The sequence below is a fragment of the Nannochloropsis gaditana genome (genome assembly GCF_000240725.1).
Source record: "Nannochloropsis gaditana CCMP526 unplaced genomic scaffold scaffold118, whole genome shotgun sequence".
NCBI lineage: Eukaryota > Eustigmatophyceae > Eustigmatales > Monodopsidaceae > Microchloropsis > Microchloropsis gaditana.
This window is the reverse complement of record NW_005803835.1, coordinates 1-57,499: the sequence shown is the minus strand read 5'-3', so window position 1 is coordinate 57,499 and position 57,499 is coordinate 1. Positions and strand designations below refer to the sequence as shown.

Here is a 57,499-nt window from a genome sequence, read left to right as displayed (position 1 = left end):
GCTTGGTTTTTTCCAGAGAGATACGTGGGGGGGGGAGGGGGAGGGGGAGGAAGGGGAGGAGGGGGAGGAGGGGGGGGAAAGAGGGGAAGGAAGCAGACCCTACCTTCCCGCAGGCTTGTCACTGCTTCCCGCGGAGGAGGTAGAAACGGTGGGAGGGATGGAGGGGGAGCAGGGGGGAGGGAAGGAGAGGCAGGAGCCCGAGGGGGAGAGCCTGAATACGGCCATGGGCCGGGTGCGGCGCCGGCGGGGAGGCGTGGATGTCCAAGCGGCCGTGAGCATACTGAAGGAAGCAGGGTATTTGGAGCACGCGCTGGAGATAGCTAGGAAGTACCGGTGAGATCCTATGGCTCGAGGGAGTCAGGAATGCGAGGCATCGTGTCTTCTTTCAAAAAAGGGAGGTCGGCGAGACATGGGCCGGCGTTCCGCGGTGGCACGCCTCGAAGAGCGCGTCGAGGGATAGGGAGGACGTGTCCATTCCTGAACCGTGACAAGACCACTTTGCAAATTCTAAGCCCATCTTACTGACCTTCTTGGTCTCCCTCCTTCCCTCCCTTCCTCCCGTTCCTTCTCATCCAGCGCGCACGAGTGGTATTTGCGGGTACAGCTTGAAAAGCCCTCGCCCTCCTACCGCGACGCGCTTGCCTACATCACCTCCCTGTCCTTCCCGGACGCTGCCCGCTTCCTTTCCATCTATGGCCAGCGCCTCCTCGCGGTCCTACCGGAGGAGACCACCGGCACCCTCCTTGCCCTCTGCACCGGCCGTTTCCCTCCCCCGGCCGCCCTCCCCCCGGACCTCCCCCTCTCCCTCGCTCCCGCCCTCGACGCCCCCCGTGCCTCTGCCGAAGACTTTTTCCACGTCTTTATCGATCAACCCCACTGGCTTAGGACCTTTTTGGAGGGGGTCATACGGGAACCGCCCCCGCCCCCCCTGCCTCCGGCCTCCACAGCCCCCCCTACCTTAGTTAGCAGAGGCGGTTATGCCCGCCCTTCCCCCCTCCCCACCCCGTCCCCCCCCTTATTGGTGGGTAACACCCTTCTGGAGCTCCTGCTCCTTGACTGGAAACAGGCGGTAGAGGATGCCACGGCCCGGGGGAGGGAGGGAGGGAAGGAGGGGGGGGCAAGTAAGCCGCGCGGGCCCAGTGGTGGAGCTATTGAGGGCGCAATGAATAGGAAGGGAGGCGGACATGGAGGGGAAGGAGAGAAGGAACGTCGGAAAGAGGCACGGCTTCGCGCCAAAAAAGCGGAGAGCAGCCTTTTATCCTTTTTGGAGGAGCAGCAAGGTCGCTACAATGAAGACCAGGCTTTGATACTGGTGCAGATGCATAATTTCCGACCAGGGCAGCTCTGTCTTCTGGAGCGGCAGCGGCAAGTTGAGCTCGTGCTGGAGGCCTACATGGAGGAAGGAGAGGTGGGCTTGGTCTTGCAGCGAATGTGTCGGAAAGAGAACCGAAAGAACGCAGAGCTCTGGAGGAAGGTGCTGGCTTGGATTGTGGGGAGGGCGGGAGGGAGGGCGGGAGGCAGGGCGGGAAGGAAGGGGGCGGCGGCGGAGGAGGAAGCAGGCGAGGACGAGGAGGAGGGGGAAGAGGAAAGCGAGGACGAAGACGCGGCATGGGACGACGTGGTGCGTGTCTTGCAGATGATCGAGCGAGAACACGTCCTTCCCCCACCCGTGGTCCTCGAGGCGCTCTCCCAGCACGAACAGCTCCCCCTCTCCGTGGCGCGTACCTACATCGTCCGTCTCCTCAAAGAGGCGGACGGAGACCTGCAGAGCCACCAGGCCAACATCGAGTCCCTCCGAAAGAGCACCCACGAGAAACGCGCCGAGGTTCAGGACCTCCGGACCTCGGCCCGCCTCTTCCAGAGCACCACGTGCGCGGCCTGCCAGCGACCGTTGGAGCTCCCTGCGGTCCACTTCCTGTGCATGCATTCGTACCACCTGGATCCCGGGTGTCTGGCACAGGAGGGAGAGTGCAACGAGTGCGCGGCCGACCAGCACCACTACGAGCGGATCCAGCTCAAGGATCAAAGAGGCAAAGCTACGGAGCACGAATCGTTCTTCACAGAACTAGAGGAGCATGGATTTGCGGCCGTCGCGTCCTACTTCGGGAAAGGGGTTTTGAACGTGTAGAATGAAAGGGCCGCACCGTGTCATAGGCACGGACTCTTCCACCAAGGCAAAGATGCATTTTCCTCCAAAGTCCATTTATCGATATTGTAGATGTTTCTGTGGCTCTCTGACAGGGACTCTCTTTTTTTACTTTGTGGCCGTTGGCTTTACCATTCATGTCCTAAATTGTAAGAAATCTATTTCGCTCTACTGTCAGCTATCACCTTTTTCATGTCTAACCCATTCGGCCCATTTAGTGATCTTTGGCGTCTCCCACAGTGAAAATGCTTTCATATAAAGTCTTCATGGATGTATAGGAGGTGTTAAAGTAAGCCTTCCCCGTCGTGTCGCAAAGCAAAAGCACCAGTGTTTTTACCGCGCTAGTTGCCGTTGGTTGCAGATCGAAGGGAAAATCTCTGTGTCGCGGGTGTGATCCTCTGCTTTGTGAAATATCCATCCCTGTGAACGAAATCGACTAGTTTCAATGAAGTCGATCAGTTTACTCTTGTCGGTGTTCTTGCCCAAGTTTTTTGTGTCTACTCAGGCCCCGGGATGGTCATAGACGGGGAGGTTATCCGGGATCCAAGCCTGCTACCTAATAAAGGGGAATATGATGGTGATGGATGCAGTCCCGAACTTTCATCTCTTACAATATTATGGGTTGTGTTGTCCCGAGCCAACCCTGTACCTGGCACCTATGATAAAACCTCAGGGTCGTAGACCCTTGATTTCTTTTATATGGGCCGTAATCATTTTGGTGCTGTCCAAGGGAAGGAGAAAAATTATACCCCCCACCCCTACCCGTCCACCAATGCCTTCAAACCTGCATCGATCGCGATATAATTTTTGCTTTCCTTTAATGTATCTCCAACCACATCATGCGGCAGGTGACTCTGGGGCTTATTGCCGGTACTGTGGCAGCATTTCACCAATGCGGCTGGCCACCTGTTCCCGCTTTTTCGAATTTTGACCTACTTACTGAATATGGTCCAAGGGATGCGCAGCTTACCTAATTACCAAAACGTAACCTTTTATTTTTTTATCTTCTTCTTGACAAGACCCATCCGGGCTATTCAAGAAGAAGTCGTCCATATCCGTCTGGCCGATGGTGTCGATCGACGGTCTCTACAAAGTACAGCAGAAGAGCCTCCGACGATCCCTCCAGTGGACACCCCTTCTTCCACCTCCACGCCTCTTCCAGCACCCGCTAGGCCGTCTGGCCCCCGATTGCTGCGTGAAATGGACGGTGAATCTTTCGCATTGACGAAAGATGGACACAATTACAACGTCAAGATGTTTCAGACCGTGACGCGAAGACGGCCCTCGGAAAACACCCCAGTAGTCCTGGGCGTATGGGACAAGTGGGAAATGGTGAACGGGAAGGAAGAGGCTGAAGATGTGAATATAGCTTGCAAAGAGGCTCAAGTTGGTGAAGGGCATGGGGTCTCGATGTCGTTTCGCATGCTATACCGGCATGGTGACCCATGCCCGCACAATACAAGTGTCCTCCAAAGCGTCACCGTCGACTTCCTCTGTCTCGCGCCGTCATTCACCACCGTGCCAGGGCTGGACTCCGGAGCCAGTGCCGGAAAGCCCGCGTCGGTCTCGGACATGGATGGCAGCAGCCATGTCACCACGTGGGAAGAGGAAGCGGACGGCCAAACTTCGCTGGGGACCCGTCCAGGTGTGGCGAAGGACATGGGCCAAGGTTTGAATTTCCGTTTGATGGACGCCGTTGAGACCCCTCCATGCCACCACCGTCTCACATTGGACTCTCCTGTGCCGTGTGCCGTCTTGGCACGGGACATGGTGGATGTGGCTCCTCCGTCGCACGCCGGCGTGCAGGCAGGCGGGGCAGGGAAAGGGAGGAAGGGAAAGCGGAAACTTCCCAAGGGCCAGAAAAAGCGGAACGGGCGACGGCTCTATAAGAGGCTGCTAGTAGTCGCAGGAGAGCTATGTCTGGCGCTTCGGGGGCCAATGAGGAGGGCGGGATCGTCAGTGAAAGAACAGTGTACGTTCGTGGCGAGGGCAGTCAGGAAACGATTCTGGAAAGCGATCTCCGTCCCCCTCGCGTCCCTCCTCGCCCTCCCTTCCACCTGCTGGCGGCTTGTCTCGGAACGAGGGTCTAAGCGAAGGGAAGGGGGTCTGGAGGCGCTGGTGGAGGAGATGAGGGCCCTACGATTGTTACTGACGACCTTTCTGGGGGAGAGCCGGGCGGAGGGAGGGACATGCTGCCCGTACCCGGGGCGAGGGGAATGCAGAAATGGGAAACGGGAGAGAGATCACGAAGGTGGGGAGTATGCCTGATGCTGAGCGGTGTGGTCGTCGTCCTAAAGTAAGAGTCGTGGCAGGTAAGGCGCAAGGCGTGCGAGGGGAGACAGAGAGAGAGCCGCACCGCCTCTCGTTCCGAGATGTTGTTTCGTGGTTGTTTTTTTCTTTTGTTCAACACCGGGCTACCGTTATACACCGGTGCAAGCCCTCACAGACGTACATTTGCGTGCGCCCAGGCGTTTGAGTACAGGAGCGCGGTCGAAGAGGGGGATGGAGGCAATCGGACGAAGAAGGTGCACCTACCATCTCGTTACTCTCGTCCCGGTTGTCCGACGCCTCATCCACAATTATCTGACCAAGAACGCCTCTGTACACGCGTGAGCTACACGGCAGCAAAATCTTGTTAATTTTGAAAGTGCGACTGAAAAAATTGGTGGTTTTCGTATGACCTAGAGAATCAAGCAGCGGAAGCAGCTCCACCTCTCCGTCTTCACCTTTCCGGCAGCCGACAGGAATGTACAGCTTCCACGCTTCCACGGGGCGATCCTCCTCCAAGCAGATCATGCAAAAAGCCCGAAATAAATTGCAGGAAACACAGCACGAGGGAACGCAAGGTCCCGTCGCGGGCCTTCCTGCTCGTTCCACCCCACACATACCCAAAACGGTCACCCTACATCGCTACATAGTGAACAATATCCTTCCTCGCTTTTCCATCGTATATCGACGCCGTCTCTTCCTTACTCCTTGAGGAGGATCTTCGCCATCTTCTTGTTCGTGAGCACCTTGTCAAGGGTCGGCACCACCACCTTGTCCTGCATGGGCGCAGACGAGATCAGGACCCACGCCACGATCAGGAAAGCGGGGGCCAAAGCGATGAGCGCGAAGGAAGTGGCGATCCCCAGGAAGATGGTGACGGGGAAGAAGAGGATGGCGGGAATGAGAAGGGAGATGGAGACCACGCAGGAGAGGAAGAGGCCGGCAGCGATCAGGAGGTAGGGGTTCACCTTGGGAGCCTTATCCACCTGAGTCTTAACGCTCTGTGCCAGGGAAAGGAGTAACGGGTGGTCGAGCCGATGTGGGAGATTTTATTATTCTTACTGATGAGTAACGCGCCATGTGTCTTAATCTCAACCCTGCTTATGTGCCAGTGCGGTTCATGTCTCTCGCTAGGTCCAGCGAGTCAATTCACGAGGGAACTCGATTCAAAAAGGCAGATGTACGTACAGTGTAGCCCGAGTAGACGAAATCCAGAGTCTTGGAGATGGCAGGGTCGATGGGCTTGGTGATCTGGCCCGTCTTCTGCGACAGTGTAGCCACAGCCTTGAAAGGCTGCTTGAAAGGTTTGACGGTGCCAACGGGCGTGGTTGCGGAAGAAGAGGTCATTACAGGGCCGGCCATCTTATCTTGAGATAGAGTTTCTGCTAGTTTGTATACGATGTATTAAAGTGCGAGCGCCGTGAGAGGGTGCGTGGCATCAGATTCTATTCCTAATTCGGACTGACGCCGTACACAGGAAAACAGCAAGCAACCCAAACAACCACATCCTGTCAAGTGCAACACACGAAATGGTCCAGCATTCAAACAGGTAAAAATCAATGTGTGGACTGCTCGTACAGGCCATAGCCGTCAAAAAGACGCAAATCACGGTCAAATCTTATGAGTTCTCTCAGAACAAACGGCCATGTTGGCTGTCGAGTCGAAGCACAGAGAGAGGCTTGTCACAAGCCGCCTCCCCATGTCTGACGCTACAAAAAACTTGATATTCCGTGGTCAAGTCCCTGACCGGCCCCGGCAGAAGTGCAGGGCAAAATTTATACCAGACAAGGCCACCCTGCCGCGTGCGGTGGTCGTTACGCACATTGCTTCGTCACAGTCGCCCGGTGCTTTGTCGCCTATGGCAGCGAACATGACGCAAGCGGGTCTCAACGGCCGACGAGCGTCTGCGCGTGAAATGAGCAAATAGACCGCGCCCACCCATCACAACAACAACGCGCCCGGGCGAATAAATGCATGGCCCGGACGTTCTGGGTGGGGTGCGGTTGGCAGGTGGGAGGGACTGTATTGTCTTGAGGATGGATGTTGACTTGATTAGATACACATTTTTTTCGACGTTTCTAATCACCACAGCCACTCAGTCACCATGGCTGTCATTTCCAATAAGGTGGGCGGCAGCAAGCGGAAAGTGACCTCCCCACCCTCCGCCATTACAGCTCGCACAAACCCGAAAAAAAGCAACACGTTGAGCAAAACAGATGAAGCTCAAACGACGGCCGACAAGCTTACTTTGCCTCCAAGCCGCGTCGATGCCACTCAGGCTACTCGTGCCGTGGAGGCATTACTGCAACATAATGCTCGGCACCAGGCTCTTGTAGCAAGCAAAAAATCCAAACAGGACCTCTTAGCGTCCGAGGCAGGCGATTACATATTGATACAGATAGCGCTTGCCAAAATTCCTGAACGTGTGAGTCCCAAGCCGGTGCCTTTATCATTGCCCCACCCCCTCCACGGTAGCGGCGGCGACGACGATGAAGACCATGCCGTGTGCTTGATAGTAAAAGAATCGGACAAGGGTAAAGTTCAACGCGCGTTGAATGCGATGAAAATGGACGGCGTGCGTGAAGTCGTGGGATTGCAGGAGCTGAGAACGGACTATAAGGAGTTCCAAGAGCGGCGACAGCTCCGGGACGGTAAGAGGCGCCCACCGTGTGAAAATTGGAAGGCAATACGTGCGATGGCGAAGCACGGGGGTTGAGTTCGGAAGGCAGACTTTTGTGCGCCATACATGTCTGAGTATTCCAACGCAGTATTCGACCCCCGCCCCCCCCCCCGATGATGACTAGTACATGCACCACACCGAAATGGTCCTCGGACCCGACTGTGGATATTTGTTACTCATACACACCAATTTGACTTCTGAGGGAGCCAGGCCAGGGTTTGGCCCCCACGTTCATTCTCTGTTCTTTCCCACTCACGTAGTCCCCTCCCCCCCCCCTAAAAGCCTTCGACTTGTTCCTGGTGGATGACCGCATCTTGCCCCTCCTGGGAAAGGCGCTCGGCAAGACTTTCTTTTCGAAGAAGAAACATCCCGTGGCCCTCAAACTTGGTGGCCTGTTGAGCAGCAACCCGCAGGCCATGGCCACTGTGGGAAAACGGATTATCGCGGCACAGCAACGTGCGCACTTGTACAGAAATCACGGGAATTGCCTGAGCGTGAAGGTGGCCAAGACAAGCTTCAGACCCGCGGAGGCGGTTGCCAACGTCTTGGCCGGTATTGAGGCGGCCGTAGAGGCGACGCCGGGGAAATGGAAGAATGTGATGGCCATCTCGGTCAAGACAAGCTCCTCGGTGGCACTCCCTCTATACCAGCGCCTGCCCCCAGTACCTGATCAAGAAGCCGGGCGCGCTGGGGATCGGACAGGCGGTACACGCGCAGCTCGAGGGGGATGAGCCGGGGGAGGAGGGGGAGGAAGGGGAGGGGAAAGGTGCCTTGTTGACGGTAAAAGCCTTGGAAAATCGTGGCAAAAAGCGAGGGCCCCCGGTGTCTGAGGCGAAAGAGTCATCCGCCAAAAAGACGGGCCACAAGGGGAGCAGTTTGGCTCCAAGGACAGACGCCGCCAAGAGCAGCCAACGAGGTTTACCTCTGGACCCTAAAAGCAAGCTCTCAGGGGGAGAAATGAAAACCTCGGTCGTAACCAAGGGGGCTATCGCCGAGTCGGGCGCCGCCAAGGTAGTGGGAGATGCGTCGGGGAGGCCGAATCGGACAGGGGAGACGGTGGCCGCCGCGAAGAAACGGGCTCGTCAGGAGGATGGGGCAGCGGCAGTAGCTTTGTTAGCAGCGCGTGCCCAGACAGGGGGTAAGATTAGGGGGGGAAAAGCGGAGGTAGAGAGTCTGGAGACGGGTCCTGTCCCGCGGAAGGGGAAGAAAGTGGTGGTGGCCGAATCTGAAGGCAAAGGTAAGGCCAAGAAACAGAAAAAGAATCGTATTTAAGTCACACGGGATGGGGTTCAGGGATGTCACGTGGGAGAGTCCCTTGGACAGAAAGAGGAGAGGAAGGCCATGCAATCTGCGTCACTTTACGGGGAAAGAAAAAAGTCAAATGCAAGAGTGAGCCTTTCATTGGGCGACGAATTTGTTGCCGCCGTTATTCTTTTTTAAAAGTGGCACCTGTCCACCAACGCCACCTCAATCTTCCCCTTCCTATCCTGCTGTGTTGCCCGTCACCTCCACGCGCACGCGACCCTTCCTATGTACTTTCCCACCCTCGGCCGACGCCACCTCCTACAACGTGCGCACGCCGTCCTTGTCCACCACCTTCATGATCCACTTGGGTTGGGAGATTAGGAAACGCACCGCCAACTCCTTTTTCGCCTTCTCCAAGACGACCTCCGCCTCGGGCAGCGTCATGCCCTCCCTGTACTCCCTGTCAAAGATCGACAAGGTGAAATTCGAAGCATAACCTTGAGCACCAAAATTCACTTTTTGCATACTCCCTAGATAGTCGAGAAAGTAGAGAGCAGCCCCGTCTTTCTCGTCGAAGCCGCCTAGGAGCAAATTTGTTTGGTAAGGCCCCTTCCGCAAAGCTGTCGCCAACGTGCGCCTGATAAAGTTAGCAGCTGCATGCGTACCAAGCTTTAAGTCGTTGTTGAACTCGTACAAAGCCATATTTTTTTGTACGTATTCAGTCAGGTTGCTGCAATCAGCATTGGGGCCTGCGGCAGCCAGGAGCTTGTGACTGTCTAGAGCGGCTATCTTATCTTGGTCTGTTTTGAAGACGAGAATAGAGCGAGCAGCTGATGCATCGGCAGCTATGAGTACGAAGCCATCTCCTTTTATGCCCAAGAGTGTGTCCATTGCTGCCGCAATTGAGGTTCTGTGCTGAAGGTCAGAGCGAGTTGATGATAGTGGTGAGCGTGGAAAAGGGGTCACGAAAACAATGCAGCACCACCAAAATAATTTCCACCCATGCATACCCTCCCGACACATCCACCGTCTTCCTAACGTTCAAATCACGGCCGGTCGCCCGCGTTCCGTGTCGCACGCACGCCTGAACCAGGGGCCGAAGGGCAGGAAGACGAAGAAGCATCGCTTGAAGGAGACAGAGCGAGGGGGAGGGGTTTGATTGCCCTTCTTCACGCCCTTGTTTCCCCCCCCTGCGGCAGAAGGAAAGCACGCAGTGGAGGAAAGCATGCAACCAAAGCAACGCATGTGGCTGTACAGGGCGCATCGTGGAGTGATGCTTCCTTTTGGGTGATTAATTTTATCTTTTACCCTTCTTATCTCCGTTATCTCAGTCTGCTGTCTACTTCCACCTTCCATGCAGTGCAATCGTTGATCCTCTTCTTTGGTGATTTATGCACAATTTGAGCCCCAAATTTCTGCAGCTCAATCCAGATCCATTGATCCAACGTTGATCCCTCTCCTTTCTAGATGTCCCTCCATCCGTCTTCCCAAAGCTTGTGGACGAGCTCCAAACTCCGGGATCACAGGCTAACATCAGCTCTGTGAGGGGGACAAAGGCGAGCGCAGCGCACGACAAATGAGATACATGGACCAAATAGCCATGGCAGAACAAAAGCAAGATCCATCATATTTTCTCCACCCCTACCTCTTTATTCGTCAGCACGAAGAGACCCATAATGCCGACCAGGACGTATCTAGAGACGCGAGAAGGCCAGAGTGAAAATAAAGATGGGAACACGCACGAGAAAGACGTGCCAGAAATATATAACATGACAGGCTGTGTGCCTCTCTTCACGGTGCGACATGCTTCATTCACAGGGAAGACATGCCCCAGCCCTGGACCCCAGAGCATGCCTCCGGACTCACTTGAGCATGGGGTAGTCGTTGAGGATGATGGTCACCATACCCAAATACCGTAGCGTCCTGTGTGGTAATGAGATCAAAAGGCAATAATGAGTGGCCAGGTGTCGGAGTCACGCGACTATCCAGGACATGGTGACGGCCCCTGCGTTTCGCGACAACTTTTCTTCATGTCTTCAAGTCGGGAGGAACGATGTGAGGGGTCTCCCCGCCCTCCCCCAGCGTGGGTAACCCCTCTTCCATTCGTTACCGTCTTTTCTTACATACAAAGAGAAAAGAAATGAGAGGTCATAACACCCCCTCCACCCTAGAGGTCTCCTCTTCTATTCGGCACCCCCCTCTTGATCCCGTCCACGCACCCTGCGGCTCGCCCAAGGATGTCTTCGCGATTCAGCCACAGCTGGCCAGGGGCGTACAAGCCCCGGTCCCCTACTCGATTGTTGTCCCCTTTGGTCAGCAGCTCCACCTTCCCATCCTCCCTGTAGGCGTGGGTGTAAGACATGAAAGGCGAAATTCAATGCACACACTGCGGGAAGAATCCGGTGTGTGGCCTTCCTCTCCCTTTCTAGCCTTGTGCTCATCCCATAATCGACCACGTGCCACCCGTAAGGCCATCTTTCCAACAGGACGAGGGAATGATGAATATCACGAGTAACAACAACTGCGAGCCCTCCTCTCGGGACCACGTCTTTCCCCTCCCTCACCCTGGCCGCCACTCACTTTTGATGTACCTCCAATACGCGGTGGACAATGGGAATGTCTCGATCCTTGATCTTAAAAACGACGATTTCACCGACACGGATCGGATCGTCTTGGTTGTTGAGGAAAAGGATATCCCCTCTTTGAAACGCGGGTTCCATAGAGCCACTGAGGGGGCAGGAGAAAGAGGTGAAACGAGGATGCAGTCCTGGCGTGAGTTCGCGGCACAGCCACGCCTGGTTGGTCGAGACCCTCCCCTTTAACTTCAAGCCTTTTCCCTCCCGCACAGCGCACAGAGCGCGCGGACATAAGGACTCAAAATTAGAGAATATGCGTTAACAAGTGCCTTTCGAAACCAAATTTGAAGGAACTGTTCGAGCCATGCCGCCCCGTCTTCTACTGCACGCGACCGGTATTTACCTAAGAACAACCACAACCGGGCTCTCGCTCTTGGTCAGAAACATGAGTCCTTTCCATATCATCAAGGCTGAAAAGACGATCATGGCCAGGTTCAAGGACTGCGAAAGAAGCATCCGCGGGGACCGCCACAGCTTTTTCAACTCGGAAAGTTGGCCTTGCACAATTTCTTCCATGCTTATTCACGTGCTTTTCCCGTACGGCTTCGGCTGGAAGGAAGAAAGGGCCGCGTTTAGGAGAGGGAGTGAATGGAGGTTGGACAGAGGAGAGGCATCAGTTCGTAGACCACCAGACGGGCAGGAGCTTGAGGAAAAAGCGAGACAAGGCACGTATTGCAACCTGCCAAGGCATCAGCAGGCATTGAGGGTTCCACGCAGGACGCTGCAAGTCCCGAAGCCAGAGACTGCGCGAGGTCCTGGTAGGGAGAGTGGAGGCCACAGAGCAAGGGAGCAATCGAGGGGTCGTAAAGCATCACAAGGCAAATGGGCCGGGGGAGGTCGGACCCCGGGCGATGTTTGGCGTTCCGCTGGTCACGGTGGCTACATTGCCGACCAGGGCAGTGTGTGATTCATTTGTCTGCGCAGTTTTATGTTACGTGTGGTCATGCTTTAAATCGATACTTGTGTATGTACTCCTACAGCTACATGCCTCCGTCTGGTACACTGTGCACCCAGGCCTCTGTCCTCAACTTTTCCAGATCCAAAGCAATAACCTGGACCCGGAGGAACAAGCTATCCTGCCTTTTCGAGCCCTCTTGGCATTCAGACATCAGACTAGAGACTGGAAGAAAGGTACGGGCACACTGGCCGTCACTGGGCAAAGCGGCAGCCAAGGCCTCTCTGAGCATCGCTTCGTTGTCCAAACATGTAGCAATGTAAAAGACACGCAGATGAGAAAGTTGCTGCCAAGTCAGGTGTGCAACTCTCAGAATCTTCCTTAATTGATCGACCAAAGCGTAGGCAACATGAGTGTAATTCAGGAGGAGGGTCTCATTCTGCCCACCTTCATTCCTGCCATCCAGGTCGTCGTCAAGATAGAGAGACAAGCTTACGAAGTTAAAGACATATGGTACAAAGATAGCCTCCCAGGTATAGGAGAGGAGAGGTCGTGACATAAGGGGCATGTTTTTCGACGCCAGCGCAGCGAAAGTAGCGGGCGGCTGAAAAGGTAAGGGCAATGGGCATTCGCCCATGTCCTTCTCCTCTAGAATATCCTCCAACCGGCCCTGCTCCGCCCTTCGCGTCGGTGACTTCACCTGAGCGAAAGCTGTCGACAGGGCTACCACTTCGAACTCAATCGCGGCGCCCCGAGGCAGGTTGGGTACTCCCACAGGGAGAAAAATAGGGCACGGGCTGCTTTGACATTGGCCTTCGTTCGCCTCGTCCTCCTCTCCATCCTGTTCCTCATCGCTGTCATCCCCATCTGAACGATTGGCGCCTTGGTAGCTCGCATCATTGACCCCCTTATCGCCTGTGGCCGCGCGTCCTGTCCCGGTTCGGCCCCACCCAGCGTCCAAGCGGCAGACATCCTCCCATTCCGAGGGGTCCGGGGAAAACGACTCATACCCGTTCTGGTCCACATGCACGTACACCACCACCATCAAAACCGTCCGAAGGGAGGCTCGGAGCGCATGCAAGACCTGCGCACAATTATACAGAGCCTGGAAAGCCTCCAAGTCACGGGGTTTGACAAGCACCATGGTGGCCGGGTCCAGACCGATCTGCCCCGCGAGGAAAGCGAGGTGGCCGTGGCTCAAAAGATTGGCTTGACTGTAAGGACCGATACACACCGGTGCCCACCCCGACAGGCTCTTCACATGCAGCACCTGTCGAGGTTGGAAAGACCCTGCATCCATGGCGGCGCCCGACCCGGCCAGGGCCATCACGTCGAGCAGGACCTCGACCTCCTCCCAACCCCTACATGCTTCCTCGTCATCGTATGGCCTTGCCAAGGGAAGTTCGACACAGGAGCGGGAAGGAGGGTGGTGCGGATGAAAGGGTGCTCGGCAATATTCGGCGTTGACGGCGGCGAAGGAAGCCATGGAGCGGAGGTACAGGTGGACAACGACAACATCGTGGAGGCTGAGGCCGTGCTCAAGCAAGACCCGTTGCACTCCCTCAAGACAGAGCCGCATTTGACCAGCGGCCTCTCCATGCGTGGAGCTGTCCGCGCCCTGGAAATGGACCCGTGGTGTGGGTACGCAGTACCCCGATATGTTCAAAACTCTCCCTTGCCGCCATACGTGCGGCTGAGGGCGAATGCGCCATTTCCTGGCTCTCTTCCCGGGGGCTACGGCACACGCTTGACTGCCGAGACTTTCGGCGCTTGTGCTAGGCCCGCCGTCCGCAAGGGAGCGTACGATCGCTACTTCTAATGGGAGGACGAGGCATCTGTTTGGTTCATTACCCTTTGATGTTTCTGTTGGCGAAGATTCCTCCTTGAACTCGGCATGGCACCGGTGGATGTGCAAAAGCCCAACGGGCGTATACACGTCGTCCGAATGAATGACAACCTCCGTATCATCTAGCACCAAGCGCCGTTTGAAAAATGGTGCATCTATAGCCAGCGTTTCATATTCTCCCCCTTCTCCCGCCACATGAAACCCATGCTGACGGTTCAATCTTTTGAACAACGGCTCTAGCTCAGCTATTGATTTACCCAGGTGTTTGTGGGGAGCAAGTCCCTGAGAACTAACCTTGACCAGAACGGCCTCCAGACCGTATTCTGTCATCTCTTTTAAGAGCTGTGATTGGTCGTACTGCCACAGAAAGGCCAGGGACTGCAAGCCCAGTCGGTCGCAGACGCTCTCGACTCGTGTCCGTTGATAAGTGGAAAGGACGGCACCGCTTGATACCGCCTCGACCTCCGGATAAAGTTGTTTGACCCGAAAAAGCAAAGCATGTAGATCTTCGACTTCATCACCTTCTGTCGGCGTGTACTGCAAGCCTTGGTGGGTACTGGCACCGGACATGGTAGCTCTTACCATGGGCACGCCTATACATTCAGCAAGGCACTCGACGGCAGACGACCCCGCGCTTTGAAACATGAAAGAGTCCAATTCCTCTGGTCCATCGACTGGAGGAAACAAATTTGCTAAAACAACGAGCTCATGTCCGTAAGCCAGGCATTTTGCAATGCTGAAAACGCTGTCCTTACCGCCGCTAACTAATGCAACAAACCGCATTCTAGGGTGGGGAGGTTAAACAACAATAGCGGACGGCTCTCCCCGATTGGAATTTTGGGAATTTATGAGGAGAGGTATCTCCAGCACTTGTCTGTGTGTGAGTTTTATTTAGTTGATCGATATATTAATAGTTGGTGAGCAAATAGGGACAATGTACTCGGAAAGAGCGTAGGCAACCTTCTCGCCTGCAGAGCAACTCAAGATACTGCACCTGGCGCCCTGCAGTACTGCCCGCCATCCTCTTTTTTCGTACGCGAGCACTTATTTCCTCTTTCACCACTCACGCAATAGATGTCAAGAGGAGGAGACCCTTTGCCACACCCACAGCAGCCGTCACCTTCCTCATTGTTTCCCTTATCTGCGTTCTCAGCATCGTCTCCCCCAAAGCGAGCTACCAACTACACTTGGAAATCCAGGTCCCGATACTCCGCCTCCACGCTGCTCCGTTTGCGATTGTTGCTGCCATTATTTATCCTACTAGAGATCCGACCGGTCAACGCATTCACATCGCCATTTCCTCGGTATCGCTTCCACAGTGCCTTTTCACTTGGCTCGGCGCGGATAAGATTGAACCCTTGGTCTTTACCAGCAAGCACCCTCATCATGAACGAGGAAGTAGAAACCAATACTAAATCAGGCCTTCCCGCACCTATCAAGGACAAATCTGTTCCTCTGACAGACACGTCGCTCAAACCCTTCCTGGAGCATATTATTGCGGGGGCGAGCCTGTCCTCGAGTGACGTCGAGGCTGCTTTCGACCGCATTCTAGCCGGATCAGACCCTGTGCAAGTAGGGGCATTGCTGGCCATGCTTCGTCAAAGGGGAGAGACCCCCGTAGAGATCGCAGGGATGGTCCGCGCCATGTTGAAGCAGCGGTACCCGGTGAATGTGACAGGGAAGCTCCTTGATATTGTAGGGACGGGGGGGGACGGGGCCCATACCATCAACATCTCCACTGCTGCAATCATCCTGGCCGCAGCCTGCGGTTGCAAGGCCGCAAAACTGGGCAACCGGTCCGTCTCCTCCAAATGCGGTTCCGCGGATGTGTTGGAAACGTTGGGAATTGACATGGAGCTGACAGCGGAGCAGGTGGCCGAATGCATCGAGACGACAGGTGTCGGCTTCATGTTTGCCCCGGTGGTCCACCCTACCATGAAGAAAGTCGCACCCATCCGCAAGGCTTTGGGTGTCCGCACTGCCTTCAACATTGTGGGCCCGCTCTTGAATGCGGCCGGAGCCCAGCACGCCGTGGTGGGGGTCTTCCAAGAGCGTCTCCTGGATGTGTTGGCGGGCACGCTGGGCGAGATCGGGACGGTGGACCGGGCGCTGATCATCCACGGGGTGGGCCTCGACGAGATCTCTCCGCTAGGACCGTCCACGATTGTCGAATTGAAAAACGTGGCGCCGGCGGGGCAAGCGCGCGTGTATGAGAGGACGAGCTACACCTTCGACCCGCTCACCTGTGGCATCCCGCGATGTGCCATCGAGGACCTGAGGGGCGGGGACGCCACGGAAAACGCGGCCTTGCTCCGTCAAGTTCTCTCGGGGGGACCAGAAAGAGGGGCGAAACGGGACGCGGTCGTTTTAAATGCGGCAGCTGGCCTGTACGTGTACGGCTCAGTCCCGAGTCTAGCGGAGGGGGTGACGTTGGCGTACGATATCTTGGCGAGTGGGAAGGCCCTTGTGAAGCTAGACGAATGGATCGCATGCTCGCAGGCATTGAGAAAAGGGGGCGGTAGGGAGATGGTGGGCGTCCAAGGTAGGAAAGGGGAGGAGGGAAAGGGGGGGGGTGGCAGGTGGTGAAGAGGGGAAAGGGAGGACAGCGCCGAGGCGTGGAAAATGGGTGAAAGACCCGCCTATGATGCATCGAGGGTAGATTGTCTGCAAGAGGCTATAGCACCACCATAAGATTGCCATAAATGACATAACTATCCTCCAGCTTGCGGCTCCCGCTCGGGCGGAGAGACGTCTGGACGAGCCAGCTCACAGTTTTCTTTCTTTCGTCTTGCACTCTGACCTCGTCCCCTCCTTCACCTCTCATTCACTGCCATCCCTTACCTAAAAAGGCAGTTCAAGATCAAGTTGACATTGAGTTTCTTGAGATGCGTGTATTTTTGCCCCGTACCGACGAAAAGAATGGGCTGTCCCGTCTTGTAGCACATGGATAGGGCCGCACCCACTTTCTCGTCCACAGTGTCGAACTTCGTCAGGATGATGCCATCGATCTGGTGCGTTTTCCCTGGCGGCGAATAATTGGCCAGCGCCTGGTTGAAGACGGTAAGCTGGTCGATGCCGTCGTTGCCGACTAAAGCCTCCCCCACAAAGACGACCAAATCAGGCTGGTTGTCAGAGACTAACTTGGCGAGCGCGCGCATCAGAGGCTCCTTGTTTTGCATCCTTCCCGCCGTGTCCACCAAGACGACGTCGTGGCCCTTGTCGGTAGCCTCTTTGATCGCCGCTTTCGCCACGGCTGCCGGGTCTTTGTGGTAGCCTTTGTCGTAGAGGTCGACTTCCAAGCACCGGGCGTGCACCTTCAGTTGCTCCACCGCGCCGGACCGAAAGGTGTCGCAGGCGGCAATTAAGACCCGGAGACCGTGCTGCTTCAGGTAGTAGCACACCTTGGAGAGGGAGGTGGACTTCCCCACGCCGTTGATACCCACGAAAACGACCGAATAAGGCCGTCCCTCAGCCTTGGCCGCCATGACTTGGCGCAAGAGGTCAGTGGACTTTCGCGGGGTCAAGACACGGACGATGGCCCTTTCCAAGGCCTCCCGCACAACGGTCTTCACGCTTGTGAGGCTTGGCAGCTTCTGCCCCACCAGGGAGGTGCGCACCGATTCGCAAATGTCCTGGGCGATTTCGCTCGCGACGTTTTTCCCAATCAGCAACATCCTCATCTCCTCCATGATAGGATCCACCTCCGCCGCTGACAGGACGGCGTTACCCGTCATCCGCGCAAATAGTTTGGAGAAAAAAGAGGAGGAAGTTGTGGCTGAAGAGGAGGTGGAGGTCTCCTTGCCGTCCAGGAAATCAAGGGCAACTTCCTCTTTTTCCCATTCCGGGGTCTCACCGGCTGCAGGCATGTACGTGGCCCTGGTCTCTTGGAGAGCCGCCTCGTTCTGATGATCCTCGGCCAAACCGTCCACACTCTCCACCCGTTTCGATCGGTCCAGGGCCTCCATCGCCGATTTGCTCATGCGGCCACTTCCGTCGTGCCACGTGGTGGGTTTCTTTCCCCCCTCCTTCCGGACGTGCCCCGCCCCCTCCTCCGCTCCCCCCCCTTCCTGTGCCCCTCCCGACCCTCCCACGCCCGCCCCTGGCGCCCTTCCCACAGCCCGCTTGTTCTTCCCCCGCCCCGCTCCAGCCCTCCGTGCCGCCAGACGTCTCCTCGCGGCCGCTACACGCTCCTCTTCCTCCTCGGTGCCTGTCCTTTCCGTCTCCGGCGTGTCATCGTCCCTCCGCCCTTCATCTCCTCCTATTTCCTCATACTCTTCTGTACTGCTCCCACCATCCGTGTCCTCGCCCCTTCCCTCCGCTTCTCCTCTTCGTATCGCATGGCCGACCCCTACAGACGGCATGGCAGGTGGTTTCCTGCTTCCATTCCCTCCCCGCCGTAATGCCCGTGCCCGTGCTTCCACCGCACCCAGCAAGTTTGTGAATCGCTCATCGTAATTCACGCGGCTTAAAGCAGCGACCAGCTTGGCTGGGGAGAAGGTTGCCAGAAAGTCTTCCTTCAAGCGTCGCAAAAACTCGTCCACGTACGTCAAATTTTGAAAGACATTTTTGTTGTACACCAGCACGAACACCACCCCCGGCTGATCATTGCTCAGCGACCACTTGCACACGTGCTTATCCAACGTAGCCTGTGCCGCGCCAGCCCTTTCTTCGAGGAGTACGGTGCGGATGAGATGATGGACGATGGAGGAGCCCAGGAAACCCTCTTGAGGCCCCTTGATGGGAACCACGCAACGAGACCAGAGGACAACGCCATTCTTTTTGAAAACCCACGCCTGATCTAACATGGCGGAGACGCGGATAATGTGGTGCCAATCCTGTGACGTATGAGGAAGGTGGTGCTTTGAGTGGGAGTGACAGATCGAGTGTCGCGTAATAGCGGGACGTCATTCGAGGAGTCAAGCGGCTCGCTTAGGAACAAGTTGGGGTGGGAAACTGAGGTCAATTTAAGTGATGTGATATTTGAAGAAATAGATCGCCCACCTCTACCGCTCATAAATAGTGCGCACGCTTGCATAGGACATTTCGACATTGATGTGCCTTGCTGGTGGCATTTGAGTAATCGGGCGGTGGTGGTCTTCCTCACGGTTTGCCAGGACTGTAGCAGGAACGTATGGGCCATTTCTACACTGGCAGCGACATAAAAGCGCAGTTTACTTGCTTGATCGGTAAATGAGCTGGTAACTTAATTTTGGCTTTCCGGGACCAAGTTTTTGAGGAAGCGAATATTTACTTGTGTATTAAATTCTTTACCCGTTAGCTAGCCCTCGATATTTATGAGCTTCTTTCCTTTGAATGACATCCGCGCGAAGGCTATCACAATTTATCCTTAAGCCTTACATAAGACCTCCATCTTAGATTCGCGTCATTGTTAATGGCGAGCTATAGCGATGTTTCTTCCACGCACGCTGTCACTCAATGCATCCTGTGTCGCGACTCCTACATTTCGCTCTCAGTCACGAGTTCTCACAGATTTCAGCTGCATGCTGTCTGTCGACCTCCAGTTTGCGTTTCCATAGCCTCTAATTTAATTGCCTTGTTCCTTCATGTGTGCACGCAAGGGCGTGACAAGCCTCTCACCAACATGCCTAAGGGTGCAAGCCGGTACCTCTAGACGTCTAATACGTTCTAAACAAAGCTTTCCCCTCTTCTCCCTACCCGCGCCGACGCCTTTCTCGAGCCATCTCTCTTCCTGAGGCATTCTATTTGCCACTCTCACCAGGAACATTACAGTCCATCCTCCTCGAATGTGGGAGGCACGATGGCCAGGTCCTCCTCCTCCTCGTCCCCCCCTCCAGCAGGATGATGGTGGTGATGGTGGTGATGATAGTGACGGTGTAGCAAGTCCAAACCCCCCACTTCCGCCTCCACCTTCGCCTCCGCTTCCTCGTCCTCATCCTGCTCCTGCTGTTCATCGTCGTGGTGGTGGTGATGTATGATGTTTCGGGCCCCGCCGGACCCTGCGCTCTCCTGCTCATGGTCTGCGACTGGCAAGCCGTCTAGATCCACCAGGCCACAAGCCTCATTCACCACTGCTTCCTCACGTCGACGTTCCATCGTCAACCGTTGCTGCTGGAGGCGAAGGTGATGTTGCATAAGCGCCTGGTGCTCGGTCAGACGCTCTAGGCAAATGACGTTCTTCTTAGCCGCTTCCCAGGCACGCATCGGGCCCGCCTGGCCGACTGTCGGGGACTTGACCGACGACGCAGAGGGTGGAGGGCCACAAGGGGAGGGAAGGGTGGTGGTCGCGACAGGGACGTAGGCCACGCCTTCATGGTACAAGATGGGAGGCACGTCGGTCCCGTCTGCCCACTGCCGTTCTTCTCCTCTGTGCTGGGCAAGCGCACTTTGCGCCGTGAGGAAATGCTGTACGCCCCCCACGGTCAGAGGCACGGCCAGGGAGAGAGCCGTCGACGACAGTGCCGTGGCCGCACACGGGCTCTCCCCGGGTAAGCTCTCTTCCGCAGTATCCAGTGCGGGGACATGCTCCTCTCTGCTTGGAGGACTGGCCCTTTTTGGCGCTGTCGAAGCGACAGGAGGGCCAAGAGACGCACTTATAAAGGCAGAACTGCCCCCCCGACCGTGGGTCTCGGGTGGTATCTTCGTCTTCCCGGCTCCCTGGTTCCCCCCCGACAGTGCCTTGCCCATTCCCAGAGGCCCCGCCGTCTCCGCAACATCCTGAGGATGGAGGTTGTGGTGGTGGTGGTGGTGGTGGTGGTGGTGGTTATGCCCGGATCCCGGGGTGTGACCTGGGGCCGCAACCGCCGAGGAGGAGGAGGAGGACGTGGTCGAGCAAGTCGTGCCACCGCCTGAATCGCTGCCGGAGCATGCCTCCGTCACAGAGTCCTCCTCCCCTCCCTGCGCCAAAGCTCCCGCCGTGGGGCCCGGAAAAAGGTCAGGGTTAGGATTAGGGTAACCCTGCGCGCGCCTGGTGCTCCTCGCTCCGTCGACGGCCGGCGGCGCGTGGCTTGGCCCCGTCTTCTTGCCCCTCCCTCCCGCCCCTCCCTTCCCTTCCACCCACCCCTGGCTTCGCGCACGTTTCCGCTCGCGTTTCCTCATCTTGTTCGCAATCTGGTGGGCCCGGTTTTTCACTGCGTGCCCCGTACGTCCGGGTATATGGGTAGCAATTCGCGCCCACTTATTGCCGAGAAGACATTGGAAATTCACGATCTTCTCGTCCTCCTCCGCGGTCCAGGCCCCAGAGTGAACCGTGGGGCTCAAAAAGTAGTTCCAACGCTGGTGGCATTGCTTTCCGTTCCGATTCTCAAAATGTTCCGCAATCTGGCCCCAGTCCCGCGCGCCTTGACGGTGAACCAAAGCGCGCAAGTACTCATCCTCCTCCGGCTTCCACGGCCGCTTCTTGCTCAGTGCCGTAGCCCCCGTGCTGATGCTGCTGGCATGGCTGTCGCAGCCGGAAGTTTGGTCACTTGAGGCACTTTCCGTACGGTGGATGTCCCCTCCGGTCTCTCCTCTCGACACGGTGTCTCCGGCGAGTGGCTCCCGGGACCGGAGCTTTGCCGCCTCCTTACCTGTGAGAAAGACACCGCGATTCGAGAGCTTTTCGCCCTCGCTCCCGGACACGTTTAAGTCTCCACTCTCATGCAACGGAGGAGACATGCCCGCCTGACCTTGATGGTGGAGCGCGAACAGAGCAGGGCCTCCTTTTCCCCCTAGATAGACCAAGTCCTCTTCCCGAGATACCCGGGGCATCAGCCCGTCAGCGTTGTGGAAACACTCGTCCAGTTCACGGAAAGCATCTTCATCGTCGTGGCCCAAGGGGTCGTGCAAAGCTCCTTGTCTGGGCTTCTCTGGCTTCCCCGACGCCCGTCGCTTCAAGCCTTCTCCAACAGAGGCCACCGTGGACATCGTGGTCCGAAGCCCTCCCCCATGCGCTTGAACACGACCCTCACGTCCTCCTCGATCCCCCTCCAAGTTATCTTCGTAGCCAATTGCAGCTTTGGGCGCCTGCAGTAGATGGTCATGATTTTCTTCCATGCCCCCTCTCCGTTGAGAAAACTCGACGCTAGCCCACACCCCCCACCCTGGTCCCGCTCAGCACTGCTGGTGAATACCGACGTTCCACTCTCAGGAATCACAGAGGGTGCGTTTTACCACGTTGCATCACACGGTTTCCAGGCCTTCTCTCTTCAGGCCACGCTCCTCATTCCAAGTTTCGCCTTCCCATGCCAGGGTCCTCGCCGCGAATAAAGCCCTCCTGGGGCCGGGTTTCGCGCCTAATTGCCGTGGATGAAAAGATGGATCAAGATATACCATTGAAATTTGTTGTCCTACGATCGTCGAAAGTATCTAAAGAGGCCAGCCCGTATGGACGGATGCTCAAGGCTCCTAAAATTTCGGTAGAGGGATTTCCTCACATGGAAAGTCCGAGCAATCGAGTTGTCCACCGGGTTTCCAGAGACACATAAAACGATGACCCAACAGCCTGAACATCGCTTTCATTTCTATGGATATCATACATGCGGATGTTGCCGATGGTTAAAAGAGGACCGAACGTCATTCATGACCATGTACGAGTGTGCATGTGTCGTCCTCCTCCATTTTGAGGCCCCAGGCGGACCTCGGACTTGTCCTCTCTAAAATTCATCGTGTTCCACCACCGAGGCCCTCCCAGGACACACTGTACACAAATTAATCAGCTAGAATACGCTTGGACGCATGCCGAACCGCGGCAGGCTACGACCTTGCCCGGTGTCCACGTCACGGGAAACTCGTGCGTACACGCGTCCAAGTACTATGCAGGGACGTCGCCGCTTCTAACGCGACGCTCCTTTCGCTTCAACTTAACGACGTCGTCAACTTCGCTCAACATTACGGCCGCCTCTCACATGCAGACGCGCGCGAAGGCGCAACAAGACGAGGCAATCCTCCGAAAATTATTCGACGGACATGACAGGGCACGGCAGGGGTCATGATTCGCGGGGGGCACAGAGATACACACATTGTTCTTCAACATGGATTCATGCATGCAAATCCATCGCCCTGAGGCCCTGCATGGGTGCCTGCTATCCATTGTCCTAAAAAAGACGTACGGCAGAAACTGAACGGACGAAGGGCATGCCTCCAGTAAAGTTTTTACAAATATCACACAAAATTTACTTTTGCGCGTTTATGTTAGACCAGTTGTGTTGGGATTGGTCATTATAAAAAAAAACAGTTGGCATGACATTCTGCGTGACCAGAAGCCATGGCCCACGTCCAAATCATGCCTCGAGACACTGTGTTCGGGCGAAGCTTGTTCAGCATGTGTACAAATGATATATGCATGCTATAAGAGAGAGCATGCGTGCTGTGGCTTTTTTGTAACATCTCTTTGTTTTTGAAAGAAACAACCTGTGACAATGTTTGAGGACGCGTAGTACCTCCTTGTCTTTCTTTGCCTGCGACAAAATTTGAAGACGGGTAGTACCGCCTTGTCTTTTTTTGGGCATACTTTCATGGATCCTCGCGAACAAGGGCCAGAACATTTATTTGTGTCTCATCTGCATTGCTGAATTGCGCCAGGAACTCACGCTTCAACACCATTGCGCCCATTTGCAAAAACGTTTCTCCCTTTTTTCCATTCTCACTTCCCCCAACGTGTATGATTGGGTGTGCTTTAAGACCGTCAAGCTCAAGAACAGATGGATAGGGCGATAATGGATTAGGAATCAAACAGATGAAGTGATAGCGCACTGCATCACCTTGGACTTGCTCGCTCTGTCCTTGAGCAGCATGCTCACTGTGAGATGGTAATGCGAGAAGATCGTCAGAGGTGTTAATATTTCTCTCGTTCATAAAACAATCAACTTATCACATCAAATTTTCATCTATTGACGTATGCCATTGACTTAAAATAGGAAATCAGATACGAATTCGAAATGCCAAAGTAATAACGAGGCCCCCCAATTGGCGGATCCCAGAGCAAACTCGAAGAGGGAAAGAACACTTTATACATAGGGAGATACATCATTTTACATGTTATCTTTAGGGAACGCACCAGTGTGCGGCGCGAATTCCTTCGTGAGCGTCCAAGCGTATTCCTAAGCTTTCACTTGTAAATGACGTTTCCCCAGCCTGTATCGGTGACACAAACTTGGCAAGAAGCGAGGATGATGGAATGGTGGAAGCTGGCAGTGTGTTGATTATTGCATGAAGTAACGCAATCGTGCCGCAGGCATTGTCGAGGACGGGAAGTTGCTTGATAAAAATAGGTGCGATTGGCAGTTGAGGATCAGGTGGAGACTCTTGACTCGGATTGAGCGCGCGATCGTCATACGCGAGTATCAATGCCAGCGTCTCTCCGTGCACAAACCCCAAGTAATCATCGTCCAAAGAGAATACATCTTGGAAAAAAAATGGACATGAAGGGGTGCGGGTGTCTGAAGGCGTAGATGAAGGGCTTAATAGTGTATGTAGCAATGCCGTATAGACCTCCGCATCGCTCTCCAGTGCAGGCCAACGATCGCACTGTGCCATGGAGGGTGTACTTGTACCAGACGTGTCATTACTCGTCATCATTTTATCCCCTGTGATATATAAAAGCGTTTTGTGTGACAGTCTGTATTTCTCATGCTTCAGTTCGCGAGTCACGAAGAACGACGCTAGATTGAAAACGAGAAAAGCGATAGCGCAACTGGTGTTTTTTTCCCCACGAGCAACTCAGTATAACTCCATAGATACAACAACGATTGACGTTTATTTGACCTTTCAATATTTTTGTTGCCTTCTTTAAAGGCCTCACTTCCAACTCCGCTCTATCTAACCTCCTGCCTGTCGAACCCCGTGGACAATGAATCATTCCTTTCAATGACTTGAAGCTATTGCTTCTTACCTTGTCCCCATACAGCAGCACCCACAGCCATGCGTCCGACACTGCAACCTGCTATGCTTTTTCTCCTGATCAGTTGCATTAGCGTCCAATCTTTTGTTGTACGGGGAAAGATGCCTTCGTCTTGCCGCAGGTCAGCTGATTTTCCCTCCATGTCCGTGACGTCTTTCTTAGTGCCCTGAAAGTATCCATAGGGACACACATCTTATCTGATTTCGAATAAAAAATACTAAGGACAACGGTGGCAATTTCTTCAGCATCGTCATCCTTGCCATCCTCAAATCCCATCATCATCTCCATCCGCCGGCTTCTGAGTTTTGCTCCGATTCTTCTCCTCGGTCCGTTTTTGGATGTACCCACTGCACACGCCATTTCCGGTGGAGGAAAAGATTACGCAGAGGCCAAAATTGCAGATCAAGACTTCAGTGGAAAAGACTTCAGTAAAAAAGACTTTTCGGGGGCTTTTGCGGTGGGTCATGGTTTTGGCGGGGTACGGGGGAGGGATTTTTGATGGGGTAGTGAGTCCATATTGAAGGCAGGAGTGTGAATCAAGCAATTTATCAAGCAATTTATATTTCTGTATTTAATAAATTCAAATTACGTGCATACAGCAACGCGCCAATTTCAAGGGAGCAAAGCTTATGGGTGCGCGTTTTTACAAGTCGGCCTTGACTGAGGCTGATTTTACCGGTAGGTTTCCTTGAGAAAGAGCAGCGAGCCACACAGAGATGCAAAACATCAAAAACATAAATGTAACATATCCAAGGGCATGACATTATCTATCAGCAAATTTATCGCTTGCTTTCACCGCATTTCCCCGCAGGAGCCGACCTAACCAGCGCCTCCTTCGAGGGAGCGAATATGGTCGACGCTATTCTCAAGGACGCGATCGTCAACAACGCCTACTTCACGGAAACAGTCCTGAAAGTTGGTTCCATTGAGGGTGCGGATTTCTCCGACACGTTGCTCGACCGTTTCGTTCAAAAAAAGCTCTGCGAGAAGGCGACAGGTACGCAGAGTGTTGGAGCCACGGTTGGCATGGGTGCCGGAGTGTGTGGAGAATGTCTTGGACTCTTGGAGGGGCGGAAATTTTGAGGCCTCGATGAACAAGCTCAAACTCGGACAATTGTTTTCCTTTAGGCACGAATCCCAAGACCAAGGTAGACACCCGCGAGTCACTGTTGTGCGACTAAGGCTTCAGATAAGCTAGGCAAAGCAGTGCCCCGAGGTGAAAACTCTCTTTTTTTTTGAAAAAAAAGCTAAAAAAGAATGGGTTTTGATGAAAGAGGGAGGAAAAAGGTAGATTATGTGCGAGCCTTGCCGTGGAGAGGATCGTCATAACCATTAGGGCTCTTCCGCCGGTGCGCCATCCTCGCAGGGCCTTTTAAAAGGTCATGGCAAAGTGACCACCTCCATCAACTAGCAACAAAGGAAAAATATAAGAGATGCTGTTAGTCGATTACTTTGTAAGACGGTTTTTACGCTTAATTTCCACAGGGGTACGTAGCTTCAATTGCCAGGGTCCGCCTGTCCCACGAGGCCTCCGCCCTTGCGTGTAGTCTACCATCCCGCTCTAGTCTTAGCTGTCGCACAGTCCGAATGCTATCCTTATTCCTGACACAATCTCGATTCCCACCACTGTCGCCGGAATCAAGCTCTATTTTGGATGCTGCCCCGATCAACTCGCCAGCACGAGCTTGAGCCGCACAATCTCTGCCCATGCATTGCCTAGTCCTGACCATTGGTTACACGGAGCGGAAAGCCTGCGTGGCTAAGCTTCCACCGTCTGCATGACCCCCTTTAAAATTTTAAAAGATGGGCAAAATGTACGCAGGAGGCAGAACGCGAACGACTAGAATTTTCCTAAAAACGAGCCAAGCAAGGGGTAGTCGCCGGTAGCTTACTTCATTTGAACGATTTTCCACCATCCTTGCCTGACCGCTGTACAGCCCTGTCTTTCCCTTCCCACCGACCCCTCTCTCTCCCCGACCTAAACCCGTTCATAGAAAAGGAGGTAGACTTGCTCTGTATAACTCTTTACCTCCCATTCTTGAACCCGATCGACGCGCTCGTCGTCGTATCCCACCCACTCCTTTCCACCCCCCCCCTCCTTGCAAAACACCGTGTAGTGGCCACCGTTCAAGGAACGACCATAGTGCAGCCCCACCGCAAACAGCTCGTATGCAGGGCCCTTTCCCTCGCCTTTTCCCCCCTCGATCCCGGCCGTCGTCCGCAGACTTACTGAGAGCATCTGAGAAGGCAGCCTGAGGCAGGACGGATAGTGGACTCTGTGGTGCAGCTTGACGCCCACCCCTTGATGGAGGTCAAAAATGAAGCGCTTGAGGTGGAGAATGAGGACGGGAGGGAGCGCATCCAGGCAGAGCTTTTTCCGAAGGAATGTTCCGTCGCTGCTTTCGATCACCTCCTCCCGGAAGGAATGCTCGATTACCTCCTCTAATGCCACTTCCTTCTTCCCCCCGCCACCCAGGGGCGGCAAGTCCAGCTGAAGACAATTGAACCTTGTCATCGTCGCCGAAATGCTCCGACTCGTCGCCCTCCTTATGTCCGAGCGCTCCCGCCCATAGAAGAGGCGGGAAATCGCCGATACGTCCGTGGTCCCCTTCTCGGTCCGCTTGACCCCGCTCACAGAGAGCTTGGCGACGCGGCCTTTCTCCCCGACTTCCTGCCAACCCCCTTCCCCCTCCTCCTCCTCCTTCGCCCCTTTCCCTTCCCCCCCCCCCGCCCCCGCCCCCACGGCTTCTTCGTGCAGCCGGTCCAAGAGGAAGGCCAAGAACTCCTGAGCATCTTCCTGTTCCCCGGCCTCTGACGATCGGAAGGCCCGGAAAGCCTCCTCCAAATAGTCGTCCGGCCGCAAGGGTGCCAGGTAGAAATCACGGGGTGAAGGCGACCGTGCCTCTAGCGGGCCACGGAGCTTGAACCCGTTGGCCACGCCGCTGGGGTGAGAAGGAAGTGGGGGAAATGAGGAGGAGGAGGAGGAGCCGGTGCCGACGAGGTGCTTCTTGCCGGACTTCCTCCCAGCGACGGCGCTGTCTTTTTTTTTGTACATGACGAGCGCGGGAGAGGCAGTGGAGGCCGCGACAAGAGAGGGATCCTCAAGGGCGACGGCGACCTTCGCCATATCCATCCACGTCGGCACGAGTGCTTGGCAGCGCCGGGCCAGGAGGGAAAGGGAGGGGGAGGCCGGCGAAGAAGACGCGAGGACGAGTGGTCGGAGGACGAGGAGGAGGCGATGGAGGGGTTCGCTGGCGAGAAGGGCCTGTAGGACCAGATTCTGGAAGCAGGTGTTCCCGGCGTTGACCAGACCCCGGTGCGGTCTGGGGATGGAGGTCGAGATGGCAGGGGGCAGCGTTTTACCCGACAGTAAGTCAAGGAGGTTTTCCTCGGTCATAACTGGGTGGGGGCCGGGCGGAGCTTGTGCTGTGGGGGGGAGGGCGGACGACGGTGTCCTGGAGGGTGGTGGATGCAGGGAGCTGGGGATGGAGGACGCAAGGCCCGATGGCAGACGGGACGTCGGATGAGCCGTGCCGTCTCCTGACGTGCCTGCGACCACGGACCAGTGCGACGCCTCTGGGTTTGATGGCTTCCCTTCGTCAGAGTCTGATTCGCTTGAGGAGGGCGGCGGGGACGTTGGAAGGGGCGAGCTTGACATGGAATGGGCACCGTTTTGAATCGCTTTAGGAGGCTCTTTCGTCGTCAATGTGCCCATCTTTACCGAGACGGTTGCCGCAATGGCATCATTGCTTCTTCGTGTACCTGTTGGGCTGTGGTTGTCGATCGTGGCGTTCTCCTGGGGTCCCGTCGCGGCAGCTGTCTTGCTTTTTTTTTTCCGCTTTTTTTTCTTCCTTTTTTTCTCCAAGTTGTCTCCCAGTAGGACATGCATCTGATCCGTTGCAGGTACTGCGGCATTGTTCAGTGACATGGTCCTCAAGGAGGCTTCCACCATCGCCTCTTCCCCTTCCACGTATTTGCCCCCACCACCGTTCATCCCCTTTTCTCACAACCCTCCCTTGACCCCCCGCTGCCGCCAACAAACGATACGTTTCACAATCTTTGACAGGGGCGGATCTGTGCGTTGATGCATGCCATAATGCGTTGGAGTTACGGGGCTGCAGTTAGTCTGAGTTGTTGCAGATGTTGCTCAATCGTAGCTTTCTCGTTGATATCTGCATGATTTTTTCGAAACTCGAGTGTCCCAACCTGCCATGCGACCCACTTCACCGCCCACATGCATGCAAAAGGATGATTATCCATCAGACGACAGCGTGTATGTGGCGGATTTGCCCGCTATTTCCTTTCTTCTTGTCGCTGTGAAAGACAGTTGCAACTCCTAACCGGGCTTCGCCGCCTGTCGCTTACACGTTCCTTGAAACGAGAAATGAGTGAATTCCTTTTCATACGCACCACTAAAATATGCTCCCAACACTGCTTCCGTACACTTGTTCCAAAGCGGACAGTACATTCACAGGATATTGGCAACATCATCACCATGGCGAATTTGGATTCAACCCTGCTGGACGCTATTCGATCAAAAATGAGCAGCGTAAGAGTGCCCGGCAGCTATGACAAAGTCTACAACGATGAATGTATGTACTCTTTCGACACACCCTTCTCTTCGGACGGCATATACGTAAATCTTGCGACGTGGGGCGGTGTAGGCAGGGATTATCTTGCTTTTGATAGCCATAAAACGGGCAGCACGCTCTACGTCCATCTGAAATACACCAAGGTTCCTGTGCCAGAGGATGACCAGGTTCAGAAAAAGGAAAGCGAAAGTTCACTCGCTCCAAGGGAGGATGCGGCGCAGTCCAGCCCAGTCTGCGAAGAGAAAAATACGGGTCCTACGGTCTTGGGCATCGGCGTGGAAGGAGGCTTCCCGCTAGACAGCCAGAAGGTTGAGGTGGTGAAAGAGTGCGCTTTGGTTGTCGTGAATTCCGGGGAGAATGGGAGCTGCGGCAAGGTCGAGACCCAACCAGTGCCATTGCCCAACACGGCCCTCCCGGAAATTGTCTCCCGTGCGGCTCGAGCACTTATTGACCATCAAGGGGCTGGGAGTCAGGCAGAAGAGGCCACCTGGCTCGCCGAGGAAGACCCGCGGCCGGTGAGCAAGTACGCAGACGGTTTGATTCAATTGGCCAACGGAGTAAAAGTCTCCAGTGACCCCGCCACATGGCGCTGTGCGGAGTCCGGGCAGACGCAAAACTTGTGGTTAAACCTGTCAGACGGGTACATCGGGTCGGGACGGGCCCAGGTCGTCAACGGCGAGACGATCGGGACAGGTGCGGCCTTGAGGCACTTCCACGACACCCACGGCCTGTACCCTCTGGCGGTGAAGCTGGGGACCATCACTCCGCACGGCGCGGACGTGTACAGCTACGCGCCGGACGAGGACGGGATGGTGACGGACCCCAAACTGGCGCAACACTTGGCCCATTGGGGCATCGACGCGATGCGGTTGGAAAAAACGGACAAGTCGCTGGCAGAGCTGGAGATCGAGGGGCAAAAATGGGCTTTTTCGCGCATAACAGAGGCAGGGGCCCATTTGCGGCCCCTCCGAGGTCCGGGGTACGTGGGGTTGAAAAACTTAGGCAATTCCTGCTACATGAACAGCGTCCTGCAACTCCTTTTCACCCTCCCAGAAGTCCAACGACAATACCTCGACCACGCGTACGACCTGGTGCAGACCCGTGCCGGCACAGTCGCTGATCCGGCCGCCGACGTGCTGACACAGATGAGCAAGCTCGCCCAGGGGCTGTGTACCGCACGCTATGCCCCCCCCCTCTCCCAGGCCGAGCGGGAGGCAGCCGATGCAGCGGGCGACGCGGGCTTCACCACAAGCTTGGAGCCCAAAATGTTCAAGACCCTGATGGGCAAGCAGCACCCCGAGTTCTCGACAGGGAGGCAGCAGGACGCGGCCGAATACCTCGAGCACGTGCTGGAGAGATTGCTGAGGGCGGAACGGGGCCTGGGTGGGAAGGAGGGAGGCCAGGACTGGAGTGTCTCGACGGAAGATCTCTTCAAATACCTGGTGGAGGAGCGATTGCAGTGCGTGGAGAGTGGGAAGGTCCGGTACGGGAGCAAGAGCGATCTCTTCCTCCGCTTGATGATACCCGTGGAGGCGGCCACGAACAGAGACGCGGTCCTCCAGCACCAGGCGAAGCACGGCGTTAACAAGAAACAGAAATTGGCCGCGGATAAGTCGCCACCAGCAGGGCCTGCGGTCGAAGAGGGAAGCGCAGGGCAGGAGGAGGGGGCCAGTGGCTTGGGCGGCGAGGAGGGCAATGCTGCGGAGAAGGAGGAAGAGGTGTTCCCTATCGTGCCGTTCGCCGCCTGTTTTGAGACATTTGTCCGGACTGAGGACGTGGAGGATTATTTTTCTACCGCCTTGGGCCGGAAGGGTCTAGCGCGCAAAAGCGTGCGTTTCCAGACCTTCCCTCGCTACCTGATCGTCCAGCTCAAGCGTTACTACGTGGACACTCAGACCTGGGAAGGAAAAAAGCTGGAGGCAGTGGTGGATGTGCCGGAGGTGTTGGACCTCCGGGCGTGGCGGGGTCGGGGTCTGCAGGAGGGCGAGGAGACCTTGCCTTATGGGAAGGAGGGCGGGGAGAAAGGGGAAGCGGAGGGGAAGACGCCCTCGGTAGATGCAGGGATGGCGGCCCAGATGGAATGCATGGGCTTCTCCACCCACGCGATCGCCAGGGCCTTGCTGGCTGTGGGCAACGCGGGGGTGGAGCAGGCGACGGCCTGGTTGTTCGAGCATTTGGAGGACTCGGATATCAACGAACCCCTTCCGTCGGCCTCAGCCACCGCCTCGTCGGCGCCTAGAGCGGCGGAGCCCGACGCAAGTGCTGTAAACAATTTAGCAGCCATGATGGGTTTCACTGAAGAGCAAGCGAAAGCGGCTTTGCAGGCCACGGAGGGGAGCATGGAACGTGCGGCGGATTGGCTCTTCTCCCACGCGGACGACCTCCCGCGGGCCGTGGCCGAGGTGCTTGGGGCCGGCGGAGGGGAGGAGAGAGGGCAGGAGGGAGGACAGACGCCAAGCCAGTACAACGACGGGGAGGGTGTGTATTCGCTGGTGGGTTTCATCAGCCACGTAGGGCGGAATTTGGGGAGCGGGCACTACGTAGCGCACATCAAGAAGGAGGGCGAGTGGGCGATATTCGATGACCAGAAGGTGGCGGCAAGCGAGAAGCCGCCCAAGGACCTGGGTTACCTGTACCTATACCGGCGACAGGATGCGATGGAGGAGTAGGCGAGCGTGTAGGGTAAGATACGTGGCGTTGCGACAAAAAGAACAAGTATCACGAGTGTCTTGAATGTCCCTTAAATAAGGCCTCGATATTTAGTTCTTTGAGTTTACTTGTACTTGAATTATCTTCTGGATCCTCGTTGACCTTCCCCGACAAGCGCGCAAACATTTCCCGAGCCTTCATCCTACCCCCGGAGAACCGCCGACTACTCCTTGAAATTGTTACATGTACGCTTTGGCGTCATTTTCATCCAAATTCAAAGTATTTTGGTTGGCAACACTCCCTTCTCGCTTGTTTCCCCCCTTCCTTCCTCTCCTTCGTACGCTCTGGCTCTCGTGGCACCTTGGAACTCTCCTTTGACTTCTTCATAAGCAACAGTTTTGAATAAAAATGCTAGAACAGTCACTCTCTTGACCTAAAAAATTGCAATAACCGAAAGATCTCTAATAGAGGCAGATGCATGGCATCGCCTGAGCATGCTTCTCCCCCGCGCATTTTCTCCAGGCATTTTCACGCACTAGATCATGTTGTAATGTATAGTCGGAAGCAAGTCGGACTACTACACAGGTTTACGATAACGGTTTAAGCGTATTGAAGTTTCCGAAACAAGAAACTCCGTCCATCCCGCCCCTCCCTCTCTCTTCCCGTGCCTCACCCGCCCGTGCCGCAGACTGATGACCCCGACAAGGACACAAACCTACGAGCGTTGCGAGTTTGAACGAACCCTACTAATCTACAGGACAAGAGCCTCTGAAGGCCCGAGGGGGATTCATCGAGCGTATCCGCAGGACGTAGCCCTCAATCACAAGAGAAGCTTCGCCAGGGAGGTATTGCGTTTGAAATGCTTCTTGCTCTTCTCGAAGGGATCCACGTCCATGAACCCGACCAAGGCCGGCGAGGAGAAGGAAGTGCTCAATGCCTCCCCAGACCCGCCCATGCCCGCCACAGAGAGATAATTGTCGTGCCTTCCCCGTGCAGCTTCAGAGGAGGTCTCGATGGAGGAAGGCCGCATGCCCATATGTGCATCTCCGTTCCGAGACATCAAGGAGGTAAATCCCGCGGTCCTCCCCTCCATCTGCGACAAAGGGGTGGCAAGGGAGGAGGAAACGGCCAATAAGGCCTTATTAAAGCTAGCCTCCGTCGTTACGATCCGGCTCCCTACGAAGCTTAGGACACCATCGTAGGCGTCGACCAGTGTGGCCGCTGATTTTTGAAAGAGCTTTCCTACTGGTGAGGGGGACGAGACAGAGGCTCCCCCCTGCACCGATGCCAGAGACGACGGCAAAGATGAAACCAACCTCTGCTTGTGGTGGTCAAGTCCCTGTGAATTTGATTGCAGCTGCTGGGGATGGGCGTGTGAGGATCGCTGATCGGGAGATCGAGGACGCGGACCCCCGATCCGCCGGCGCTCGTGATTGCAAGTCTCCAGTTCGGAGACAAAACTGCCAATAATCACTTTAAGGGCCACCGCTGAAGAAAGTATAGCCTGATCCTTGTCACCACGGGCTGGAATGGCCAGGACGGGTGGACGAATGAAGGAGAGGGGGGATGTGGTAGTGTCATAACGCCGCCGTCGCTGGCTGGTGAGGAGGCTCCTGGGAGGAATAACATCGCGATTCGGGTACCGCTGTGTCAGGTAATGACGACTTTCAAACGTGGCACTGGAGCCTGGATGCACCAGGAAAAATAGAGCCAAAAGACGGGCTAAGGGAACACGGGGAAAAAGACCTTTCACGACCCGATGGGAACGTGTCATAGTCTCGGAAAGCCGAAAAAGTTAGGCGCTGCGCGTTGCCTTGATGGGTGATCACTAAGGTTGTGTGCCTGTGCAGGTATGTCCAGGTATGGAAATAAGCGTGAGATAAACGCTCACAGACAAGATATGGAGGATTTGGAAGCCCTCAGGTGGAAATGTGGACGTGTAAAGGCCGATTGAGTCTTGAAGACACGAACTTTAACGCTCACGAGTCCATGTGGCTCGGCGCTTCATCGACGTACGCGTGTGGCAACGGGCACCAAACCATGGTAAAACGCCGCACACCGGGCACATGCCAAAGCAGCCATGAAGGCTGCCACCTTCCTACAGATAGGAGCCTTAAAACATGCGAAAATTTATCCGACCAGCGCGAGTTTGGTCCTGAATATTTGAGTGGCTTGGCTTGACACCTGGGAGTTGAAGTGTCAGGGGTTGTCCCGTTCAAAAAAAGAAACCTCCCGGCTCGATTCCCCCCCCCCCTTAGCTCCTCCGTCCTTGGCGCTTTTGTCACGATGCAGTCCGCCGCGGTGGCACTGAAGGGAAAAATATGGTTTTGTAGCCCTGTCAGAGCGAAATTGGAATGAGGATGTGGTCGGTGGTGATCCTGTAATCTATTAATTTGTCATAATGGTTTGTGGCTCGGCATGGCTACGGATCTGATCTCCGGCCCGTCTTATGACCAAATCAATTTTGTACGTTTGATTCTTGTAAAAAAAAGGGAAGAACTGAGCGATTTTCTATCTATGATTTTAAAATATTGAAATCTTTCGTACCAGCTTCAAGTTTTTGGTCTTTCAACACAATCAAGCCTATTGCTTAAAGTTATTCGAAGTTCCAGGCAGAAAGAACTCTATGATATTCGCTTCTATGATAAAGTTTAGATAAGAATGTGCAACATTAACCTTTAATATGACTTTCATTGTGAACCACTTCATTGGGGCTTGCTGAGCACCCGCACGCGGACAAGCAGGATGCCCATCGCCAAGAGTCGATAAGCCATGGCTAAGAGTGCTAGCTTCAGCATGTACAACGAGAAATCGTCGGGTTCGACTTGCAAGAAGTTGAATAAAAAGCTGCGAGCATGTCCGCCCACAGCTTGCACTTGATTGAGCACCAAGACAGCGAAAGAGTAATTGATCACGGATATGTCTTGAAGCCATTGCAGAGCCGTAGGCACAGAGTGTCGCTCGTACAGCATACCCGAAAACAGGATCATGGGTGTGATAAGAAGTGGTAACAAAGCTAGACTTACGACAGGGTTTGACGTCAGGGAAGAAGCAACGTAGCCCAAAGATTGAGCGGCAAAGTTGGCGAGGAAAAGGATGAGGCAAAAATACCCGAAAGCGGAGGCAGAGGAAGAGAGACCAGACATGAAGTAGGGGATTATTCCCATCAGGAGGAACAGCATTGATTGAGGTAGCGAGGCAAGAGTGCGGCCGAGAAAGTAAGGTCCGGGCCGGTTGGCCCCCGCGTAGTACTCACGCATGAGGATCGCAAAGTCGAAGGGAAAATAGAGGCAAACATTCACTGAGGACGCGATGAGTATGGTCACCAGCAAGGAAAAGAGAAACCCAGCAGTGTTTCGCCCGGTGTCGTGAGGAATCTGGTTTAGGTACAGCAAGCCAAATAGCATTCCCAAAGTGATATTCATCGCGGCTCGCACTGCCAATCCGACTTTTTCCCGGCTTTCTTGCAGCCATGAGCGCTGCAAGTTCATTTTGAACAGCGCCCAGTAAGAAGATGATGTGCCTTTCATCCCACATACTTTATGATGGCAATTGTTCATCCCCAATTTTGCTTGAAGAGGACCCACCACCGCGACTTTCGTGGCCGCCACCAGCACAGGACTCGACCGCGATAGCATTAAAGAGGTGTGCCTGTCTGTGTCGAAATCCTCACATGTGCCACTGTTTTTGCTGTAGCTACCACGTATCTCTATTAAGCCATTACCATTGTTATCGTATATCGGATTGTCTTGGGGCGGATACCTTTCAACCCTATCAAGATTGTGTCCAGAGCGCAAATTCCCACATTCAGGCTCGTACGAATCCACCAATGAGGATGGAAGCGACGACGAACCACTACCGGCTTTTGTAAGATGGTTCAATGGATGTGATTTCCCCTCCTCGTCTGTACCGGTGCGACAGGATATATGGTTTTGGATGATTTTCGTGGAGGCCAGTTCTAGGATAAAATCCGCAGGATTGAAATGTGATGGACATGAGTACCCTAAGCTCTCCACAAACGGAAGGACACCGCTGCGTTCTCCAAAGTAAGCAAGTTCACCATTGCTAGTAAGCACAGTCAGCAATGAAAAAAGAGTGAAGATGCGGGAAGGCGGCGAATGGACTGCCACTACAACAGTTCGCTTCGGCTCGCGTCTCGCTAGATCGTTGAGAAGTAGGCAGATGAGCTCCCCCATCACAGAATCCAGGCCCGATGTTGGCTCGTCCAGTAGCAAAATTGATGGATTCGCAAGTAGCTCTGTGGCAATATTGAGACGCTTTCGCTCTCCTCCTGATAAGCCCTTGGTTACGTAGAGCTCACCTCCACCGATCTGCGTATCGCAAACTTTCATCATGTCTACTTCTTGAAGTACTGTCTCCACACGAGACGAACATTCGAGGGAAGAGAGATTTCCACTTAGACGGGTGACAGCATGGAAATACAGATGCTCCCGCGCGGTCAAATGCGAAAAAAAAAGCTCTTTTTGGTGGACGTAACCTGTTTGAAGGAAAAAGTCGCTTGACAATGCATGCCCGTCTAAGCTTAAAGAGCCCTGAAAGGCAGGATTTCGCAAAGCTAGACAGTCCAACAACGTAGTCTTCCCGCATCCACTCGGACCAATAATGGCACTGAAAGCCCCGGCTCTCGCACATCCAACAACATCTTTTAATATAATCTTACTCCTGCCCCGGCGTAGCTTGACTTTGCATTCAGCTATGCTCCATTCAAATAATTGAAGTCTTGTTGCATCTTTGGGCTGCATTGTAGGTAATGATATTGTGTTCGCATGCTGCGAAGAAGCATTATCCTTCGTCTCATTGTCATGATTTGCCCCAGTAACGTGAATTTTGATAGGAGTTAAGGAGGTTGTCGCCTCAGGCGCAAAAGAAGAAGACTCATGAAAGTCCAATTTGGTAGTTTCTGATCCAGCCATTTTATGGGAGAATACCACGTAATTTTCAGTCTAACCTGCCTTGAAGGCTGAAAAACAATGAAACTATGAGCCAAAAGATTTTGTAATCCATGCCAATGCACTCTCTTGGGAATGAGATATATCTATCCTGCATTTCTGGCAGGAAATTGCTGAAAATCGTGTCGTTACACCTGTCACATGATTATGGGGAGGTTGACAACCGCACCGTTCAAAATTCAAATATCCGTTCCGCTAAAGTGCTTCCTACTAGGACTACTAATATTACTAGTGGGCTAACTTCACCTTGCAAAGTACCAGGCCCCACGGAACCCCAAAAAATCCAGTCCTTAGAAATCGATATTATAGAAGGAGAAATCGAATGCCGAGCACTCATACAAGAGGAAGGGGAACGGATGATCCGCACAGAAAAACGTTCTGAACGAGAGCCCCCGAAGGATGTAGTGTATGCGTTTTCCTTCTTATTTGGGGTGCTCTTCCACCCTAGCTCTTCCGCCCTACGCCTCGTTTGCCACACATGCAAGCGGTGTACGAGCTATTGTGTGGTAACCCCCCCCCCCCCTTACAATCTTCCCTCTCGTCATTTGTCTAAAACACATATGATCATGATGTGATGCTTTTTTTCTCGTTTAACTACTGACTACATCCACTCGCCAAAAGTCACACTCGGTCGAAAATGATCAAGACTTGAACGAAGCTGCAATTACCTTTATGCCATCCCACTGCATTGCAGTAATGCATACACCCGCCATCAATCTTGTCGACTTCCTTCCTACGCCACAACGATCTCTCATTGCAATACGGGCCTCAATATTTGTCCCGCTGCTTGTCGCGGACAGTCAGTCCTAAATACGCGTATTTTCCAGGTTTTATCAGATTAGTATGCTAGCTCAATCGAATGAAGAGGCCTGTTGCTTTCCTTCTGCCCTCTTTCCTCCAAATACCGCATCTATTTTACCTCCGACATACTCGCTGTCTACTTTTCAAACGTGGTCCATATTCCACGTTCTTCACTGTCCCAAATCGCTCTATTCTCCTCCATTTTCAAGACTATTTACGCCGACTCCTCATCTGTCGCATCCTCCAGTACAAAGGCCCCATATCTGACACCCTTCACTCGTATCGATAAAGTTGGCGGCAAAACAGCGGTCTCGGCCAATTCTGCTCCTCGCTTTACAGAACAGTTTCTTAAAATAAGTGACGCCGCGCCCAAACGTGCATGATCCTCGACCTGCACAGGGCCCAGGACCAGAGCTCGGCCTTCCAATGCATTGGGCATGATAACGGCGTCCTGATCCAGCACTGTCTGCTTTCCCACCGTCAGCAAGTCCGGCTCGGTGATTGTGAGCGTATTGATGTATGCAGATCCGTCCGTGCGCGAACCTAACAGACGTAGATACCATGGAGCAAAAACCGACCCTCGCAACGTTTCCAGCGCCGCAACTCCTGCGTAATTTTGCAAAACCAACGTCTGCAGACGTGCGTGATAGGAAGGACCACGGAGAGGAACGATGGTTCCCTCCGTCTGTCGCCCCCGTAGGACCCACTTATGCAAGACTACAACCACCAAAATACAGATCCAGAAAGACAGGAAAGCGATCGGTGTCGCCACCTGTGCGAGACGCACAGACCAGCCAGCGCCCTTCGCCCCCGTTTCGGCCATGGCCCACAGATAGAAGAGGAGAGGCGGGTACGCAGAGGCAAGTACCAGCAGCAGATTCATCACACAGGACACCAGAGGCACAACAAGGCCTTGGATACTCCTCATAACCAGCCACTCATATACGCAAGAGCCCAGGCCCCACTTCAAACACCCTCCGAGGGTCACCGGGCCCTGCGAATCGTCGGCTGGCGCATTGCCTGGCAAGGACGATCGGTCCAGGATTTTGATTGCAGGTACACCCATCATGACCGCGTCCGCAGCGACCTTTCCGCCCGACACGACCGACTGCGGCATGACGATGGCTCCATCAGCCAGCTCTGTCCCTGGCGCCACGACTGCCCGCACGGCCACGACGCAATCCCTCCCAATTTTGACCCTTCCACAGACTACATAACCGTTCCCAGGCTCATTCGTGGTCTCAAGGGCGGCATAGTCAGTCACCGTGCTTTGAGTACCAAGCGAGATAAGATGGGGGTCCTCAAAGACATCCGTGTTCGCGATCACTACGTTTCGCCCAATTTGCGCGCCCAGGGTCCAGTACCAGGTGGGAAGGAAATCCGTGCCCACGAATAGGCGCATGAAACGATCGTAGGTCCATCGGAGCACGGAGATTTTCACCTGCCGGAGGTGGGCTTTGAAGCCTCGCACCCGGTAGGCATTGCTGCTGACCGGTGGTGCCAGCAGTATGTAGTACACCAGGTTAGTCAGCAGGGTGAGAACGAATCCCTGGATCAAGAAGCCCAGGGCAAAGATCCATACGATTCCGAATATCCCGTAAAGGGTCGCCGCCGGTACTCCAAACGCGTCCAGCATCACCTGCTTCACAGCCACTTTACCCGACGTTACAAAGACCAAAGAATCCGTTCCCGGAGTACCTTCCAACGTCATGCCTGCTGGCAACCCTCCTTTGATGGTATCGACACCCTCCTGTGTCTTGAAAAGATTGCGAATGCCCTCGGCTGTTGCGCCGGGGAAACCTGCCTGTCGGGCTGTATACAAAAGCACGCTGTCCGGCAACAAGGCAGCCGTCGCCCTCAGGGATGCCATGGAGGCAAAAAGGGTTGGGAATGCTGTCATGGGCACCACGCCGACTGTCGAGAACAAGGCAAAAATAACCGGCCCTTCCGGCCAGTTTGACCAGTCAAAGAAAGGGAAGAGCTTCAGGGTCACTGCCAACGCCGCTGTAGGCTGGTAGGCGATCGCCGCTGCAAGCGTAGCCAGGATAGGGGCCAAAAGAGCCTGAAGGATGAAGGAGAATGCATCCAAGGAGATGGTGACTGGGGAGTCCAGCTGATGCGCGGCAGTGTCCACATCGTCCCGCGGGCGACGGAATCGGGAGGGAGATGATTCATACACACTGTTCTCAGCCAGCTGCTGCCCCTCGACGGCGACAGAGAGCCGATCCAAGAGCGAGTCCTGGCCCAGGCGAGAGCCGGGCATCATCACCGCTTGGGTGCTAACATGTCCCCGGTTGCCGACACGGACATCCCCCCGGATCAAGACGCCATCCCGGACGATCGAGCCAACAAGTCGCGCTCCCTTACCCAGTACAACGTCATCGCCCAAGGTGATCAAGTCTGGGTCCGTGAGGACCACACCTGCATGGAAGCGGACCTTTTCGCCCACATTTGCACCCAGGGCGCGCAGCCACCAGATATACATGATGGTATTCTTCATGTGATCTACATAGACCGGGCTGGTCAAACTCAGGAGGCGGGACATGAACCACCACCGAAGGAAAGGCAAGGAGTTGACGGTGTAGCTACCGGCGGTTAGTCGCCCCCTCGTCAACAACTCACGCAGCACCAGTACCTCAGCAGCGATGATGAGCCCGATCAAGTGGTAGAAAAGCGGGACCAATGCAAGCGTTGCCGCCTGTCCTAAATCACTTAGTGCCATTGCAACCAGAGGCCACACAAGCAATATCGGCACGGCTAGCACCGTCCCCATTATGGCAATACCAACAATTTGCAACAATGCTATCAGCAGCACGGGCAAGGGCGTGCCGTGCACGTGTGCTTCATCGCCCGAAGCTGCAGCCGCGCTTCCCTGGTCGATAGACAAGGACACGTGCTTCGCAGTCAGTGCCCCGGCAGCACCAACCGCGCCAGCTTGGGCGACGGGAATCGTGTAGGGTGTGTCCTTTTTCTTCCGGGATGCCATGGGAAGAAGAACCTCTCGAATGTTGAAAGCTAATCGGTCCATGAACCCCCCAAGGTCCGTCATGGTGTATCCAGGGCCCGTTGCTACATTGAGGGCGTATTCTGTGTTCTTCCTGTCATTAGCGAGGCTAGAGACGACAGAGAGTTGCAGGCCCTGGATTTTCTTATCCCCAATCATCCCCACTTCTCCCCCTCCCAGAGGGATTTCGTGGAAAGCGAAGCCGGGGACACCCTCCGGGATAGCCCGAAGCGCACCCTCCGTGGTGCGGGTGGACGGGGCTTGGAGCAGTTGCAATGCCTCGTCCACAGACTCTCGGACGTGGTAGGCCAGTTCTCCGGGGCCTCGGGAGGCGTGGGCTCTCTGCAACGTGACATTGAAAGGCACCAGCACGGGGCCAACCACATCGCCGCGAGCCACCCGCTGATCCAAGTCCACGAGCACCGACGCGTCTGTGTTTTCCGAACGCTCCCACAACGAGATCAGATAAGCAGAAAGGAAAATTGTGGACGGAGGAATGCGGCTCTTTATCGTGTGTGCGCTGAGTTCTGCGGCCAAAGCGGGGGTGAGGGTAAACCTTACGGACTGAGAATCATCCTTCGGCTTGTTGGATTCGGACAGCCCTGTGATCGTCATGGGCACAAGAATACGAGCCTTCTCGCTGGCAATAGAAGAGCCCGAGCGAACCAAAGAGCGGACACCCGGCGAAACAGTACCCGGGGTCATCGACTCCTTCTGTGCGGCTAGTTTCATCGCCTCCTGATATGACGTCAGAGGCGGCGAGAGTGTAGGGCCTGCGGCACCAGGTGCAGCCGAGGACACGGCTTGTGACATCACATACAACCCCGTGAGCTCGCTGCCAAGTAGGCGCAACGACCAGTTGTCGAGAAGCATGCGAGGCACTGCAAGAATAACGGTGGAATCCGTAGAATTGGAGCTAATTTTGGTCGCAAACTTGACGGACAAGAGACGAGCCCCGGGGATGTTGTTCATGGTGTCTGCAGCGAGGCCAAGCATACTCTCCAGACTGTTGGTGTCCTTCGCCTTGCTCGCCGTCACGACCAATCCGTACATTTCCTGGAAAGGGGTATCTTCCAATGGCAATGTCTGCTGTCGACCGATCCCTTCCTCAGGTTTCAGATCCAAGATTGTTCGAAGCACAGGGTGACGCCCTAACAGTTGCTTCCAAGCCTCAAGGAGAGCATGGGGAGCCAGCGGTCCATGGAAAGTCATTTCTTGATAAATGTACGAGCGGCTCAGGCCTTGGGCGAGGAGGATCTCCTGACCACGGGAGAGAGGCATGGAGCGCTTGGAATCGACAATGCGATCGAGCTGCCCGCCCACGTATCTTGACAGAGTCTCCACAGTCGGATATTCAAGAAGCTTTCCGAGTGCGATGTTGACTGGAAAACGGCGAACGAGGGTCTCAATGAGCTCCACGGCTTCCAACGATGCAATACCGCACTCGCCCAGGTTCTGAGTCTTCGTGATCTCCTTTCCTGTAGCCTTTTTCAAGCTGCTTATCAGCACGTTTTCGACCATTTCCGTCCTCTCTGATGCCGTCTCTAAAGCGCCATAGGCCTTCATATCGTCGGTCAAGGGAACCGGTTCCTTCTTCGGCGGGATGCGGTTCTGGACGGCCTCGAAGCACTCCAAGTCCCCTGACATCATGTACTCCGGACCCCGCTGGACAAACACGGACCATTTCACAGGGTGGCAACAGACTACTTTGGGCATGGCCAGGGCGTTTCTGTTCAGGAGGGTCGAGAGCACGAGGCTTCCCAAGCTTTTCGTGATGGAAGGAAACCCGACCGAATCGAGCTGTTCCAAGAATGAGGGCTCGGCAAAACCCACACCCACCCATACACCCCATTGAAAGCTTGTTCCAACCAAGCCAACCTGTCGACGCAACTTTGCGATACAATCCAAGGCCGTGTTTGCGGCTGAGTAGTTGGATTGGCCGGGCGACCCCATCAAAGCGGAGGAGGAAGAGTAAGTCAGCCACAGGTCGAGGGGCCGGGACATGCGGATAGATGCCATGTGCAAATTCACAGCTCCATCCACCTTGCCACCCCAGACCGCCCCCAACTTATCCACGTCCTGGTTTCGGATATTTCCGTCGGCCAGGATTCCCGCACAATGGACCACTCCTCGGATCCCCCCGTCCGCCTCAAACTCTTGGAACATCTTAAAGACGGCGGCGCGGTCGCCCGTGTCGCAGGCGTAAGGTCGCACGGTGATGCCGGGGATCGCTGAGAGCGCATCCAGGTCTGGCTTGTACTGTGCCGTGGCCTTTCCCCCACGGCTTGTCAGGATGAGTTTAGTGGCCCCATGTCGCACCAAAGCGTTTGCTGCATTGAGACCGAGGCCTCCTAACCCGCCCGTAATCAAGTACCAGGCGTCCGGCGTAAGCGTCTTTCGGGTCTGCACCTCCACTCCGGGAGGAGGGAAGACATTAGCCCGTGTAGCCTCCTCCACCTTTTTGAGGACAGCCGGATCGATATCATGTTGCAGTTCTGCCTCTCGAAGCTTCATTGTCAGCCACTGTCCGCGACGGAAGGCTAACTGTTCGGGGGGATCCGTGCGACTGTAGCTGGAAGTCTCTATGTCTAGAATCTGCAACAGACGTGCGGCAGCAGGCACGGCCACCTTGAAGTCCGCGGCCGAATTGCCGGTGGAGGAAGGCAACAGAGCAAGTTGGTCCTTCCCAGGACCGGGGAGATCGATCATACACGCCCACAGGGACGGGAAGGATTCCTGCATGGCCGATTTACCGAGCGCCCAAAGTGTTGCACTCATGGACTGTATTCGGTCGCCAGGTGCGACAGCTTTAGCACGTACTGTCACGATCCACAGCTTGATGCGGGTGCCCTGTCCTAGGTCAGCAATGCTTCGCAGGACACACAATACCTGAGCGGTCTCTCCAAAGGCCGTATCGGTAAGGCGACCCAGATCCTCCAGTCCCGGAGCCTGGCCCCCGCTCTCTCCTCCAGCAATGTAGACAACGGCCACAGAGTCTGCCTCATTGGGACCGGAAAGACACGCTTTCAACTCGTCACCCCCCGCCAGCAGATCCACTCCTGCTACGTTCGCCTTATTAAAGTGGTCCTCTCCCAGAGCTGCTTTGGCGGCAGATTCCGCGTCTTGGGGAACCAACACGGTATGACTGCGTTCGCGCAAAGTTTTGACAGAGGCCAACGCAGCAGCATCCGTGGGCTCCGAGCATATGTAAACCGTGTGGGCCGGCGGCAAATTGCGCCCCCGCAATCCCCGATGCTCTTTGCGCAGAAGCCAAGACTCCTCGAAGAGATTCGTCTTTCCGTGGTCCATCCGCTGAGCTTCGGTGGCGCTCAGAACCTGTTGCATGGCCATAGTGGGTTTGTCCCCTATGGTCGCCATCGCTTTGGAGGTGAGTTGTCCCAAGGCAACATGAACGGTCTCGTCGAATGGATACAACGGGAGCTCAACCGAGCAAGGGACAGGAGGGCCGACCTTCAGCGCCTTGAAGTTCAAAGCCACGCCCGACACGTAAGCCCGCCCGAAAGCCTCCGCCAGCCGGAGGTTTTCATCCTCTCGCCGAGCTTGCGTCATGGATGGAATGAGAGCCACGTTTTTGTCGCGGGTGGAGATAATCCGCTTGGTCATGGCGGTCAGTGCCGCGTCGGGACCCACTTCGATGAACACTCGAGGTCGCCCGTCCTGGATCAGGCTGCGCATGCCCTGCAGGAACAAGACGGGTTTACGGACGTGGTTCGCCCAATGGTCCGCACCAGGTGCTTCTATCATAGCAGCGCCCGACAGAAGGGAAATCAACTTCGGCGCGGCCTTGGGCGCCCTGACCTGGATCTCCTCGGCGATTCGAAGCATGGCCGGAAGTGCCGATTCCATATGGGATGTGTGGAAAGCTCGCCCCACATCCAGACGTTTGAAGCGGATGTCCTTGGATTTCAGGTGCTCCTGCATCGCGTCCAGGCCGCTGAAAGCACCGGCGATTGTGACGCATGTATCTCCGTTCACAGCCGCGATTTCCAATTTGTAGGACTCGCACAATTCTTGAGCCGCGTCCTCCCCCACAAACACCACCGACATTCCTCCCCCGCCCGCGGGGACACTGTGCATGGCTTTGGCGCGCACGCAAATGAGTTTGGCCGCGTCTGGCAAAGAGATGATGCCCGCAAAAACAGACGCGACAATTTCTCCCACAGAATGGCCCATGACGACGTTGGGTTGGACGCCCAGCATCGCCCAGACCCGTGCCATAGAGTATTCGATCGCGAAGAGCGTGGGCTGGGACTGTAGTGTCGTCAAGCCACCCACCGCGTAGTCGTCCTTGGTCAGAATCACCGTCTTGAGCACGGAAAATTCCAAGTGAGGAGTCAGCAGGGCATCCACTTCGTCCATGCTCGCGCGGAAGACCGCGTTCCGTTCATAAAGCTGTCGACCCATCCCTTTGTACCCTGCTCCCTGTCCCGTGAACAGGAAGACCACCTCCGGAGACTGAGCGGTCTGGCTGACAGGGACAATGTCCCCTTCATCCAGGGAATCCTTCAAAGAGGCCACGAGCTCCTCTGCAGAACGTCCCGTTGCTCCAACCCTAAAACCATGGTGGTGCGTGCGACGCGTGCTGGCTTCCAAACACACCTGCACAGCACGGTCATATGACATGACCTTACCGCTTCCATTCTTGCCAGAACCCATCAACAAATCGATGTATTGGCCCACAAGCTTTGTAAGAGCCTCCTTGGAACGGGCAGAGACCGGTAAAAGCAAGGGCAAAGGCTGCTTCGCGGTAGAAGACGCGGTGACGGCCGTGTCGAAGCTGTCGTCAAAATCGAAATTCTTGGGAACGCTCTCCAACACCGCGTGAGCGTTGGTTCCTCCGAAGCCAAACCCACTCACACCGGCGACGACGGTCGCACCTGGATCATCAGCGACCCCTTCCTCTTGAAGCGGCATGTTGGCCCGAGGAATGATGAATGGCAGGCGCTCCCATGGGATGAGAGGGTTGGGTTGCTCGAAATGCACAGCCTTGGGCACTTGGCCGTTGTACAAGACCAGCGCACATCGAATCAGCCCCATGATCCCGGCGGCAGCCTCCAAGTGCCCAATGTTAGACTTGCCAGATGCGACAATGCAGCGGAATTTGCTCCCGTCTTCCCGGTCTCGGTCCGACTGCATGACGGCGCCCAAGGCCGCCATTTCGATAGAGTCTCCGAGCTTTGTTCCCGTTCCGTGCGCTTCAATGTATCGGACTTGGCTTGGCCTGATGTGCGCATCACGGTAGGCGGCACGCAGGACTGCTTCCTGTGCGAGCGGATTAGGTGCTGTGAGGGAGGTCGTCTTTCCATCGTGGTTGACGGCCACACCGCGGATGACGGAATAGACCCGGTCACCATCCGCGATCGCCCGACTCAGGCGTTTCAACACCACCATGCCACAACCTTCGCCACGGCAGTACCCGTCTCCCGTTGCGTCGAATGTTCGGCAGGCTGTGGACAGGAATCCTGCCTTTTTCAAGGCGGTGGAGGCGGAAGAAGAAAGGATCAAATTCACCCCGCCAGCTAACGCAATGCCGACCACACCCATGCGCAAGTCCCGGACAGCGTCATTGACCGTAACAAGGGAGGAGGAGCAAGCCGTGTCCAGAGTCAGGGAAGGTCCACGGACGTTCAACAAATATGAAACCCTATTTGCGACCAGAGAGTTGCTGATGCCCGTCGCCGCCCAAGTGCTGCTTTCCCCCCTCAGCGACTCCAAGACCGCGAACTCGTGTGAGATGGCTCCGATATAAACCCCGACCGTACGCCCGCTCAAAGAGCTAGGTTCAATACCCGCATCCTCTAGCGCATGCCAGGTGACCTCCAAGGCGTGGCCCTGGTGGTAATCCAGGTGAGCGGCCTCAGCAGGACTCATGCCAAAGAAATTGGCGTCGAAAGCATCAACATTGTCCATATAACCCCCTGGCAACATCAGACCTTCCTCCGTTTTCCGTTCTATCGGCATATCCTCGCGTACAGCATCCGCACCCGCCATCATAAATTTCCAAAACGCCTCCTTCCCCACCAAATTACCCGTCGGACCCCCGGGAGCTTTGAGCCCAATGCCCACTATAGCAATGGCAGCATCCAAGTCCGCCTCAATGGCCTCGTCAAGATCCCCGCTGCTCAGCTCTGAGTCATCTGCACCGCGCGAGAGAAAGCCTGCGATCTCGCGGATGGTGGTGTACTTGTAAACAATTGCCGGGGAAATTTCCTTTCCCACCCAGTCGCCCATGACTCGGCCCATCGCGACGAAGCCCGCCGAGTCGAAGCCCAACAGAGACATGGGTTGATCAATATCAATGCTCTCTCTCTGCATTTCCCGCGCCTTTGACACGTAATCGATCATCTTATCGATGAAGGCTTGATGCTCCTTGGAGATTCCGCCTTCTTCCTCGGCTTCCCCGTTTCCTACATAGCTCCCCGGCGGTACTGCTACTGGCGATGGCACTTCCCAGCTTTCTCCGCCCACCACTTGGACGGTCTCGTCCTGTCCATTTCTTGTGACTTTCCCGTGATCTTCGGCGGGGCTCCCCGTCGCGGCCGGAACCTCGCCCACTGGCGGTAGCTTGATTGGCGCCATGCCGGAGAGGGAACTGTAGGGTGAATTGAAACTGGCCGACACCTTTCGTTTGAAAGGACTTCGTTGGTAATTTGTCTCCGGCGAGGAAAAATCGTCCCCCAATTCAGCACCGCCCAAGGTAGCCGAGACGAACGAATCATCGGACATGTCGTCGTCGTCGTTCAAGCTCAAGGCGAGCACTCCGAGCTTCGGGGGAGGAGGCACGGCCAGCCCGTTCGCCCCATCTGAGGCCTCCCAGATGAAACACGCTTTGAGTGTTCCTTCCCGGTAGCCCATCTTGCATTTGTGCCGCTGAATTTTGCCCGAAGTCGTCTTGGGGATGGACCGAGGTTCCACCAGCACAACCACAGAGACAGCGACTTGAAACTCTTCCGCAATGTGTCGCCGGATCTGGTCGACGGTGCTCTGCAAAAGCTCGTGATCCGTGGTATGGCTCCGCAGCTCTGCCACGTAGGCTACTGTCTCTTCACCGTTGCAATCCAACGAGAAGGAACCCGAACACCCCGGCCGTAGGGTGCTTTCCAAGGCTGCCTCCACCGCGTACTCGATGTCCTGCGGGTACAGGTTGCGGCCGCGGACAATGATCAGGTCCTTGATACGACCCGTGATAAAGAGTTCGTCCTTCCACAAGAAGCCCTGGTCGCCCGTTTGCAGGTAGACGTGGCCCAGGTGCTCCTCCCCCTTGATCATGCCCCGGAAAGCTGCCTTCGTCTTCTCCTCGTCGTCGAAGTAGCCGCGGGTCTTGGACGGGCCATCCAGCCAGATCTCCCCGATTCGGCCCTGGCCCTGGCATTCCCCCGTATCTGGGTTCACGATTCGGCACTGGGTTCCGTCTTTCGAGTAGGGCCCGCCAACGCCCACGTAGCAGGCGGCCCCGGGCGTTTCCGTCGGGACCAATTCGATCTTACCCGTCGCGCCCAGCACCTGCTGGTTGACGTAGAGCACGTTCAAGGGCTTTCCTGAGGGTTGCGAGGTGGCGCAGAGGGTGAATTCCGCCAGGCCGTAGGCCGGCATGAGTGCGTAGGGGTTGAAGCCGCTCTTGGCAAAGAAGGCAAAAAAGGACGTCATGACCTCCACACGGATGGGCTCCGCGCCGCAAATAACGCATTGGATACAGGAGAGATCCATGCTGTCACGTAGGGCCTCAGATGTCTTGCGCTGGGCCAGGGCGAAAGCAAAATTGGGGGCACACGTGATGGCTGCGCGGTATCGGTGCAGCGTGTAGAGCCACATGGTCGGGTCCTGCAGGAAGGAGATGGGTGTCATGTAGATGAGGTGCGTGCCTGTGCTCAGGCAGGTCAAGAAGATGCCGATCAGGCCCATGTCGTGGTACTGGGGTAGCCAAGAGACGACGTTCAGCTGGTTGGTGTAGCCAAAGATTTCGACGGAGCGGAGGGAGATCAAGCGGATCTGAGCTATCAGGTTGGAGTGAGTGACCATCACGCCTTTCGGAAGAGAGGTGGAGCCGGAGGTGTACTGTAGAAAGGCAAGGTCGTCGGGTTGCGGGTCGGGCTCAATGAGCAGTTCCGTGTGGGCGTAGGAGCGGCGAATCTTGTCTGTTTGCACGTTGCGGAGGCTGGGCCAAGTTGCGCCCTTGGCAAGGCCCACCCGCGAGAGCATGTTCTTCACGGCAATTCCCCGGATGACCAGCATGTATTGGGAGTCGGTCAATGCAACCTTGCAACCCGAGTTTTTGACGATCAGGTTCAGGCGGGGGAGGTCGGTTTCCATGCGGTACGGGTGGGGGGGATAGACCGGGACGGCTACCACGCCCGCCACGATGCAGCCCAAGAAGGCCAAGATGAACTCTTGCCCAGGGGGATACAAGAGGACGGCGCGATCTCCTGGTTTGAGGCCCATTTCCCGTTGGAGATAGGCGGCGATGCGCATGGCACAGTCCATCACGTCCGAGAAGGTCTGTACCTCGATCTCCGCCCCCTTCCCGTCCAAGTAGGTCAAGGCACGCTTGTCCCCGCAGAAGGGCAACAGAAAACGAATGGCCTTGGCGACAGTCAACGTTTTGTCTTCCGCCGAGAGTTTGTCCGCCGCACGGCAAATCTCCTCCGCAGTGGCGTCGTCGCACCAGGGACCAATGCCGTCCCAGCCTCGTCCTTTGGTCCACCGGCCTTCGGCAGGCGCCGTCGACCCGTTGCCATTGCTCGGGAGTGTCGACATGGATGCCTGCCAAAGCTGTTTCTAGGCCAAGCTCTTCAAGCTGCAACAGGAGAGTACTGATTACTTTTGGTCAATTTTATACTTTTAAGAATCGTCGAGGGAAACAACGCTGGTCCTCGCTCGTGACGACTTCAGAGGCCGTCGACCGGGCTTTTAAGACGGAAACCTGGTTAAGTGCAAGAATTGAAGTTTTGAGCCAAGTACAAACATCCCATGTCAAGGTTTTGAAAATAAAAGCGGGAGCTCAAGGCATAAGTGTCTTGTGTCAGAATGGATGTTGAGTTTGCCCTAGACGGTCAAGACGACTGAAACAGGTCCAGCGATCGCTGTAGACATGAAACGAGACAACCCCGTCTATCATGCGAAGCGATCACTCCGCGCTAGTCATATCGCTCACCAGAGACACGCTGATCGGTGGCTTTCGGTCTTCTGAAAGCACATGCGCATTACAGGACAAGCTCGAGGAAGGGAGGCATGCAGCGATTCCGTCGAAACCCCTTCCAGCCAACGGTCGGACGTACCTCTGCGCTCTTTTTGCACGTAGGACAACAAAGAAGGTCCAGAAAAGGGGTGGGATCCCTCCTCTTTCGACTGAAGTGTTATCCCAACAACGACGTATGTCCTGTGGGCGTGCACATGCGCGGGTCGATGCGTGAAAGGGGGGAGGGGGATGGAGGGCGGGGGACCGTGGGCTATGATGAGGTTCTCTTCTCTCGAATTTTTTGGCTCGCTCGTCTACGTCCTGTATGCCAGGCTCTCGGTCCACGGCCCAGGGTCCCGTTGTAACTCAAGAGTATGACACATGCAAGAGAGCCGCGCGCCGTCCATCTCACGACGTCCAGGGCACGAGGCACTGTTGCCGGGGGAACTTGGTCCGAAGACAGCGGCTTCTTCCGGACATCGAGGTAAATGACGGCAGGAACAAGCGAGCGTCAAGAGAATGAGCATGGGCCGTTGATCTGACGACAATTATGACGACTTCTGCTCCTCAGGCTTGACAAGGGGTTTGCACCAAGCTACAAATCACTATTTTCCGAACGCATTCCATCAGTCTTGGTCTTAAGCGTGTATGGCTGCTGGCTATCTGAAAACAATTTCCAACGTAATTCAAGCGCGTGCGCCTCCAGTAGTCAACTATGACAATATATGCGTACGTTCACTGTTTTGTTTCCAATTTAAAGGCATTAGAAAATTAAATTCGACATTCCCACAATATTTTCTGAAATTACATTTTCCTATTTGTTGTGGGCTTTAATCCAAGTCTGAATTGCTTCCTTACGAATGCATAGGCGTCCACAATTGTTGTCGGAACGCAACCGTCTGAGGTCAATCTCAGTCAGGAGCCCGTGCTGCATCGCCAAAGCTCGCGCTAGCTTGTCGCGCAATCTCATGTGACTTAGAGTTTCCATATTCCTTTGTCGCTCGTCCGTCTCATCGACGTGCATCGGGCCCGCCGTGTACGACGGACCATGGGCATTTGGACGAGACGAAGTGGCGTTTATCAGGCGCGACGAGTTATGTTTCCCCCTACCTGTGATGACCCACAAGTCTTGTGCAGGAATAGAAAGCGCGTGGGCAGCCAGTTCATGCGAATTCCGCGGCCCCATCTTGTTCTCAGCGTGCGAGCTTTCGCTCGCCATGTCCATTAATACTACCTCCACCGCCAGGACGGCGAGGTAGAGGGAGTAACGGTGCAGGTCCATGACCTTTTCGCGAGACGGGTGCCAATGGTTCAAATGGCCTCGGCGAATCCCTTCCTTGTAAGTGGCAAGTGCCAAGCCGTGGAGGGCGTCCACGATCTTTCCGCGGGCCGCTCCCGGACACCGAGCCGCCCGTTTTTCCTCCGTTTCATACACCCCCAAAAGGGATCGGAATGATTGGATTTCTCTCTCCCAACTCCCGTGGGGAGCCAAGAAACGCATCTCATCGTACAAGTAATGGGCCACCGGCCACAGACCCAAGGCCCCCAGAGCCCCGATTTGGGAGGCATACGAAACCACATGTCGCCCTCTTCGCTCCATCCGCTTTGCCAGCCACCGGTCCAACCGCTTCCGTGCTTCCTCTTCTCGTCCAGTCTCTATCAATGCTTCAACGTATGTCTTGTTCAAAAACGGGATGCCAGATCGATCCCCAAGCCGGGCCAAGACGTCCAGGCAGCGCATCTCCTCTGCACCCATCCTCCTCCTCCTCGCGCCTACGCGCCCTTTCTCTTGCCGTGTCTCCTCAAGCAGCTCCTGGCCCTCTGCTTTTCGGAATATGCGGCACGCCAGTCCAAATTCAGTCGGTCCCACGGTCAGGCCTGCCCGTCCCTCTCGCAGGCCTCTTTCCAACTCCTCCAGCACGTTCACCATCCGCGGCGCGTCTTTGAGGGCACTCACCGCCGTGAGCATAGCCACGTAGTCTTCTTGCTTCCGAACTGGGACAGACACCGCGTCAAAAGCTGTGAAGGCCTTGTTGAAGAGCCCGGCGCTGACGTAGTCCTGAGTTCGGAGACTGGCTTGTCCTGCGGCCTTGGTCATGCTTTCCAAGAGGGCCTCGCCCGCCCGACTCTCGCCCCGGATGAAGTGGGCGTTCAGGAGGGATTGCTGGGCCTCCCGGGATACCGGCATGCCCCTCTCCGTCATTTTCTTCATGATCCATTCCACATTGCGGGAGTCCCCTGCGCTGCCACAGGCCGAGATCGCTTGCTCAAAATCGGCTCTCGTCAAGTCGACGCGGTACTCGTCGGCGTCGCTCACGAGGGATTTGGCCTCCACACCTTTTCTCCAGCGCGTACAGGCTCGAAGGAGGATGGAAAAGGTCTTAAGGGTGGGCGGAAGCAGAGCAGATAGCGAGCCGGGGGGGGGCGCAGGAGAGATGCTACTCGCGCCAGCCAGGGGCAGACCATTGGGCTGAGACCGCTGACTGAGCGCGGTGTTTGCAGCATTGTCGCGGGCCCAGGGCTCTGTCGATAATGTGTTGGATACAGGAGCTGCCAGCCGACGATAGAGTCGCCAAGCCCGTTCGAAACACCCGTTTCGTATATGTGCGAGCAACAGTCGGTGGACCAAACCGTCAAGACGCACGCCCATCGGCAAGGATCTCTCTGTTCGACACCCTGTATCGTCTTCCAGAGAGTTTTGGTCATTCCGGCTTCCTTGTCGACGCGTCCGTGCCTGCCGTACCCCTTCCAAGGCTACGTCCTCCAAGAAGTCAAGTTGCCTCGCCGCCAGGCAAGCGTAAATTACATAGTTATACTCGCGGGCTCCAGCTTTTGAGCGCTGCAGAAGTTCAAAAGCCTGTTCAAAATCTGATTGAGAACATGATTCCCGGATTTTCTGCCATTCACGTTTTGAGGGTATAAGATAATTGGAGGAGTTTGCCTCTGTATCCCTACATTTGCTGCCCGGAATTTCAACCATAAATGAACGCCTTTCTTCCCCCCACCGCGATGACTGGCATTGGAATTCATCCTCCGTGTTGTGTTGAGGGTGGGATGGCTCTGTGAAAGTGGAAAGTGGCCCCGGAGGAGTCGCGGCAGGGGCTGGAATAGACGAAGACGAACATCTCGCAATGAATGCTACCGTTGAAGTGACAGGCCACCAATGCCGGTGCAAGGAAGGGATAGTAGCTATCCGCATAGATCTATTGAGATAATTTTATTCAAAAATGTAGATGGCAAGGAAATCGCCCTCCTTTTCAACATCCTCTGAGTGCAGCGGGCTACGATCCGAGGCTCATGGTACGTCCTTGCTGTTTGTCGGTTTTGTTATTTTTGGGTAGAAAGCATTTCCAAGATGAGATCCTTCAGTGACGAGCAAAGGATAACGTATTTTGAATCCCCTAGCCTTCGCATTGTTGCGACTTTCAGATGCATCCATGTTTCCAAGCCGACGGCCAGGGAGAGGCCCGGGGGCAAGAGGGAGCGCAGCTTGAAGCAAGTGAGGCCCATCGTCAGGCCTCGGGGTCCAAAAGATGTGCCGCCTCCCTGTCGTGCCCGTGTCCACAGCTGCGAAAGGCTTGCTTGGCCACCTCTTTCTCACTCCATTCACTTTGGTGTGACGGGGTCAAATTCTAGCGAGAGCCTTATTGTGGGCATGCGATGTTCCCTTTAATCGCTGCCAGAAGAACTTCCGGGACGTGGGCTCATAAAATACTTCCAACACACTTAAGCTCATAAAATACTTCCAACACACTTAGAGAGGAGATCAATCGGAAAAGAAGGGATAATGGGAATTGTTTTCTCCATGGGTACATCAGCTGCCAGTGCCTTGGCCTCATGCTGCGTCGGAAGTGCGGCTTCTTGCGTCTGCGCAGGCTTAAAGCAATGCCTACCGAGTGGGTACAGTGCAGCGAAAGTATACGCCCTGCTCCTCTTTTTCGCGTCTGTTGTGGCCGCATTGATTCTGCGCACCACAGAGCCAGCCATAAATGCTGACTATTTTACTGTGCGTTGCACGGGGGAGTTCAAGGACCGGTGCTACGGTTTTCAGGCCGTATACCGGCTGTCTTTCGTCGATTTTTTCTTTTTTCTAGCGTTGGCCTTGGGAAGTAAGTTTGTCGTGGGTGTCCATACTCATGCCTGGGGCCTGAAATATCTAGTTTTTTTGGGCTTTCTCATCGGCATGTTCTTCGTGGACAACAAGGTCTTCGCCGGCTACGTGCATTTGGCCCGCGTTGCCTCCTTAGTGTACTTGGTCGCGCAAGTTGTGACATTGATCAATTTCTCCTACAACATGCACACGACATTGATGGGCAAGGTGGAAGCGGCGGAAAGTAGTGGGGAGACGAACGGTGCTAAACTTTACAAAGTCATCTACCTGTGCCTTTCCTTGTTCTGCTTGGCAGGGGGGCTGACGGGTATTGGGTTGCTCTACGCGTTCTACGCGCACTGCCGCCTCTCCCAGTTCTGGATCACCCTGACCTTGCTGGTCAGCCTCGCCTGCCTTTTCTCCTCCTTGCTGGATCGGATCGGCATGGGCCTGCTCACGCCCTCCGTTCTCTTCCTCTACTTTGATTACCAATGCTGGTCCGCCATCCTCTCCAACCCGGATCCCGCCTGCAATAAAACCGCAAGCCTAGCATCCTCCAAAGCCAAATCTTGGAACACGGCCGTGGCCTTGGTTTTCCTGGCCGTTTCCTTGACGTATACGGGATGGAGTACGTACAGGTCGATAGTGGGGACGGAACTGCAACCCGAGCAGGTGGCTGCTGCAGCCGCAGGAGGGAGCGGAGCGGGGGCGGGGGGGGAAAACCTTACGAAGATTTTGACAGGAGAAGGCGATACTACCACCACTGCGACGCCAGTAATTGTGACAGAAGAGGGGGATGAGGAGAAAGGGGGCGCGGCAGTACCGACGTTGACTGCGGCAGATCAAGCAGAGGCGTCCTTAATATGGATATTCCATCTGTTGTTAGCCTTGGGAGGCGCTTACATGGCTATGGCCATAACGAACTGGGGAAACGCAAATGGAATTCCAGACGGAGTCGGAGATGGAGATTCGACAGTGGGTCGTGAGAGTATGTGGTTGAAGATTGTCAGTCAGTGGATCACAATGCTGTTGTATGCGTGGAGCCTTTGGGCGCCGGTTTGCCGGGGGGAGGGGGAGGAGTACTAGAAAAGGAAACATATAGCATCACGGAGTGTGCTGCTCACAACTTTTGTTGATGATTTGTTTTTGTTTTCTATCCCTGTTAAGTGCCATTGGACTTCAAACACAAGACGAAAGGGCCTGTTGAGGGAAAAGGGTGCAGTACAGGAAAGATAACATTGAAAAACTTCTTTAATAGAGCAATCGATGTCAGAACTGTTGGGACGGTAGATCGTTAGAAAATAAGCATTCTGAAAAATATATCCAGGTGCTTCTTTATTCTTGGACGCATTCCCACGAATGAACGCCTTGTTCGACATATTCGTTTTTTGAGAGTAAATGCCTGTAAATACGTTCTTTCGCTTAGGAAATTGACGACCAAGCTTTCTAAAGTGACTCCTTATCAGTGCATAATTACGTTTACAACACCACACACGCGCCAACACCATCTCGTTAATATTCCGCTCCCCCAGCAAGGAGGTTATCGTAACCGTTTTCCGTTGCGAGCCCTCTGCACGGAGAGGAGGGGGAAGGACGGGGAGGATGCGCTTCCCTCCTCCTCAACCCTTCCGCCTGTCGACGCGACCACACTCCTTCAAAATCACCTCTTTCCCGATTGTTTACGCTTGCTCTACTGTGTACCACACCTGTTGACGTCTGTGGTGTGTCCTAGAGTCGTGCCTAACGGTACGCGCAACTTCTTGTTTTCAAGCTTTGACGCCTTTAACCACGGGTGACTCCAGAGTCTATTGTACAAAGCATTACCAGCTTGCTCCTTGCTTATCACTTCATACTTTCCGCCCATCAAATATCTTATACTCAATGTATAGCGGCCATGCAATCTACAACCGCTTACCTGCAGAAGCAGTCAAAGCTTTCACAAAAGCAAAGGGCCAAACGTATTCACCTTACGCCCTGAGCCCACAGTGTCGATCAACTTCGGTGCATCCTTGATCCCTCAAGCGCCAGTGTACCGCACTCCACTTCTTTGTGACCTGAGATCTCACAAATGACATCGATTTGCTTGTGCGGTGTACCTCATCTTAGCAATGGTTGCCAGGCCTTTCTACTGAACCACCCCCACTATCTAGGAGGTGACATGTCCAAGATTCTCATATTGCTATATTCGATCGCTTCATTGGGAGGCTTCATCTCTTTTGGGACGGCACGCCACTTTTTTGTCTGTGTCATCTAGCCTGCAATTCGTTCCCTGCCACTGCTTCACGACCCACTTCATACCTCTTCAAACCTCCTATGCACATGGTCCCCTCGCTTGCGTATTCACAACATACCTTCACAAGTGTCATCTCAATCATCACCATCATCGTCACCGCCATCATCCCTCCAACCTGTCTGCATACCTGCATTTGATACGTCCTGATCCTCGCCTCTTTTTTAGCCAAGCATAACTCCTCCACTTTCACTTTTTGCTTCACCACACCGCGGCGAAATATGGTATGCACGCATCTTCCTCCCTCCCCTTCGCACATCCTGTTTTTTTACAGATGGCGTGCTTTCATTGTGAAGCTGGTTAGCGTCAACGCTCTGTGTTCACGTATCCATCTTTCGCGGTAACACCTTTTGCCCCGCTTTCCGTCACCCTCCTGCCGTCCCTCCGTCCCATCCCTATTCATGGCTTCCCTCATACGACTTTTGAACCGAAGAGTGACACTTTGCGAAAGCCCCTACTCGTTTGTGCCGTGGACACCTTCCTCCTACTATTCTCATCGTCCCGTAGGGCTTTTGTTGCCAAGTTCATGCCAATGGACGGCTTTTCCTCGCTCCCTCAGCTCGTTGAGGTTTGAATCGAGGGTATTGCAATCCTTCCTATCTGCCATGACCGTAGACTTTGAAAAAGCTTTTATCAAGAGAGGGAATGTGGCCAGGCTCGGAAACTTTTTCTTCCCCACTCCATGCAGAAGTCCTTGCAAGTTTCCCCCCCTGCGCTTCGCAGCTTATCAACCAGAATTGTCTGACTGGGGGCAGTTTGAGCGTAAGTGGTCGGAGAGGGAGTGGCACTGGCCTTTGTTCTTCTTTTCTTCTTATGTAGGCTCTGAAACTGGGACACGGCAGCGGTTGCTTTAGTCTTGTGTTTTACAGGAGGTTCGAGAACCCCCCGTCTGCATGTAGTGGTGCTTGGGCTTGGTGCTAGGAATGGATTTTTGAGGAATTTGGCAGGGGGCGTCCCCCCTCTTCCCCTCCCCTCCATGCAACAGCCTTGAGGCTGGCGGGGCTGCGTCTTTCAGGAGCCGCCTGTAGAGGTTCGCACCCTGCTCCAAAAGGGTTTACACTCCCCATGTCGTGTGTCCGTGTGAGGATTGGGGGCAGGAAATGTTTTCCTTTCCTTTCCTTTTTTAAAACACAAGATTCTGTAGTGCGAGAGGGCAGGCTGTCTCGAGACATAGACGGCCGCGGAGCCCATATTATCAGTATTCGTAAGTTTGAATTTGTATCATATGGCGTCGAGTACAGAAGTAGACAGCAGAAATGCCGAGCAATGAAAGCGGAGCTTCGGGAACTTTTCATCCTTGTATCTTCTTCACCTTGCAGTGCATCGGCATGCC

General features: G+C 55.0%; 1 protein-coding gene across 1 annotated transcript; it reads right to left on the bottom strand.

The window, feature by feature from the left end:
* Window positions 1–26,433: 26,433 nt before the first annotated feature.
* Window positions 26,434–27,277, bottom strand: NGA_2087210 (ubiquitin carboxyl-terminal hydrolase 10; the record flags this gene model as incomplete). Its single annotated transcript, XM_005855739.1, has 1 exon — window positions 26,434–27,277. A coding segment is annotated over one exon (725 nt), but the record flags the coding sequence as incomplete, so codon positions are not given.
* Window positions 27,278–57,499: the final 30,222 nt, after the last annotated feature.